Source organism: Rhineura floridana, chromosome 3, assembly GCF_030035675.1.
Source record: "Rhineura floridana isolate rRhiFlo1 chromosome 3, rRhiFlo1.hap2, whole genome shotgun sequence".
Lineage (NCBI taxonomy): Eukaryota > Metazoa > Chordata > Lepidosauria > Squamata > Rhineuridae > Rhineura > Rhineura floridana.
In genome coordinates this window covers 9,071,547-9,131,259 of record NC_084482.1, presented here as the reverse complement: position 1 = coordinate 9,131,259, position 59,713 = coordinate 9,071,547, and the positions used below count along the sequence as shown (strand labels likewise).

Sequence of the window (59,713 nt, the reverse complement as noted above, 5' to 3'; positions counted from 1 at the left end):
GTGGGCTCTGTCTTCCCAGGCAGCAGCCTGTCTTGGACAGGGGCGGGCGGGAGTGGCAACGAGGGGCTGGCCCTGGGCGCTCGAGGCGGGCGCTGCTTAAAAGGCCGGTCGGGCGAGCTCCGTGCTGTCATTCTGCTGTGGGCGCCGCTGGGCGTGGCGCCCACAGCACGAGGGGTGAAGCGGCCGGGCGTCCTCGGGGCTAAGAAGGAGCTGGCCCCGTCCGGCGTCCACTGCTGCTGTGGGTAGCAGGCTGGAGAGAGGCTGGAGAAAGAGAGAGATGCTGGAGAAAGAGAGAGATGCTGGAGAAAGAGAGAAAGAGAGAAAGAGAGAGAGGCTGGAGAAAGAGAGAGATGCTGGAGAGAGAGAGATGCTGGAGAAAGAGAGAGATGCTGGAGAGAGAGAGATGCTGGAGAAAGAGATGCTGAGAGAGAGAAAGAGAGAGATGCTGGAGAAAGAGAGATGCTGAGAGAGAGAGAGAAAGAGAGATGCTGGAGAGAGAGAGAAAGAGAGCGATGGTGGAGAAAGAGAGATGCTGGAGAAAGAGAGAGATGCTGAGAGAGAGAGAAAGAGAGAGATGCTGGAGAGAGAGAGAGAGAAAGAGCGATGCTGGAGAAAGAAAGATGCTGAGAGAGAGAAAGAGAGATGCTGGAGAGAGAGAGAGAGAGAGAGAGAGAGGCTGGAGAAAGGGAGAGATGCTGGAGAAAGAGAGAGATGCTGAGAGAGAGAGAGAAAGAGAGAGATGCTGGAGAGAGAGAGAGAGAGAGAAAGAGAGCGATGCTGGAGAAAGAGAGAGATGCTGGAGAGAGAGAAAGAGAGAGAGGCTGGAGAGAGAAAGAGAGAGTTTGGCCCTAATCCTCAGTTTCTTACTATTTCCTCTGGATAATTGCACTGCTGGAAACGGACAGAATCATCATGTAATTGTCTTTTCTTGACAGGATGTGGGAGTGAGATTGAAATGACAACAAATAGGAATGTGTGCCATTGTTCCATTTTTCTGCACATTTCCCATCTCCCCAAAGCAGCCTTCCCCACCTGGTGCCTTCCAGATATCTTTGGGCATACAGCTGCCACCAGCTAACATCTGGAGGGCACCAAGCTGGGGAAGTCTGACTTAAATTGTCAGCTGCTTCAGGTCTATCAGATCTAAGCATATGGTCACCCTGTTGTGGGAAAGTTCCCATTAAACTGACTCGTGTTGTCTCATTAAGTCTCTAATGTGGTAATTTAAGCGAACAGACCTGATCTTGTTCTGGGTTTTGGACTTCCAGCAGGGGCTTAGACTAGAAGGACTAAAAGGCCCCTTCTAGCTCTGTGATTCTATGCTACATGTAAGTGTGTGTGTGTGTGTGTGTGTTACACACAAACGCACAGGCACACACACAAGCATACTTTTTTTCTTTGATCAATTTTGCTTAGAAAAAAAGTGTCTTGTTCTTGTCAGTTGACTTCCTTTTTTATTCTTTGTATGTACTTAAACAGGCTGGTCTGTTTTAAAAGAAAAGCTTGGTGGTGTTTGTGAGAGCCCACGAAAGAGCAATTTCAGGTAACTGCCACAGCCAAATGGTTAAGAATTGGCCTTATGACATAATGTGTACTGGCTGGTCTCTACAGAATTCCAAACACCATTTCAGACTTAAGGCTGCCATCTATTATCCCAAAGGCAGCCAAAGTAGCATCCTCCAGATATTGTACTAAAACTCCCATGAGCCCTATCCTGCTTGGCCAGCAATCACAATAAAGTCCAAAAACTTGACTGCATCTGTTTAATTATATGCATGGAAATGGAAATGGACTGCCTTCAAGTCGATTCCGACTTATGGCTACCCTATGAATAGGGATTTCATGGTAAGCGGTATTCAGAGGCGGTTTACCATCTAAGGCTAGTACTCCCCACCTGGCTAGGGCCTGCTCAGCTTGCCACAGCTGCACAAGCCAGTCCCTTCCTTGTCCGCAACTGCCAGCTGGGGGAAATGGCTCCTTGCGACTATGCACCTTGCCCACAGGTGGCAGGGCACATAATCCCTGAGCCACTCACTGTGGGGGTGATCTTTAGCTGGCCCTTGACACCCAGGAGACACGAGCGGGGATTTGAACTCATAGACTCTGGACTCCCAGCCAGGCTCTCCTCCCCACTGTGCTATACCATCTGTTGCATGAGCATACAGTTAACATACAACTGACTTCATAGCACCATGCAGATAACAACTGGCTCACTCTGCATTAGCATAGCTGCTGCAAGCACTCTTAGTTCATTTTTACAAGATAGTTCAACATGCTATCTTGTTCATTAAAAAAATGCATTCATTCCTGACTTTACCTCTTACCACTTCTCCAGGCTGTAAAAAATAAAACACCTTCCACTTTCCTTTTTTGTATCTTTAATTCAGTTGTTGTTGTTAATGTGCCTTCAAGTCAATTTCAACTTATGGTGACCCTATGAATCAGCGACCCCAATAGCATCTGTCATAAACCACCCTGTTCAGATCTTGCAGTTCAGGTCTGTGGCTTCCTTTATGGAATCAATCCATTTCTTGTTTGGTCTTCCTCTTTTTCTACTCCCTTCTGTTTTCCCCAGTATTATTGTCTTTTCTAATGAATCATGTCTTCTCATTATGTGTCCAAAGTATATGTGTCCAAAGTCAGAGGAAGGCAATGGTAAACCACCTCTGAATACCTCTTACCATGAAAACCCTATTCATAGGGTCACCAAAAGTTGGGATCGACTTGAAGGCATTCCATTTCCATTTTCCATCCATATTCCCTAAGATGGTGAGAAGGAATGACCTTGTCACTTCAGCTGGACCTCTTTTAGGTAAGATTTCTATTTTAATTTCAAATCAGAAAATTTTTTTTGAATGGTATGCTGCATGCAAGCGTGGTTGATACAATGTATCATGCTTCATGATGTCACTAGGGCCCGCCCCATGACATCACTAGGGCCTGCCCTGTGACATCACTAGGGCCCGCCCCATGACATCACTAGGGCCCACCCCCATTTTCTCAGGTTTTTGGATGGTTCCGACCTGGCAACCCTACTCCCCATAGCCGAAGCTCTCTGGGCGGTTTACAATAACTAAAAACATTAAAAACAAATATACAAATTTAAAAACATCTTTTAAAAACAATTTAAAACAATTTATCATGGCTTCTTTCAAAGCCATGGCTCAAAGCCAATCATGGCTTCTCTCAAAGAATCCTGGGAAGTGTAGTTAGTGAAGGGTGCTGAGAGTTGCTAGGAGACGCCCTGTTTCTCTCACAGACCTTTAATCAGAGTGGCTGACTGTTAAACCATTCTCTCGAGAACAGGAGTCTCCTTTCAGCACCCTTCACAAACTACACTTCCCAGGATTCTTTGAGGGAAGCCATGACTGTCTCAAGTGAAATCAAGTCTGGTGTGGGTGTGGCCCTCTTATTAGCCAAGCCCAGCAGCTGTGAGGCTTTTAGAACACTGACGGTCCTTACTGAGCATGCCCCGCATTATAATAGGCTTCCAGCCAAAATTTCTTAAATTAATTAAAAATCAACCAGGCATTTTTTTTAACTTTTAAACTGCAGCAGATGAAGGTCAGAGTATGGGGCAAGGTCAGTATTAGGATTACAGGTACTCTGTGAACATGGCTGATTTTTAATGAATTTCAACAGATTATGAGAAATCTGGCAGAAAAAAGTCCAAAAGGGCTCTGAGTTTTTTTCTCTCTTTTTAGACTTTGAACTCTCGATTCTCTCTAACTGTGTTGTGTATCGCCATGAAAATTGACAGGGTTGTTAAGCAAGCGTTTCTGAGTTCAGAACTATAAGTTTTGTAAGGTTTTGTTTTGAAATGAGCTTATGGGAAGCCTCAGAATGGCATGGGGGGTATTTTCCATTTAACATTGTGGAATGTGAAAAATCCCCGCTGACAGTATAGTATATACAGCCACTCTCGTAATAATAATAAGGAGAAAGCAGTCTACATCTTACATATACATATATACATATATACATATACATATATATATATATATGACACTTGTCTTGCTTGCTCTGTAGGGTGAACTGTAAACCTAGTTTATAATCCTAGTACAATCCTAACCAAATTCATTTAGGCCTTGCACTGTTCAGTGGGGCATACTCATTAACTGTGTTTAGGAATTATCTAAGTACTGCTAAGCTACAGTGCCGCTGCCAGAACAGAGCTGCTGAAGCTAAAATATAAGTAGCTTTGCTTGTAGATCAAATGTCAAACCGCCAAAACAGACAGTGCTGCTGAACGGCTTGGAGATTGCCAGTTTCAAAAATGGCCGCATTGTGCGAAAAAGGTTTTGCTTGTGCTCTGAGGGAGCTCCGACGACTTTCCTTCTTGTAGTTTCCAACATGGCCATTGAGACTTCAATGCTTTTTGGGTCACGTGATAGGGAGCCGCTCTGTGCCTGCTCTCTGTGGCCTGGCAGAACAAGCCTGGACTGGCGGCTGATGTTTACCGTGTGGGAAACAGGACTAGATGTAAATAAGGAAGGGAGGGAGCGCTCCAGGTGAGGAACGGACAGGGAATGGGGAGTGTTCGTTCGTTCGTTCAGATTCGGGGGTAAGGAAAAAATGGAAGTGACGCGTCTGGATCTGAATTAAGTAAGACTGAGTTGTGCGTGCGTGTGTGTGTCTTAGGGTTTGGAGGGGAGGAAGAAAGAGGTTCGGGGCCTGGCTGTAACTTTGTAGGTCGGTGGTGGTGGGGTGTCAGAGAAGGCACTTTCGGGGGTTTTTTAAATAGAGAATTACCTTCAAAATGGGTAGGAAGAACCCACTGGCACAGGCTGTGGTATAATACGACTTGAGTGAAGTGGAAAGATCCAGTAAGGAAGTGGCCCATTTCAGAGATGGCTGACTGGAAAGAGTGGGAGCCAGGACTAGGATCTGGGGCCAACAGAGAGAATATGAGGGTCATGTGGGTTGCTATGGGCAATAGAGGGAATTGAAGATAGACTGAAGGGACGACCTTGTATGTGGAGAGGCAGGACTGGCAGTAACTGGAGTCAGAGATAAGACTGACCTAGGACAAGATCTGTAGGGTGGAAGAGGGGAGGTGTCTATGGGAAAAATGGAACAAAAGAGTATTGGAGCTACTTGGCATGCCCTTGGCATGGCTGCTTTGTGTTGATTTCTGATTCTGAATTCTTTCTTTTCCTGTCATTATGACCGTCACCTTGGGAAACTGCAAACAGAAACAGGCAACTCCTGTGTGCCTGCTCCAGTTGATGCATTGTCCCACAGGGCTCATCATGGCACAGCAACGTGGGGTCAACAGCCTGCGCTTCAACCAAGATCAGAGTAAGTGATCTCCTTCTATTGGATCACCAAGATGCTCTACTACGCTTTTACAAGGAATTGTGATCTCCCAGCCCCAACGTAATTTTCCTCCCTTTTTGGAGAACCGAAGGATCTTGGGTCCTAAGGAGAAGCACTTTGAGCCCAGCATCTGAAGGCAGTCTCTGCCTCCGACTAATGGTTTGCATAGTGGTTAATTTCTAAATTGTGAGGTTCAAGCCTACCTCAAAACTCTCTGCATAATCCTAAATGTTTGGAGAGAGTGCAGTGGTTACTAATTTGTGATGGAGATACACTTTGCATCTCTTCAGAGACCTACTTTATTGTTTCATATATTTTAGAACTGGTCCCTTACACTGATAGTCAATTTCAGGACTTTATCCTGACTCAAACTAAGCCCTGGAGTGCTATATTCACAGTGCACATTCATTTCATTTATTTGATATCCTGCTCTTTACCCATTCCCCCGCAAAAGAAATTCAAAGCAGCAAATGACAATAAAATTACAATAAAACCAAGTTTGATCCTTCTCTCACTGTAGGCTGCTTCTGCTGTGCTATGGAGACTGGTGTTCGGATTTATAATGTGGAACCTCTCATGGAGAAAGGACACCTTGGTAAGAAATGGAGGGGCCTGAAAATGAGCTGGTGGAACACCTGTTTCTTCCAAACCCAGGTGTGTGCCCTAAAAGTGCCCCTCTCTCTTTCTCCTTTTGCCAGATCATGAACAGGTGGGCAGTGTCGGATTGGTTGAAATGTTACACCGATCTAATCTCCTTGCTATTGTGGGTGGAGGTGGCAATCCCAAATTCTCTGAGATCTCAGGTATGTGTACCTCAAGGGAGCAGAGTGAGTGAGTCTAGTGAGTTGGAACAAAGCAGTCTTGCATATTTGGGACCCCTGGATATATATAATGGCTTAATGTATATTGCTGAATATTTATAACCTTTAAACAGGGAAAAGCTATCTCCTTATTGTTTTGCCATGACTTTCTTCCTCCCCCCGCCCAATGTTTCCTTTGTAGTCTTGATCTGGGACGATGCCCGTGAAGGGAAAGAGGGCAAAGACAAATTGGTGTTGGAGTTCACCTTCACCAAGCCGGCACTGGCTGTCCGCATGAGGCATGACAAGTATGTATGGGATTCATCCTGTTTCACTTGGTTCTGGAGCCTAGGTGGGATGCGTTGCATGGAGACATATTGTTCACAGCAGAGGGAGAATTTGGAGATAGATGAAGGCATCCTCTCCTCATTTCTAGTAGTCTATATTTGATGTCTCCACATCGTGGCTTTGCACCCAGGAAAGTTCAAATGTTATGCTTCAAGCTCAGCTGTGCATATCCATGCCACAGAATGAATCCTGTATACACTGATTTTATCTATTGAAGTGAGTGGCCATAACAATTTGACGGCACTCATGATTTTATCATAATAAAACAGAAGCATCAATGGAAAGTAGCAGTATCCAATTTTTTAAAAAAGTTTTTCTGTAAAATGCCAGACCACAGTAGAATGCATACATGAATGTGTGCATTTTATTTATTTATTAATTATATTTTATTACATTTTAATATATATGTATTAAATAATTGTTGTAAACCACCCAGAGAGCTTCGGCTATGGGATGGTATACAAATGTTATATATATATATATATATATATATATATAATTTTATTAAATGTCCTGCCTTTCCTCCCAGAGGAGTCCAGAGCAGCAAACAAGAAGTGATAAAACAGTAAAAATGTATTTAAAACAATTCCAGTACAGATGCAGTTGGGATGAAGGTCTGTACTTAAAAGGCTTGTTGAAAGAGGAAGGACTTAAGTAGGTGCTGAAACGACAACAGAGATGGTACCTGTCTAATATTTAAGGAGAGAGAATTCGAAAGGGTAGGTGCCACAACACTAAAGACCCAATATAAATTTTCAGCTTTATTTTAAAGAAGCAGCAGAGTAGAAGATGAGTGGTGGGAGCATATGCATAGGAGATCAGGAATGCTCAGCAAGTGGCAATGAGAGGAGAACATATACAGCTATATCACAGATGTCCTACCCCTGAATACTATCTGCATATTTTTGGTCCTATTTTTGCTGCCATATTTTTGCTGCTCAGAACTTGGGGTGTATGTGTGGTTTTTTCCAAGTGATCTTTTTCTGCCTGCGTGGGATAGAGATGTGAAGGCCTGGGAAAAAACCAGAAAAATATTTTTTGGGGGGAACTCTTTTCCTCATTTTTTCTTTTTTTTCCTGAGCCTTCACATCTCTACATTAGAAACAACAGCACGTTGTACTCTGCATGTGCCAAACCTGAGAGAGAGAGAGAAATGTTTACATTTTTGACCAAAAATCTGCCAGAATGTAAGCTGTGTACATAGCAGTCCTGCATCATGGGTTCTTGCATCAGTCCTCCATGGATATAAAGAAATGAAATTTTTATGGTTCAAAAATGTGTGCCATAGCCTGTGGTGCAGTTCTACCGTCAATGCAACAACACCTTTCCAGGACAGCTATATCCTTTGCAGAACAATTCTCAGATATACATGCGCACACACAGAGAGAGTGAGAGTGAGTTCAAATGATGATCCACTTAATTCTCTACTTCTGTTTTGTTCACCTTCCAGGATCATCATTGTGCTGCGGAACCGAATCTATGTCTATTCCTTCCCTGATAACCCCACCAAGCTCTTTGAGTTTGACACCCGAGACAACCCCAAAGGTATGAACCATACCCTCTCTCACTTTATCCTGCTTCCTCCACCTGAACAGCCTACCCTTCTGCCTTGCAGCACCAGACCTCCACACAGCCCTAGTCATGTACAAGAATTGAGTCCAGCTCTGATTGTTGTCTTTCTGTATTTTGTGTTTCCTTTTCCCTGTCACCTCAGGTCTCTGTGATCTCTGTCCTAGCTTGGAGAAGCAGCTGCTGGTTTTCCCTGGGCACAAATGTGGCAGCTTGCAGCTAGTGGTAAGTGTGCCAGGAGGAGGGGGTAGAAATGGAAGGCATAGGAGAACTTGCCAACAGACCCTTCCTTAGTCAGGGATGGCTTGTTTTTGCTCTGATTTGATATTTAGCGAGTGCCTGTGTTGAACAGTACCAAGCATCTTTCTAATGGGAAAACAAAACCTGGCCCATCCAGAACCAATGGCAGTGTATCTCATTCCTATGTAATACAAGAGGGGAGATTATCATTACTCATCAACGATTGTGTCTGGTGTTGTGCCAGTGGGGTTCTGCTGGCACAATAGGACTTCTGTTTCCTTTCCTCTCCCTGTGCGCCCTCACAATCTGCTCTGGAGGATCCCCTAACCCCCCAGAACTGATTTTGAGGGTGTTGGGTGGGCTGGAGGGAATAGAAAAGGAAGTTCTGTTGAACACATGGAAGTCCCTCGCACCTGTGGATCTGCAGCATAGGATACAGCCCTTAGTTTGTAAGCTCCTTGAGGCAGAGACCTGCCCTGTTGGTGGCTGGTTGTAGGCTGTACGCTTGCAGGCAGAACTTACGTTTCTTGACTCAGTTATTGGACGTTTTTGCTCATTTGCAGATTCTAGTTTTATTATTAATAGTTAAAAGCTTTGCTTATTTTACTAATTTAAGCAACCATGGCCACAGATTGCTTGATAATCGGTCATAGGCAGGGTGTGAACAGGGTTGCATAGGCTTAGTGTTGAAAGAATTCAGAATTCTGTGTCCTGTACTATGAAAAGCAATATGTATATATTTTACAAATCAAGCAGTTTGCATATATATTATGGGTTTTATCCAATGAGAGTCATGGCGCAACTTCTGCTTGCGTAGTGGAACTTCCCCTCTGTCTCCTCCCCCTATGTGCCCTCTATGCGCACACACTCATATTCGCTCTGGGCAACCCTCCCGAGCAGATTTCGAGGGGTGCAGGAGGCACACAGGGATAGGAAGGGGAGGGGAAGTTCCACTGCACAAGTGGAAGTTGCACAATGACTTCTTTATATTTTCTCCTATCTATGTATCTATGATTTCTTCCGTGGAGATGAGCGAAAAGTGGTGTCAGGCACTGATTGCCCTTTTTTCTGATCACAGAAAATCTTGCCTGGTCCATGCCCAGCATTGTTACCTCCCAACCCTTCTTAGGTTTTACCAACCAGTGGGCAGGATTCACCTTCCAAGCCCCTTCAGCACAAGGATTTCTTTTTGTGCAACAGGACTTTCCCCCTGTCCTCAGCCCACATGCAGCCTGCGCCCTTCCCAAATCTGCTCTGGAGGTTTGGCAGAACCCGTAGAACAGATTTAGGGGCTATATAGGAGGAGGGGAATGGAGAAAGTGCTGTTGTGCAAGTGGAAGTCCTTGTGCTGACGGGACCCTAACTTGGTCCTGCTTTGGATACAACCCAGTGCCCCCCCTCTCTCTCTCTCTCTCACACACACACACACACACACCACCACCACCATCACCACCACCACCACAAACAACCTTGAGTGTGTAGGTGGTTTCTGTTGCTTCCATTATATATGTGACAGACAATAACTTGCCCAAGGTGGACACATGGGATCAGTTCTCTCTTAATGGTTAAATTATGGCTTGGTCATTTCTGCCCAGACTTTTGGCTCACATGCTCCCCCTCCCTCCTCCCCTCAGTTACAGGCCCAGTACCAGCACATGACATACTGGGGCAAGTGCCCCAGAGGGCCCGGCAGAGCCCACCACCGCTGCTGCTGATCCTGCCACTGTCATCCCTTGCCTGTTGTAGGGACAATAGGGGGAAGCCAGCACCGATCAGAGCAGGCTGGACATACAAACTCCTCACAACCACTGGCTTAATCATGTACAAATGTCGGGGGCTGGGTTGGCATAATAAAGCCAGGGGTGGCAGGGGAGTTGTGTGTACACAGCTCTGATTAGGGCTGTAATCCTTACCGCCAGACAGACTGCCTGCCGATGGTGTGGACTGGGAGTGGCGGGGTGGCACTTCGCTGGAGTTCTGGCCCGCGCACACAAACATCCATAAGTCAAGGCGGGAAGGGAGCATGCAAGCATGTGCCGTATTATCATCTCTCACCAACCATGGTTCTGAGGATGGGGAAATGTTCCATCTGAACTAACCTCCGATGTCTGCGGCTGAGCGGAGATCTTCCATATCAAAGACTAGCATGCTATCCACTGGTCCATGTAGGATCCTACCCTTCAACCGCATGAGTCAGAGCAAGCAAGTATTGGATCATGGGCTTTGTTTTCTAGTTTGGTTTGTCCCTATCTTAGGATCTTTCCAGCACCAAGCCTGGTACCTCATCCGCCCCATTCACCATCAATGCCCATCAGAGTGAGATTGCCTGCATCTCTCTGAACCAGCAAGGCACCGTTGTGGCCTCTGCCTCTAAGAAAGGGACCCTCATCCGCCTCTTTGACACACAGACCAAGGAGAAGCTTGTGGAGCTCAGGAGAGGAACAGATCCGGCTACCTTGTACTGGTGAGAGCTCTCTCACTCCCAGCCATGCACCAGCTCCTCAGCCACTGAGTACACCTAAGAAACACTTTTATAAGTGCTAGATCACTTAGCAATGCTGCAACCCCTGCGCTGCATGCCTCCATAGTGCTCTTTTTTCAGTCTCCATTGACACAGGCATCTCACCCATTGATAACTTTGTGAACTGCGGGCCACCGTTGGTCCTGTGATGACCGTTTGAGAATCTCTGTCTCGGGTGGTTCATAATCAAAGATGAGCAGAAGTTTTAAAAGGCTGTTTTGAAAGAATAACAAGTACAGTTCTTTTCAGGGATGGAGCAACCTGTGGCCCTCTCAGATGTTCTTGGACTCCCAACTCCCATCAGCCCCCACCAGCATGGTCAGTGGCCAGGGAAGATGGGAGTTGAGGTCCAGCAATATCTAGGAGTGCCAGTGAGATGTTTTTGTGGTGCTTCAGCTACAAGCTCTGTGATGGTGCCTGTACTTACCAGGACATTTGTCATTATGTAGACACAGTGGCAGGCAAGGGATTATTAATCAGAAAACCCGACTCATCTCCTTGTCTTTTCCCCACAGCATTAACTTCAGCCATGACTCTTCATTTCTCTGTGCCTCCAGCGACAAAGGGACCGTCCACATCTTTGCCCTGAAGGACACCCGCTTAAATCGCCGTTCAGCGTAGGTAGAGGGTCAGTGCACTCAAAAGGAAAGCATTGCTCTCCGTGCCGTTCTGACCCTCTTCCTTCTCCCTGTCTCGCAGATTAGCACGTGTGGGAAAGGTTGGGCCCATGATAGGCCAGTACGTTGATTCTCAGTGGAGTCTGGCCAGCTTCACTGTGCCAGCTGAGTCTGCCTGCATCTGCGCTTTTGGCAGGAATACTTCAAAGAACGTCAACTCAGTTATTGGTGAGTGGTGCTGATGGGTGGTTGCAGATGACTCTGTTTTACCCTTTGGTGGCCATTTGAAAGCTTCCTGCAGGACTGCTGCAGCCAATGCCCCAGGGCCAGCCAGCCCTAATGTTTGGTATGATGAAGTGACCTGCCTAGGGCAGTGGATATTGGCTACTGCAACAAATTGCCAGTTTTTTATTTTATTACTATAATCTTTTCCCACCATGGAGAGGTACCATTTGGGTTTTTTTTGCCCCAGAACCTCTCTTTGGGTTGCTTGCTTCCTGGTCTATCCTGAGTGTCTCACTTCTCTTTCTAATCTTACAGCTATCTGCGTGGATGGCACTTTCCACAAATATGTCTTTACTCCAGACGGCAATTGCAACCGTGAGGCCTTTGACGTCTACCTGGATATATGTGACGATGATGACTTTTGAGCACAGCTGAGCCCTTGCTGTGGGCAGACAGAAGCATGCTAGGCTCAAGGGCAATGTGGGAATGTTTGCTGCAGACCCAGGCTGAGAAAGAATAATGTTCTGCTGGGAATCCCACAAGACTTTTGTGACGGTGTGGGACAGATACCCAGAGAACACTTTGATCCTTCATCTCTCAGTCCTGCCACCTTGGGTGTCCTGTTTTTTATGTTGCCTTTCCTCAGCTACCCGACTCATGTGGAACCAGTGAGAAGGCCCAGAAGGTGGAAAGAGAACTTTTCAAATACTGTTCAGCCTGGATTTTGGAAGCCAGGAAAGCAAGCACTTCTGCTACGTCTGGATGTTACCAGCACTTGGCGAACATTTTAGGGGGGGTAGAGAAGGGGCAGAGCTATCATTAAAGTTCAAGTGCAAATGTTTCTGGTTTGCTTTGTTTGCATTCTCTAAAGGGTGGAGGCTGAGAACTGAAAGGGGAAAGTGCTGAATCCAGACTTAGCCTAGTTGGAGCGATGAGAATTTTGTTAGTCCTCTAACAGGGTCATTCATATGCATCAATGGGGAGGAAATGAATAGCAATTTTGTGTTGAGGGAGGTATTGACTGAGAAAAAGGGATGTTACACATTGTTTAGCATATCATTAGCCAGCTATTAGGTATGCTCCCCTGCTCCCTCAACTTCTCCTCTCTTCACATGGCTTTCTGTTTTTTCAGCTCCAGCAAGTCCAACTTGGCAAGATCCCACAATGCATCTCATGCAGGACTGAACTACTTCACAGTGCAAGTTGAAGAGAAATGCATGTTTGAAAGCTCCCATATATATGTAGTCTAAATCCCTTCTTCCCAACAGTATGGACAGAGAGTCCTTCCTTAAATATACACAGCACAGATCTTCTATGTCATCAAAAAGATGTTCCTTGCATGTAATATAAACACTTGAGGCATTAAAGTGTGCACTGCAGTGTATGGCAACTTTTGTTTCTTGGAAGCAAGATCTACTGTGTTCAGTGAGACCAACTTCCAAGAAAGATTGCAGCCCAGTCCTATGTATGTGTTCTCCAAAGTCCCACTGTGCTCAGTAGGGCTTACTCCAAAGTAAGTGCGCCTAGAACTGCAGAGCTGTCCTCTTGCATCTGGGGTAACCTGTGCTTATCTGGGCCACCAGCCAAATTCCCTAGGCTAGGAATGGGGATCCTGTGGCCCTCCAGAGTTTGTTGGACTCCAACTCCCATCATTCCTGACCATCAGCCATGCTGGTCGGGGCTGATGGGAGTTGGAGTCCAACAGTATCTGAAGGGCCACAGATTCCTCACCCTTGCTCCAGGCTGTTTAGGAGAATGGGAGATAGAGGACCTGGAAAATACATGCACCCACGACTGTCCATTTACACAAAGTTCAAGATTCAGAAGATGCTTTGTCTCTCCTGAAGGGAATGAGAAGGCAGAGCTAGAGTGGTATGGTACCAGCAGCATTTTATGTTTGTTTATTTATTTATTATTTGATTTATATCCCACCCTTCCTCCCAGCAGGAGCCCAGGGCGGCATGTTGGGTCAGCTTGGTCCATGACAGCTGATGAGGCTGCACATAATGTGATCATGGGCTGGCACTGAGCTGAGCAGCAGCACCTGCATCCCTGCTTAGGTGAACACAGAGGGGAGACAGTCTGAAAAGCAGCTGCAGAGCTGAGTGAGTGAGTGAGTGAGTGAGTGTGTGTGTGTGACGACAGACGTGAATGAAGAAAGAAAATGCAGGTGGTGGGACTTGGAAAGAACGTGTGTTTATATCTTATATAATACCATGGCCACACAGGAGAGTTGGTTCTCTTCCTGGAATGGTCTGCACTGAATAGATTTCGTGTTTTCTGTGATGGATTCATTGGTTTGCCAACAGTTACATTCACCTGTTTGTTTTTGCTTTGTGCTCCCAAACCAGCTGAAGTCTGGATATAATGCATGCATAGTGTGCTGACAAACTTGTGAACATACACTGCATATTGTATCTGTACAGCATGGATTATGGTTCTGCCTTTTTATTGCTGGGTTCTATCATACCATTTGAGACACTGTGAACACTTAAGATGGTGCAATATGCGTGCATGTTGATGAAGCCCTGTGCAATGTCACTGGGTGGTATCGATCTGATATTCACCTCTTGAACCGGTAGGAAAAGGAAGGGAAAAGCACTGAAAATTGCCTCCCTTCCCTGTTCCACTGAGAGTTTCTTTCCATTGGCAGAAAAAGAGCACTGGACAACACCCAGTGGCATTTTGGCAGTCTGTTTTAAAGAAGATAAAGGGATGCAAAAATTTGCATACATTTTGGCCCAGGGCAAAACTGTTTTTCCGCTCCCCGCCCCATAAAAACCCGGAATATTTTATAGGATCGGGGGAATTTAAATATATGCAACAATTACTTGAGGGGTGGTGGTCCTGTGGCCCTCCAAATGTTGTTGGACTCCAACTCCCAATCATAAAATGCATCATATTTTAACTTAACAGATATTGGTACAATGAAACTTAGAAGTATAAAAGCCTTAATTTTTATTCAGCCACTAACAATAATATATGCATTATGTATATACTAGTGATGCCAGGTCTCCGGCAAATGGAGACTCTGGCCCCACCCTTGCTTTTCTCACCTCTGGCCAGAATTGCCTCCATGTTGTTTAATCTCCAGGTTTTTTTGGGGGGGGGGCTCCGGCTCTCCGGCTAGCACTCCTTAATCTTCGGACTCTCAGCTTCAATTTAAAAAACAAATTAAGTTTCTAGGTGGTCTGGTTCCCGAGATATACACCAAACGTCAACTCCCCCCCCCACGTGACTGTTTTTTACAGATCTTTAGAACAATTCCTTGCTCTAGCTACAACTCCCACCAGCCCAATCCAGTGCCCATGCTGGCTGGGGCAGATGGGAGTTGTAGTTTAAAAAAGTAACTTTTCAAAGCTCTGGCTGTAACCCCACCCTTTCAGGATTGTAGCCAATGAAGCCAGGGTTGTGACTTGTTGATCCATGCATGCCTATGCTTAATTTCAACGTCAGAAAATGGTGGCTTTAAGATTTTTGCAGTTTGCGTAAGTAATATGGCTTAACTTTTTTCCCCTCTTCTGTCCAAGAGTCAGACCCTGGGCTATGAAATATGAAAGTATTTAATCCAATATCTGCTTTTCTGCATGTAAAGCAATTCTAATCCCATGTACCTGGAGTAAACCCCATTGAACTCCATTAGGACTTACTTTTGAGTAGACATGGTTAGGATTGTGCTGTAAATTAATGGGACTTAGTAAACATAGCACAGACTTGTGTTTGTGTTGTAAATCTTTCTCTCCCCCTCCAACCCTATTTTTAAAGAAATTAGGCAGGGTTTATCACAGTTTTTATTATGTAGGAAATTAATACTGATTTTTTAAAAAATGAATGAAGTTTATTTATTTTTATTTATTTATTTATTTTTTGATTTATATCCCACCCTTCCTCCCAGTAGGAGCCCAGGGCAGCAAACAAAAGCATTAAAAACACTTTAAAAATAATAAAAACAGACTTTAAAATATATTAAAACAAAACATCTTTAAAAACATTTTTAAAAGCTTTAAAAACATTTTTTTTTAAAGAAAAGCTTTAAAAACATATTAAAAAGCAATTCCAACACAGACGCAGACTGGGATAAGGTCTCAACTTAAAAGACTTGTTAAAAGAACAAGTTCCTTATCACTTCAGGGTACAGTTTTCCCTGGTTGAGTAAGCCCCATTGAATACATTGGGACTTGCTTCTGAGTAAACAAACATAGGATTGCACTATAAATATCTTTATATCATGCTTATCATGCTTATATAAATATTTTCATAGAATCATAGAATAGTGGAGTTGGAAGGGGCCTATAAGGCCATCAAGTCCAACCCCCTGCTCAATGCAGGAATCCAAATCAAAGCATTCCCGACAGATGGCTGTCCAGCTGCCTCTTGAATGCCTCCGGTGTTGGAGAGCCCAATACCTCTCTAGTAATTGGTTCCATTGCCGTATGGCTCTAACAGTTAGGAAGCTTTTCCTGATGTCCAGTCGAAATCTGGCTTCTTGCAACTTGAGCCCATTATTCTGTGTCCTGCACTCTGGGACCATCGAGAAGAGATCCCTGCCCTCCTCTGTGTGGCAACCTTTCAAGTACTTGAAGAGTGCAATCATATCTCCCCTCAGTCTTCTCTTCTCCAGGCTAAACATGCCCAGTTCTTTCAGTCTGTCCTCATAGGGCTTTGTTTCCAGTCCCCTGATCATCCTTGTTGCGCTCCTCTGAACCTGTTCCAGTTTGTCTGCATCCTTCTTGAAGTGCAGAGACCAGAACTGGACGCAGCACTCAGGATGAGGCCTAACCAGTGTTGAATAGAGGGGAACTAATACTTCACGCGATTTGGAAACTATACTTCTGTTAATGCAGCCTAATATAGCATTTGCCTTTTTTGCAGCCACATCACACTGTTGGCTCATATTCAGCTTGTGATCAACGACAATTCCAAGATCCTTCTCACATGTTGTACTGCTGAGCCAAGTATCCCCCATCTTATAACTCTGCATTTGGTTTCTTTTTCGTAAGTGTAGAACTTTGCATTTATCCCTGTTGAATTTCATTCTGTTGTTTTCAGTCCAATGCCCCAGCCTATCAAGGTCCCTTTGAATTTTGTTTCTGTCTTCCACAGTATTAGCTATGTCCCCCAATTTTGTATCATCTGCAAATTTGATAAGCATGATCTATACCTCCTGATCCAAGTTGTTAATAAAAATGTTGAAGAGCACTGGGCCCTGGACTGAGCCCTGTGGTACCCCACTCGTTACTTCCGCCCAGTTTTGTCATGCTGTGTCCCTATAAGTATCTGATTTCATACTATGGTTGTACAATACTTCCTTTACATTTTAAGTATGCCTTGGGGTAGTCATGGTTCTCCATTGTTTTCATCCTGAGGGGCAGATAGGCTGAGAAATGGTGAGTAGCCCATGCTCACCCACTACACTGTATAGCTCATTTCCATTTTGAAAAAATAATTAAAACAATTTACATGCAGGCAAAATTTATTAAGTGGATTCACACAATACGTGTAAAGCACATCCAACTCGCATTTAAACCGCATGACTTCCCCTAAATAATTCTGGGAAGTGTCATTTCCCCCTCACAGTTATCGTTCTCACCGCTCTTAACAAACTGCAGTTCCCATGATTCTGTGGTGGGATTCATGTGCTTCAAATGGTTGTTGAATGTGCTTTAAATGAATGGTGTGGATCTGCCCTAGGTATGATGTGCATTCAAGAGTGAATTGAAAAGAACAATTTTAAAAGATACTTCTTACTCTTACTCATTTCTCAGACCTCTTTCTGAAGTAAAGGGTCAAATCTGTAAAAAAAAGTTTGGAGCAGCCACGTTAAGAGATAAGGGCAGGGCATTCCAGGCAGGGGGTTGCCAACCCTGCTTGGATATGGATATCTTTGCAGAAGAACCCTAGTCAAGGTTTACCAACAGCACAATCCAAACTATATCTACTTAGAAGTCAGTCCTGTTGAGTTCTATGGGGCTTAATCCCTTAGTAAGTGTGTTTAGAATTGCAGCCTTCAGGAGCATCCATCTTTACTCCCCAAAGCTCCCATCTAACATCTCCACAACACTAGGCTCCTTTGTCCCTTCTGGTGACTGCCCTGGCCTGAAGACACTTAACCCTTCTGGCTGAAAGCAAGTAGGCTAGATTAAATGTTCCCTACCCAGGCTCCATCTTTTAGCTAAGATTTCTATCTTAATTTCCAATCAGATTTTTTTTTTAATTGTATGCTCCAAGCAACTGTGATTGATGCTTAATGTATCATGCTTAATGACATCACTGGGGCCCGGCCCTCAAATCTCAGGTTTTGGGATGCTTCTGACCTGGCAACCCTAGATCCAGATTCAATCTGGGAGAACAGAGCAGGAAAAGGGGGGGGGGAATGAGAGCTACAAATTGTAAACCTCAATATCGTAGTAAATAAAGGAAAGTTTTATTATCTAGGCTTAAAAATCAGATATGAACTTCAACATCATAAAGCAGAAACACGAAGCATGCATTTTGAGAGAGACCACAAAATCTAAACATTCCAGGTATGTCAGTAAAGAGTGGCAATCAAGGCCAGTGACAGGTATGATCGGGCCCTTGGGCACCAGCCTATGCCAGGCTCGCGGTGCCTGCCTGCCCATGTGTCCCATGTCTTAGGTCAGTGCCTTAGGGAAGCCCCTGCCGCCATCTTGGTTGATGGTAGGTATGGAATTTACAGCAACAAGAGAGGTAGGTGGGGTGTGATTGTGGGCTTAGTGAAGCCTGTGCTAGCTGTATGGGGGGGGGGGAGCCTGGCAGTTCCTTCTCCACAATCCGTGGCAGGGTCAGGAGCTGACGCTACCATGGATCATGCTATGGGACCGCTACCATCCCACCCTAACGAGAGGCCCTTCAGTGGCCCCTCTGGGCAAAAGGGGCCCTCGGCCAGGGCTCGACCTGACTGCCCTCTGGCGCTGGCCCTCGTGGCATCTGCTTTGAAGTGTATTGGTCTATCATTAGAAAAACAGTAAAGTTAGGTACAATTTATGCACGTAATTGGAGTAAGCTACACTGAATGCATCGAGATTTGCTGTACAAAACGCTTTGATCACAGACAGTGTGGCAGATGAAAGTTGTCCATACTAGAAGACAGATGGATTAAATTGAAAATACTTCTGTACTTGTCTTAAACGTCTGCTTTAAAAGCACACACACTCTACAGTGCCAAACCGATGAAAGCAACAGCCGTCGTCGCAAAGACGAAGTTGACTTCCAAAGGACTCCATTTCCCATCTTTCCCTGCGGTGAGGTCTGTTGTTGCGATGCATTGTGGTCATTGTAGTTTCCGCTGCAAGCGAGTGAAGATGTCCGAGGTGCGGCTGCCCCCGGTTCGGGCGCTGGATGATTTCCTGCTGGGCTGCACCCGGTTGGCTCCCCCTGACGTGCGAGACCTGCAACATTGGCATAACCGGGTCATCAATAACCTCCTTTACTACCAGAGCAATTATCTGCTGTTGCTGGGCGTGGGACTGTTGCTGGGAGGGTGAGTTCGCCGGCCGCTGTGCCACGGCAGCGGCTGGGGGCGGCTGGCCCGCTAGGAATCCTTCAGGGGGCGGCAGGGAAGGCTCGAGCACGGCCAGACGCGTCTCGAGGACGCAAAGCAGGGGAAAGGCAGGTGGCGTCATCGGTGGTTAGAGAATTTGCAAGATTTCGGGATGGATGCGGGGCTGGGAGTCAAAGGGAGGAGCTGTGTTTAGGGGACACTCCCTAAACCCGAGTTCCTTGAGGGGGAACAGTTCGCATTCTAGGGGATTTGATTTCCTTTCTATACCCACGCTAGGTGGCCATACGTGCTCTTACACAGGAAAGGAGGAGCCCAGGGCCCCTCCAGATGCTGTTGGACAGGACTCCATCAGCCCCAGCCAGCAGGCAATGGTCAGGGATGAGGGGAATTGTAGTCCATTGGTATATGGCGGGCAGCACGTTTCTCCGTTCCTGTTCTAAGAAATCACTATTTGTACCATGGGTAGGAGGAAAAGGGATGTGCAAGGTAGAATTGCCACCTTTTTCTTTCATTCATTTTTACTGTTCCTGTGCCTTTACCAATAATCCGACATATCCAGAGTTAGAACTTGAAGCTTTTTGTGATGGTTTCTTTCCAAGCCAGCAAAAGCGTAGGAGCAGACCCACTTAAAAAGGATGGCAACCATAGCACAAGCGGTAAGGCCCCTCTTAAATTGAGCTCAGGGCTTGATCCTGGGAGCTGTTGTCAGTGCCAGAGTTCAGCCTAAGGTTGTACTCCCCCCCCCTTTCCAGGGCTTATGTGCCTTTAACAACAGTTCAACACTGGGGAAGTGGAACCTGATTCAGAATTGTGGAAGTGTAGAGGGGCCCTGTTCAGGATTCTATCCATGCTTCCACCACCACCACCAACATACCCCATTCCATCCCCCCTCCTGTACACACTTATATGAGCACAGGTCCCATTGAAGTTTTTGGAACTTTCTTCCAAGTAGACATGCCTAAGCTAGCAGTGGAAGTAGAGGAGAATTATCTTGCAAGAACTGACTGAAGCTCCTCTAGTTCAACATTCCTGTCTCCTAGGTCACATTCACACTGTACATTTATTCCACTGTTATTCCACTTTAAACAGTCGTGGTTTCCCCCAAAGAATCCTGGGAAGTGTAGTTTGTGAAGGGTGCTAAGAGTTGTTAGGAAAGCCATATTCCCCAGAGTTCTCTGGGAAGGAGGACTGACTGTTAAACCACTCAGGGATTTGTACATATAAAACATAAATGTCCATAAAAATAAACAGTAATAAACAACCACTATAAGTTATTGTACACTAAATCCCATCTATTAAAACCCTCCAATCACCCAGCAATATCAGCATGATCACCTGAAAATAGCACACCAAAAATTGGCCTGGAATTGCAGAAAAAAGTCATCAATCAATCAATTGCCTGGGAGAAGAAAATAGTCTTGTATTTGTGCTGGAAAGATGGTAAAGTTGGTGCCAGGTGAGCCTCTCTTGGGTGGAGTATTTCATGGGGGTTTTGGGGTGGTGGTGGAGAGACAGCTGAAAAGGCTATTTCACATTTTACCACCCTTCAGACTTCTGCCCCATAACAAGTCTCTACAAATACAATGAAAATACAATGTAAAACAATAAAAACAATTCCTTAAAACACAGATGTTAAAACTAAGGACCAGACCACCTATTGGTGTCAACAAGATATACTGCCTTTGAACTGAAATGAAGCTGGATTCCTAGAACCCATCCTGCCCTTCTCCTTGCAGGTACTTTTGCCCCATGCTGACTCTGCTGAGCAGTGCCCTCATCACTCTGATCTTTGTGGGGTTCGTCTGGGCGGCTGAGAACAAGGCTCCTGTGCGACGCTTTCGGCGGAATTATCCTGGCACTTGCCTCCTTGCTATCCTTGGCTGTGTATACTTTCTGGTGTCTCTCTTAGAAGGCTCTGCCACCTTCTTGATTTTCATCGCCCTGCCCATAATGTGTGAGTCCCTAAATAGCAATGGGATGGGTATGGGAAGGCTTCGCTAGTATTGCTGGTTTTGTGACTGCTGCATTTGATTGCTGAAATCTTGTATACTTAATGCTCTGTTAATGTTTGCATTGAGATTTAGCTGGTGGTAGAGATGAAAGGGACACTGCAGCCTTGAATTCCCCCCCTGCATAGCTACTACTTGGTCTTTACTGTAGGTTGATCCATGATGAATTCTCCTGTACTACAGATCCCATCTTTCATCCATGAAGCTCAGGGCAAAGCATTGGGGACTAATTCTATTTTATCCTTGTAGCAAGCAACCCTGTGAGTAGGCTAGGCTGAGTTCTCATAACTTGGTCGAGGCCATGCGGAGCATGTGTTGTTGCTGAACGACAGTTCCCATCAGGGCCAGCAAGCGTGGTCAATGACCAGGGATGATGGGTGTTGTAGATCAGCAACATCTGGAGGTCCACAGGTTGCCCACAGCTGATGAAGTGAGTCATACCTGAGCAGGGATTTGAACCTTCCTCTTCCAGTTCAAGTCCAATGCCCTGTCTACTATACCACTAAGAAACAAATTGCAACCTTTGTGGCAATCTATCTGTGAGAAGCTTTTTCAAGGTTTGCTTTTGATATGCTTGCTTTGGAGCTGCTCTATCTAGCAAAGTTGGAGAGACAGTAGAGACAATGGGGCATTCTAGCTCAGCATTTCTATTCCGGAGATCAGAACTGATCCCTCCTGTGGAACTGCCTTGGCTGTCACAGCACTGGTTATGAGAACCTTGGGTTCTTCTGCTGTCTTCCCCTCCCCCTGCTCCTCCTCTGGAAGGCAGAGAGATCTGTAGCAGGAGAACCTAATGTCTTTCTATTTCCATGGTTTGTCTCAAACCTCCATTTCCTTCTCCCCTGCAGTGACCCTCATCCATGCCTCTCTGCGTCTCCGGAATCTGAAAAACAAGATTGAGAACAAAATAGAGAGCATTGGACTCAAGCGCACACCCATGGGGCTGCTCCTGGAAGCTCTCGGGCAGGAACAGGAAGCTGGATCCTAGACGATTGCCATAATTCTCCCTTTGGAAATATGGTACCTTCCTTCCACTGACTGTTCACTCTCCCCCCCCCCTCTGATCCCTAGCCTGCGTGCTGTCTTTTCACTTAACCTAAGAGTGGCCTGGCTATGAGCTCACATAAAAGGTGGGGCTGTATCCTCTGGATTACAGCAGAGAGCCAGTGGGACTCCCTCTCTCCAAGCAGCAATTATGAGGCTTGATAGCAGAGCAAAAGGGGACAGCAAATAGAGCAGAAATCAGGGTAGTATTTCTAATTGACCATTAAATATTAACTACCGAGATCCTTACCTGTTTAGGTTTAGAACATTCCAGTATTTGAGAAAGGGAGAAAAAGCTGCAGGTAAGATCCTCTGTGGCGCAGAGTGGTAAGCGGCGGTAACGCAGCCGAAGCTCTGCTCACGGCCGGAGTTCGATTCCAACGGAAGGAGGAAGTCGAATCTCAGGTAAAAGAGGTTGAGGTCCATTCAGCCTTCCATCCATCCGTGGTCGGTAAAATGAGTACCCGGCATGTGCTGGGGGGTAAAGAAAGGCCGGGGACGGAACTGGCAATCCCACCCCATATATACGGTCTGCCTAGTAAACGTCACAAGACGTCACCCTAAGAGTCGGAAACGACTCGCACTATAAGTGCGGAGACACCTTTACCTTTAAGATCACTGAAAGACAAGGCTGTATTGTTAATATTTTTAAAAACTGCCTGTAATATGTTAGACTATGATATGTCTAGACACTCTTTAAAAAAAGAAACAACCCAAGGATCAAGAACTGATCCTAGAACAAAGGGTTGGCAAATTAAAAGGGAGTCTAGCTCTAATTGTTCCGGGGGGGGGTAGCTGGCTTTTAAAATAGTATTACTTAGCATTTATACAGTAGCTCTAAACTCTCAAAGTGCTTCACATGCAGCATCTTGCTGTCATCCTTCCAATAACCTTGCAGTACAGGTCAGTGTTTGATCCCCATATTGTCTCTGAAGGACTGACTTGAGGCTGGAAGAGAATGGCTTCCCTCAGTCTACCCAATGTGTTAAATGGCAGAGGCAAGTTTCAAACCAATAACTTCTTGACGATTCCTCCTAGCCCATGTGCTGCATCAGCTCCTCTGCAGAATGTCTGATCTCTTGTTTTCAGAGAGAGATTCATCAAGATTTCCCATTAGAGCAAACTGGAGGACGGAGAGCGGAAAGCAATTTTGAAGAAGATCTAGTGAAGGCTTCAAATGCATGATAAAGGCTAGCAATTCATTAACCCTGTGGGTATCTCTTATCTTATGCATTGCGTAGAAGGGGACACTCCAAAGTTCAGGGAGTAGACAAGGAGCTATGTTGCAACCTATACATTCAGCGACAACGGAAGAAAATCCACCTTAGGTTAACTCCCATTTTGTGACTACAACAGCCTTGCCCAACCATTTCCAGAGACCAATCTGGCACAGTTCAAATCATTGCCTTCCAGTGTCCTCCCTGTTCAAAACTTCAAAGAATGGACCAAATGGAATTTAGTGTACAGTTCTGAGTTGAGTCAGAGATGCACCTGAGGGGTAGGATGTTTAATAAATGAAGGAGCTAAGAGATTCTAGAAGCATTGCCAAAAATTAATAACTGTCCAAGCGGTTCCATGTATCCCTCCATTTCTTATATATGCAGCTAGTATTTATTCGGACATGGAGGAAATCAGTGTCAAAATCCTCTGTACTACTTCTTGCTAAAAAAAACAGAAAAGTTATTGGTTGACAAAAGGAACTTGATCTCTAAGGCTTTTAAGGGGAGAAGACCTCCCCTGTACCCCTTGATTTTTGTGGGATGTGTATGAGGGAGGAAGGAAGGAGCAAACAGAACCACACACTCATTACTGACTTAGGGCAGGCACCGTTAATTGTCCCTCCTCTGACTCTTGCTTGCCTTAGAGGACCCTCAACCCCAGCAGTGGCCTCCTTCTGCCAGAGGACCCTTAAAAACTTCATTTGTGTTACAGAATATGTGTAGGAGCAGGAATCCACTACTGAGGGAGTGCTTTGGGATTCTTGCCATAAGCCCCGTGTGGGCCCACTTGCTAATAGTATTCATACAGCACTTGACAGTGTTCAAAGATCTTAACATCAGGTGGGGGGAGCCTGCAGCCCTCCAAATGTTGTTGGACTATCCCCAATACCATTTCCCGTGCTGGCTGGGGCTGATGTTGGCATTTGTTTATTACATTTATATCCTACCTTTCGTACATGGTGCCCAAGGTGACGTACAAACATGGTTCTCCCCCTCTCCATTTTATCCTCACAACACCCCTGTGAGGTAGGTTAGGCGAGAGACTGTGACTGGCCCAAGGTCACCCAGTGAAACTTGTGGCTGACAACATCTGGAAGGCCACAAGTTCCCTCTCCCTGACTTGCATTATCTAAGTAATCCTTCCAGCAGCCTGAAATATAGGAAACGTGTGTGTGTGTGTGTGTGAGGACCCATATGGAGGTATGCAGAGAGGTCAGTCTGGAGAGATGGGGGTGTCTGTCAGTGATAATCTTCTTCTAACCTTGCAGATCATTGGGGATAGGCTTGGAATGATTCATCTTCCCCTCTGTCTGTCAGTAGTATAGGTGTGAAAGCTTTATCTCTGCTGTAGAGAATGTCTCGTTTAAGCACTAACCTTGATCAGGAGAGGGTGGGGATGGCCAAAACGAAGACACCCTCCCCTCCCCAAGCTGTGGAGGTGAAGAGGCTGAGCCCACCCTTCTCCTCTGAAACGTAACATGGGAGGAGGCCAGGTGGAAACAAAAAAAGAGGACAGGGCTCCTAACACTTTTAAATAGAAGGGGGGATTGCATGACGAAGTACACTTGCTGAAATTCCCTCTTCTACACAATGATTAAAAGTGCAGGAGCACAGCCCCCCGCCCCGTGCCATTGGCCACCTTAACTCAAGGAGCATGTCTCCCATCCCATGCTTCCTTTGGAGTGGAAAGAAAGGCTCTATTTCTTTTTGCTCCCAAGGTTACCAGTGGAGAGGAGGGATATCTCCCTACTGGTCACCCCTCCCTCCCCGACCTGTGTTCTACCTCCACGGTCAGAGACAGCATGCCTCTGAATACTAGTTGCTGGAAACAGTAGGAGGGGAGAGTGCTGTTGCGCTCAGGTCCTGTTTGCGGGATTCCCATAGGCCTCTGGATGGCCACTGTGAGAACAGGAGGCTGGACTAGATGGCCTGCATGGCCTGACCCAGCAGGGCTCTTATGTTCAGAGCTGGCCCAAGAAATGTTGCTGCCTTAGGCAGGGCAGCAAATCACCCCTCCCCCCCAAGCGGAGGTGTATAGCTCCCAAGGCCAGTCAAGTCATTTGGGCACCCTGAGTCAGGAAATCCCAGAAATGTTCCTCCCCCTCCCTGACAGTAAAATACAGTAACAAGGAGTTAAATAAAAGGTTGCCGCCTTTTCATGCCACCCAAAGGCAGCCATTTCACTCTGCCTAATGATAGGGCCAGCCCTGCCCCCTCTACCTGGGAATGTTGTTGGGTCCCCACTGTTGTTATCCTCGTATTCCTTGGGACCAGCTTGCTAAAGATGAACGCAGTTGCATTGCCTAAGTCTACAAAGTAAACTTGTAGCAGAGGTCTTCTTGGTTTGCAACTCCAGCTGTTAGCTATGAGGCTACACACTGGGTATTCTACCCCCATCCCCTCATTTGTTTTGCAGCAAAGAGGCAAACGCATGGCACTGCTTCTCAGCAAGTTGTCACACGTTGACTATGACAATGTGGCTATGCACAGCTGTACATTAAAAAAATAATAGAGAAGCTAAGCGTGCATCCCAGCTGACAACAGTCAGCAGCTCTTCAGGATGAAGTGGGTTGCTTATGAATCCTGTGACCAAAGGGAGTTTTGCCGATGATTTTATTTGGGACTTTATATCCAAAGTATGTATTATTCTATCATTTGTGCCCATCCCCCCAATAACTAATGGGGCACAGTGTATCAAAAACTAAAGAAAGGTATTTTTCTAAAATTAAGGACCCCACAGCTTTTTTTTGTAATTTCTGAAAATGTTGATTTTCTCCTGAATATTTTGTTAGTCAGAACACAAAATAGGAACACTCCAGTAGAAGCTGGGTCATGATGCATCACTCTCTCTGTTCTACTAGCCTGTATCATTGAACCCACACTTTAAAATCATTGCACTTGAAGCAATATGAAAGTTCTGTCGCTGCCTGTTTCGCCTATGCATATCATCAACTGGTGTGGCATTTGTCAAGTGAAGATAATGCCTGGTGAATCAACTTCTTATTGGAATCCAAGGAACTGAAGTGGATTGTTCAAAAGCTGAAGGCTGCCACCTTAGGTGTACTTACCACAATCTTTTGAGACTTGCGTTGAACTAAATAGGGTGAGGCTTGGGCAATGGGATGTAGTCATGATTACTACTCGTGCTCAAAATAATTGGGTAACATTTAAAATGTTCTTGTGGCTCCTTGTAAAATTAGACAGTGTTGTATTTATGTGCAGGCTTGTAATTGAGAACCGACAGCTTTGGAAACCGATCCACCTGTGGAAATCCATATAGAAAACTGACAAAAGAGAAGGCTGGATCCAGAGCGGTGCTCAGTGGAGTTCCATTTGGACTGGAGGAAGGGAATGGCAATCCCTCCTTACCACTGAAAAGTTGCTCCAGAAACAGCATGGGAGTGGTGCTGGTGAAGAGGAATAATCTGGAAGGAGGGGCAAGACTGGATCCAACCCATTGTCCCAATTTAATCTAGCGCTTTGTTTTTTCTGAGTTCATACAGTGAATGTTCAGATCAGATTCAGCCATGAGAAAGACCCAGGGGAATCATGAGTTCTGTTTGCATTTTTTTAAAAAAAGTTATACACTACAACTTATTTTGTCTACTTTTTTTACATTTCTGCATACTCTTGAAAATAAAGTCTTATGGTTACCATCATACTATTTTGGATACGCACTTAAATGGTTGAGTTGCTTTGCTTCAAAACAGTTGTATTTGCATCTTTGAGTGGCATGATGGGTCTATCCTTCAATGGGTCTATGGTGAGTGCCGCCAAGGTTGGAGGCAAAATGGGACCACAAGAGGGAGGTATCACCATGCTTGGGGGAACTCTTAATAGAAAAGCTGAAGACAGTAACCCCACACCCAAAACTCAGCTCAGTGAGCATGCAGAATGTTGAGTCAGCTGGAAAAGAAATAACAGAAAAAATAGGCAGCGTGGGGGGGGGAGTAGTAGAAAGGCCAGTTGCAGAAATGCAGAACAGGAGCACTCCTGCAAGTAAGATGCAACATTTTGTTGCAGGGCATCTTGTAATGCATTGATGAACCTCAAACAGGTCTCAAATATGCCAAGTCTCAGCCCAACCTATTTTTTCCATGGGAACAGTAGTAGTAAGAGTAGCTGAAAGCTGAGCAGGTGCAGAGTGCAATTTCCTGCCCAATGAGTACCTACTGAATCCCGCCCCTCACCTCCCTCCCAAGCTCAGCAAATACAAAGAAAGGGTTCCCAGACCAGAGGCTTGTGCTACAAAAATTTTTTTGGAAGAAATTAAGAAGTGACCCCAAAACAAGATGGTGTTTGGGAGCGAGGGTGAAGTAAGTACACACCCCATTCAGGGAGGGGGGAGAGGTAGGTTATTACATTTTTATCCCACCCGTTCCTCCAAGATTTTAAGGAAGGCGTACATGATTCATCCCCTTCCATCATCTCATTTTATTCACACCTGAAGTAAGTTACACTAAGAGGAAGTGACTGGTCCAAGAGCATCCAGTGCGCTTCATAGCTGAACTGGGATTTGAACCTATGCCTCTCCAGCCCTAGGCCAACCCTCAAAACCATACCTTACACAGGAACCAAACAACTCTTCAGTTCCTTGACCCTCATTGTAACTTTCTTTGCTTCTGCTCATACTGTAAGAGGAGGTATGCATCTCTCTTATAGTCACGTTTGAATGGCTATTCCATGCTGCTTCTGCAGGAGCCTCTCACTGCTTAACAGAGAGTTCTTGTTTGGGCCTCCATCCTGCTGTGCATTTAAATGCCCCCGTCTTACTTCCTAACAGAGGGATATGAACTTGGGTCTCCCTAGTCAGTATTCTCTAACCCAGGAAGAGGAAACCTGTTTGGACTCCAGATATAGTTAGGCTCCAACTCCCCATCAGCCCCAACCACCGTAGCCAACTGTCAGAGATGATGGGAGCCATAGTCCAACAACATCTGGAGGGCCACAGATTCCCCATTCCTACTCTCTCCCCCTACACCATGCTGCTTACACCAAAAACACAAAGACCTCAGCTACAGCAATCCCTGATAGTGTCCTAAAGCTATCAGGCACACACCGCACAGCCTCGTTCACCTTTACAACCTTTATTATAGAAACCCTTTCTCATTTCATATGCACAGTGCTCAGTGTTACATTCAGGCCCCCATAGACAATCTGTACAGTGTATATTGAAAAGACACACAAGACAGTGACTCTGCTGTGAACCTTGGTCCTTCACATAGGAAGGAAAGGGGGGGAGAAGGGCTGAGCCCTTCTTTTTCCCTTCTCCCCCCCTCCCCCCACTCCCCAAATATGATCTGGATTCAACGGGCAAAAACAGATTAAACAAAGTGACTATTTCTTGTGCAGTTGTGACAGGAGGAAAACGCATCACAAATCTGTTTTTGTAATTTTTAATGGAAAGGGGGATTACTTCATAAAACTGTGAGGCAAGGGGGGAGAGTATGTGTAGAGGAAGGGGGATGATAAAATGGCTCAAAGGAGTGCGTGAAGGGGTTCTGTGGCAGTGCTTTTTAGATGTGGGAAGAAAGGCAGCTCTGCCCATTATGACTGCTATGGTAAACACTTGTGTTATATTGTCATTCTCTCCTCAACACGGAAAATGTGGCTATTGTAGGTGGGAAGCCCACATGTCTTATTTGCTGTGGAAACCACACTTACCCACTGATAAGAGACACACAGACACAGCTGCAGCAGAAACACCAGGGGTTCCCATAGCTGGTTTAATAGGTGGAACTGCTCTAACAGACTGCTGTTTCAGGGAGTAGCTTTTGACCCTTTCACCTTCTACATTATCATTTAATTCAGGGGTGGGAAGCCTGTGGCCCTCCAAGAGGTTAAGAACATAAGAACATAAGAAGAGCCTGCTGGATCAGGCCAGTGGCCCATCTAGTCCAGCATCCTGTTCTCACAGTGGCCAGCCAGGTGCCTGGGGGAAGCCCGCAAGCAGGACCCGAGTGCAGAACACTCTCCCCTCCTGAGGCTTCCGGCAACTGGTTTTCAGAAGCATGCTGCCTCTGACTAGGGTGGCACAGCACAGCCATCACGGCTAGTAGCCGTTGATAGCCCTGTCCTCCATGAATTTGTCTAATCTTCTTTTAAAGCCGTCCAAGCGTCAGACTCCAGCTCCCATGAGCCCCGGCCAACATAGGCAATGGTCATGGATGATGGGAGCTGTAAGCCAACAACGGGGGGGGGGATATACGTTTCCCACCCTTGAATTAGTTGAGTTGAAACTCTGTACCTACAACATCCATCCCAGGAGTACGTTTCACCTGCTGGGAAGAGGTTGGGCTATATATTAGTTCACTTCCAGTATTTGGAGTCTCTCTCATTATTCTCTCTCTCCAATGTTGTTCTGTCCCTTGTCAGAGCCATGCAAAAGTGAGGGTAGGCGTAAAAAGGGCAGTAAATTTAGGGTGAGCAGAAGTTGCCTATTGGTGATGTGTGAGATGGCTATTTTCTTTTTTGTTTTTAACAGAACTGATGTTCAGTAGCAAGATGGTAGGTCTGTGCTGTTTAACATTTCACAAGAAGCACACACGGACACATACACACCCCTCAAATTATACATTCCAGGGTCCTGGGTTCAAAATACCACACCCAAACCCACAGCACCAGGGCAAGTCATGTTGCACCACTCCCTAGTGATCACAAGAGGGTGCAAGTTGCAGCAATAAAATCCTTTCCCCAGGCAAGATTGCTCAGTAAATGCATATCCCCCAAAAAACTCCAATGGGGAAAGGTTTAACAAGATGTAGGAACTGGGGGCACTTTCCTGCTCCCCAGTGGTGTGTCCAGCGTGACATGCAACAATCCAACTTCACTCTCTCAATTTCTCTCTCTCTCTCTTACACACACAGATATATAGATATACAGATACCCTGCCAGCAGGGAGTCCCACCCCCAACATGGTGTAACACACACACAGACACACACACACAAAAGAGGCACCAGCGAAGGGAAAAAAAAGAACCAAACTCCATTTCCCCTTGGGGGAAAAAGCAGGGGAGTCAGACCAATGTCCCCGGGGATGGCTGCTCGGTGGAGTCCAAGCTGTAGAGGCCAGCAGAGTCATCCATGAAAATTAGTTCCCCAAAGGGTCTGGAGGGCATACCAGGGCATCAAAGGGTTGGGGGAGGGGGGAAAGAGAGAGAGAGAGAGAGAGAGAGAAAATTAGATAAAGAGGCAGGTAGGAACACTGCAAGAACATAGAATGGCTCCCTTTTATCCCACAATTGCCTCAAGCCCATCCCAAGGCCCATCCCTGGGCTGCTCAAGTTAGTCCTTCAAGCTTTCAGAAGTGGAGCAAGGGGCCATAAAAGGATCACACACACACCCTGCCCCTCCCCAAGCAACTGTACAAATTCTTTCAGTGGGGAAGAGGAGAAAGCAAAGTAGAAAACGTTCCAAGCAGCCGGAAAGGTGCAGCAACAGAACATCAGGGTGGAAACACTTCCAAGAAAGCAGGAGCCAAAAGAAAGAAAGGAAAGATCGCACAGAAACAGCCATGGGGTTGGGTGTCAGGCAAGCGGGGCGAGGGGCCAATGGGGTCATCGGGGCAAAGGATGGAATTGTGCCCCATACCTGCCATACAGCGGCTGCCCAGCATAGCTCACTGAGTGGGGCAGCCCTCCTGGACCTCCGTAGTAGGCTGTCTCAGGGTTGCAGGGCGCTGGCTCGTAGTAGCTACGCAGCTGCTGGTGTACAGACTGAGCTGGTCCCCGTCTCTCTGGTGCCCCCCGCTGGGCAACTCCAGCGTTGCGCAAGTACCAATCCCTGAGTCCCTCCTGAGCCAGGGCTTTGTGGAAGTTACGATGAGGGGGCAATGGGGGTCCATAACCAACCTCCTGGGACTGGGGGGGCAACAGCGGGCCACATGATTTAGTGCGGGCTGCTGGCCTGGCTCGGCGCTGCAGCGGGCTCTTGGGAAAGGCTCCCCACTCCAGCTGGGGAGGCCTATCCCTCCGTGACAGATGCTCACCGCCACCACCCCAGCACCTGCGCTCCAGGTAATAGTCCATCAGAAGATCATTGTAAGGTGGGCGAGGAGTGTGGCCTGAGATGGAAGGGTTCAGGGCCTCTGCACTTTTAAAAGGTGGGCCGGAGGGGAAGATAGGGTCCTCCGTAGGGGCCCGCTCAATCAAGGCCTCAGAGCTGTTACTACGACGGGTTCGAGCAGCAAAGAGAGAGGCCCGGTCAGCACTGGTGTCGCGGCTGGGGGGCCCAAGCTGGGAATCATGGCTGCCTGACCATTGCCGGGGGTGGAGAGCTGGGGCCTCTGACCTGAGAAAGGGAAACAGGAAGAGAAGAAAAGAGAGAGAGGCCTGGGTGAGAGAGGTCAAGACCAGCAATTTCAAATTCAAGGGCCATTATTTATTATTATTATTTATTTATTTATTAAATTTATATACCGCCCGACTAGCAATAGCCATGTGAGAAGAGGACTGTTAGTATGGGCCCAAAGAAATAAATTCACAAAAGGCTTCCTGTGCACCCAGACTATCTACCCATGGAGAATGTTTGTCAAGAAAAAATCCTGTCAAACTAATCTCATCTCTTTTTTTGATCGGGTCACTAGCTTAGTAGATGGTGGAAACACTGTAGATGTCATCTATCTAGATTTCAGCAAGGCGTTTGACAAAGTCCCCCACGACCTTTTGATTAGCAAACTAGTCAAATGCGGACTTCATGGAAATACTGTCAGGTGGATTCACAACTGGTTGGAAAACCATACTCAAAGAGTGGTCGTCGGTGGCTCTGCTTCGGACTGGAAGGAGGTCTCGAGTGGAGTGCCACTCTTCAACATTTTTATCAATGACTTAGATGATGGGGTGGAGGGAAGCCTTATGAAGTTTGCGGATGATACGAAACTGGGAGGGATAGCTAACACAATGGAAGACAGGAATAAAATCCAAAGGGACCTGGATAGACTAGAAAATTGGGCTGAAATTAATAAAATGACATTCAATAAAGACGAATGCAGGATTCTGCATTTAGGCCACAAAAACAAAATGCACGGGTACAGGATTGGAAATACCCGGCTTAGCAGTAGTGCGTGTGAGAAGGACCTTGGAATTGTAGTGGATCGCAAGTTGAACATGACCCAGCAGTGTGATGCTGCGGCAAAAAAGGCAAATGCGGTTTTGGGCTGCATAAACAGAGCTATAGTTTCCAGGTCGAGGGAAGTAATAGTCCCACTATATTCTGCATTGGTCAGGCCTCAACTGGAATACTGCATTCAGTTCTGGGCGCCTCATTTTAAGAAAGATATAGACAAGTTAGAGCGGGTTCAGAAGAGGGCGACAAGGATGATAGCCGGTATGGAGTACAAGTCTTATGAGGAAAGGTTGAAGGAACTTGGCATGTTCAGTCTGGTGAAGAGAAGGCTGAGGGGTGATATGATTGCACTCTTTAAGTACCTGAAGGGCTGTCACATAGAGGAGGGTACAGATTTGTTCTCTGCTGCCCCGGAGGGTAGGACTAGGTCTAATGGTTTTAAGTTGCAGGAGCGTAGATTCAGATTGGATATTAGAAGGAACTTCTTGACAGTAAGGGCAGTTTGGCAATGGAACCGACTGCCTAGGGAGGTGGTGGGATCCCCTTTGCTGGATGTCTTCAAGCAGAGGCTGGACAGCTATCTGTGGGAGATGCTCTAGCTGTGGATTTCCTGCTGTGAGCAGGGGGTTGGACTCGATGGCCTACAAGGCCCCTTCCAACTCGATGATTCTATGACTGCCCACTGCACCTCTGCATGATCGACTGGTCTGGCTTGGCCTCCTTTTCAACCAGCTGCCTTTTGGGGATGGGGCAATTCTGGTGCAACTGGGCATCAAGGGTTATAAGACCTATTCAAAAATTGTCCAGTGTCTAAGGAGGAGGCCACTCAAGCTCTCTGCCTGAGGTACTGGTCCATTCTCCGTTCAAATCAGAGGTACAATCAGAGCAGGTAGTCAAGCAGGAACACCCCACTCTTAAGACATAAAAATGAAGGGCATCTCCAATTTCAAGTTATTTTGAGGAGGAGGGTCCTTCAATTATCAGAAATGTGCAAAACACTGGGCAAGAAAGACTGGACGAGGCAGTAACCACCTCCCTGCTGCCTCTGTCCACAGGATTTTTGTAAAGTGATCTTGCTGCACTCTCTCACTACCCAAAACATCTCTTTGGACTCCCTGCAAACAGATGAAGGCCAAAGAATTTTTAAAAGAGCAAGCCCAGCTGCCACTGATAAATTCTGGTGCTGATTTTACAGTCCTCTCATTAGCACAGTTCTAGACAAATTATTATTTTTATGATTTATATAAAGCACTGAAGATTGCTAGGTATGAGACAAAAGTGAAAAGTAGACCCTGTCAGAGTTCTGAAAAAGTAAAAGACATGACACACTCGTGAGGAAAAGGAAAGGGGGAAATGCTACTAATAGCATCTTTCTCCCTTCTTCAGGCAAATCACGAGTTCTGTTGAACTCAGAAACTTCTGTATAGTGCTGTTCTAATAAAAATGCATCACTTTTCATGTAGATTTATCACTTTGTGAAAATATATAAAATTTAGTAAGACGTTATATAGCTAGTGTTTAATCTCACATTGTCTAAAAAAGATATATCCAGATGTTTCTGGAATATGTTGAAAGATGTGGGGAGAAAGTCACAAATTCATGTTTGGTGGATTAGTAGGATTTTTTTTGCAGGGGGGAATAGTGAGGTGTATACAAGTAATAATTGGCTATCGCAAACATATAAACCCTCTAATAACTCTTTTAGGCTATCTTGAAGATGGGAAATCAGAACATCGAAATTTAGTTGGGGTTTTGTTAAGAGTTGTCAAAATACTGACAGCCCCCAAATGGCATACTCCAGTAGTTCCAACATAATGGTTTAATAAAATTTGGTATCTTGCCACATTGCCTAAATTAGCAGAAATGGTACATTTAAGGAAAGGTAAGCAAAGATAGGGGTAGAGAAAGATCTCCCTTTATTAAATATATGGAATGAGAACATCAACTAGAATTATTTAAAGCTTTTTCAGTGCTGTTAAAATAATTTGGTACAGAAGCTTAAAACAATATTTAATATACAATTTTAAATATACTTTGCTTTTAATATACGGTGATTTAGAGGTAAATGATAAATTTGGTGAATATTAGAATATAATATGTAAAAATTAACTAAAACAATGCATTGCATTGACTACTTTGTAATAATATTATTTATTTATTTATTATTTGATTTATATTCCACCCCTCCCAGCAGGAGTCCAGGGTGGCAAATAATTATTAATAATAATTAATAATATTAATTAATTAACTATTATTACTATCAGGTAACCTTTCCTCTCACAAATTGCAAATGCCCACCCCTCATCACACCCACCATCTTAGGGCAACCCCACTCTGCCTCCAATCCTGCCTCACATCCAGCTGCTATGCGTGGAGACCCATAGCTTGGTCAGGGCAAGGGGCACATCACAGCACTCGCCTACCTGAACTGATGGCTGCCACTGCAAGCATTTCTTGCTAGCACTGGGGTAGCTGGGACACTCCTGCCCTCAAAGCTGGACACACTCCTGGGGAGGGTGCGGCTGGGGCTGCAAAACAGATGAAGGCCAGAGAATTTTTAAAAGAGCAAGCCCAGCTCCACATTTAGGAAACACCCCTCTGCACATGTGCACACACACAAGCTGCAATCCTATGCACCCCTACTGGTGAGAAAGCCCCACTGAACTCAGTGGGGCTTACTTCCAAGCAAACATAGGCTGATTACAAGAGCTGAGTTACACACAGGAAACAATTCAGCTTGGCTTGTAGAGAGCACTAATGCACACGAGGTGCCCTTCTGATGTTCTACAGCTCCCGTAATTCCAAGACATTGGGCATGCTGACTAAGGTCATGGGAGAACATCTGAAGGACACAATGCTGGCTACCCCCGCACTAAAGGGTTCCCTCCAAAAGCTGCCCAGGGAGACAGAGATAGCTAGAGAGGCTTCAAGTGCTGATCTTTATCATTCTTGTGAATTTGGGAAGGAAGAAGCCATCTCAGATTTGCCCTTATTGAGCAGCTTCTTGTTAGAAGGAAGGTGGTGTCAGCTGCCTGGGTTTCTTACTCCTTCCACTGTTACCTCTAGCATTTAATTTTCCCTTCACCCTGCCCCCCAAGCTATTAAGGAAAATTAGCTGCTATATATTTGGCCTGATTTACACATGCAACTGCATGAGATAGTAAACTCCTATACCATTTTATCTGCCAGGTGGGCATCACATGTTTGAATGTTCCCCTGAGTTAAAAAATAAATAAAAAGAAAACTCTAAACTCCCTGCAATAGAAAACTAGCACTTGGGTTCTAGCCTAGCCCACTCCCTTTCTCTGGCATGCGCTAGCTTTCTATGGGCAGGGAGCTGTATGTTTTGCTTTTTAATGTGACAGAACATCCAAAAATGGCATCCTTCACCTTCAGCCCGAAGTGGTACAGTCCACTCTACCACCTCCTTTCGTTGCCCATGTAAGCCAGGCCTCTGTCCTTGCCATAGATCCTGAAGGGGCCTCCATGGCTGTCAAACAGGTCAGCAGCAACTCTGTTCCCCACCCCCCATCCATTTGGCTACTGGGGAGGGGCACAAAAAGGCTGCAGCTCTGCAGGTATCTCCTACTCACCTGGTAGGGCTGGCAACAGAATTCCTACGGTCCTTGGCTTCGCTGTACAGATCTGGCTGTAAAAGCCGCCATCCTAGTCGGCGGTCGGGGCTGCTGGATATGGCACGTAGGTGATCTCGGGCCTTAGGGGGAGAGGGGCGGTCAAAGAAAGTCCCCTGGTGGTTGGAGACCTTGGAGGGATGGAAGCTGTGGGTGTCGTCTGAGGACAGAGCACAATGCATAGGATAGAAGCAGCCACATACTCCTAACATCGGCTAAATTAAAATAAAGTAAAATAAAATGGGCTAAATTAAAAATAAAGTAAAATAAAATGGTAGTCCAACAGTTCTCAAAATCTAGACTCTCTAAACACAGTTATGATCATGTGGTAAAACTGTTCCTAGATTGTGCATGCCACACACACGTGTGCAATGTAAGGGAGAAAGACCAGCCCTTTTTACATTTTTGTGGGAAGGGGAAGCATTCCAACTTGCAATTGCCGCCTGAAGTCTGGAATGGTACAGTCCAGGAACAATATTACCATTTAATGGTGTGTCCTTCTAAGGAGGCACAGGGAGTTACTAATGGAAACATTAAGTTTATCCAACCCAGTCCTTCCTGTACATATAAACTGGGTTCTTTGTTCTTGCCCAACTGTGCTAATCAACAGCTAATCTCTGGGGCCACATCTCCTTCCCTGTCTTTGTAGTAACCTCACCACCACCACAGGGACCTTAAATGATGCCACAGGTCAACTGGGCCACACTCCTTTGGTCTGCCCATTTTGGGGGCAGAAAGTAACACCAACAAAACTGTTTTTGTCCCAAGTTACATTTGAGGGTTTCTCCGCCACCTTTGATTTGCTATGGCAAGTTTGCTTTGAGACTCAATGTTCTCTTTCTTCCTCAACCCCTTCTACACTAGCACTTGCCTTTCTTCCATATCTCAGCCATCACAGAGCCCAAGAACCTGGCTCCAAAGCAGGCTTTATTTTTTACTCACTTCCGGATCCCATTTTTGAGACTATAGCTCAAATTCCTCCCAGATCATACATTAACTAAGACACACACACACACAAAATCAACCACTACCTTCTTGATCCAGGAAAGGAAACCCAAGGACTGCAGACCACACTTACCATTTTCGTGGCTGGCTGATTCTGAGAGGGAACTGTTTTCTGAATGAAAAGCCTCTTCTTTTTTTTTGGTTTTTTGAAAGAGAAAGAGTGGGGGATCAATAAGAAAACAGAGTGTGATGATTACTATTTCACATAATATGACAGAGGGATAAGGTGGGTACCGTGCAGCTTGAATCGAGAATTGTTAGCTCACCCCCAATACAATAGAAGAATTCATGGTACGTATCCTCACTATCCCAGGCAGTACAACACTCTCTATAGGGGTGGGGAACCTCTTTTCGATTAAGAGCCATTACTGTGGTGGAAAGCTGTCAAGGGCTTCATTCCAGTAGTGGTCAGGGTCATACACACAAAATCACCTTCACAGCAATTTCCCATAGAAATAGAGGCATACAAATTTAACTCCACTTGATTTACCATCCATTTTCTCCATTGACTTTTTTTAGACAGTGTATGTAACATTATCATTATTAATAATGGACTGTATTCAACGTAGTGCTAAGGTGAACGTTCCATCAGCACAAGGATTTCTCCTTGCACAACAGAAAGTTCTCCCCCTCTCCTTTGTTCTACGGGTTCTGTTTTAAACGGTTCTATGGGTTTCCCCAATCCTCTAGAGCAGATTTGGGAATGGTGCAAGGTGTGCACAGGGGAAGTCTCACTGCTCAAGCAGAAATCCTTGCGCAGAAGGGAATCAGTAGTTGAAATACTGCCTAATAATAATAATACCTCACCCTTTTTCTGTCCTGACAGTGCAAAAGGCAAAAAAGAACTCAGTAATCCCAGCAGAAGAATGCAAATAAAGTCAACCCACAGCTGAACTAAAAGGCCTGCTTTACAGCTCTTCAAAACATTTTCATCCTCACAATTGCATGCATGCAATTGCAAAAATGCATGGATACCTTTTTTTAATAACTACCTCTCTGCCCAGGCATTTCCCCCTCTGCTTCAGTCTTCTTGCAGAGGAAGGAGCTACGATTACACACTTTGCACAATGCCACAATTTCTCTGTAGCTACAGTTCAGCAGCTTCCCCTGAACAGAGGATGGACCGGAGGAGACCCAGAGGATTGGATGAAACCCTGCTCTGGCCTGCAGGCCGGAGGTTCCCCACTCCTAAACTAAAGAAGCATTCAGTATTGTACTGAATAAATGAGAGGGATGGATATGGAGCACAAGCAGAGTTCCTCTCCCACAACGAGACTTCCCCTTTCTCTATTCTCCCTGCGACCCCCCCCCCCAACCTTCTCTGGAGGGTTTTCCCAACCCTCTGAAGCAGATTTTGAGGGTACACAATGGGCTGCAGGGTAAAGGAGAGGAGAGAGAAATTCCATGGCACACAAGCCAGGGATGTGGCCCTCCAGATGTTGTTGGACTCCCATCAGCCCCTAGCCAGCATGGTCACTGATCAGGGATAATGGGAATTGGGAGTCCAGCAGCATCCGGAGAGCCACAGTTTCTCTCCCCTGGCGCAAGCGGAAGTCTGCTGCGCAAGGAATGGAACAACAACTCACCATGGTTTCCCCTCTGGAGGGGTCCTTTGCCTATCCGCACTCGGCATTCTGCCACCTGTGCCTCAAGCTCCCAAAGGCGCTGGGCAGCGTCTGCTTGGACCTGTCTCCGGCGACGACGCTGTTCAGCTGTTAAGTCTGGGGCGACTGCGAGGCGCCGGGCAGCCTCAGCCACTTGCTGCTGCAGTGCCAGCTCACGGGTCAGCTCCTCCAATGAAGGTGCTTCCTGAAAGATAACAGAACATTTGTCAGATCCAGAATCCCCCTGCCTCTCTCTCTCTCTCTCTCACACACACACTGCTTGCTACTCACCTCATTCTTTAGGGCAGGGGGATTTCGGTAGGCAACCGCTGGCCTCCTTCGCACAGGTTGGGGTCTTTCACCCGGTTCCAGCGGGTATTCTGGAGGCAACTTTCCTGTCAGTTCCTGATATTGGGATGGGAGGCAAGCAGCATTTATTAATACTGCCAGGGTGAGGCATACAGAGTTAGGCAGGGGTATGTGTCTTCTGTGCATAAAATTAAAATTCTGCACCAAGAGAAGCTGAATTTTGTAACTTGCATAAAACTAATCAGATTTGCATACATACCTGTGACCCTCTAGATGCTGTTGGATTACAACTCACATTGTCCTTGAACACTGGGCAAGCTAGCTGGGATGGATGGGAGTGGCTGATGGGAGCTGGAGTCCAACAACATCTGTAGGACCACAGGTTCCCCTTCTCTGCCCTGCATGATCTGGACCCAACGTATCTAGAACAATGAAGAGCTGGAAGTAACTGTGAGGTCATCTAGTCAACACAGGATCTGTGATGCAGGATGCAAGTGCAGCATCCCTGGCAAGTGGCCATCCATCCAGCCTTTGTTTAAATACCTCCGGCGAAGGATAGCCCATCACCTCCAGAGGCAGACTGCTCCACTGCTCAAACAACTATTGCTATTAAAAAGATTCTCCTAAAGTTTGGCCAAAATCTGCTTCCTTGAAATTTCCTTCAGTTGCCTCCAATGCTGGAGCAACACAGAACAATTCAGCTTCATCTTCTGCCTGACAGCCCCTTCACGACCTTTGAAGACCACTAGGCATGTCTCCCCTTAATCTCCTCTTCTCCAGGCTAGCAACACCCAAGAGGCTTTTTTTTTTAACCATTCCTTTCAAACATTCCTCATAGGCCCTCCACCATTCTGTCTGCCCTTCTCAGTTTGCCAATGCCTTTCTTAAAATATGGTGCCCCAGAGCCTCAGCAGCACAGGACAGACTTTCTTGAAGTTTCCCCCAGGCACCTGGTTGGCCACTGTGAGAACAGGATGCTGGACTAGATGGGCCACTGGCCTGATCCAGCAGGCTCTTCTTATGTTCTATGTTCTTATGTTCGTAGTTTAGAGAAAAGATGAGTAAGAGGTGACAAGTTTATAAAATGATGCATGGCATGGAGAGAGTCAACTAGAGCTGAGCTGGGACTTCTCAGAAGACATTTTTTTTCTGAGAAGTTTTTTAAATTTTGTGGTGGCCACCAGGATGAACACTGGAGGCCAGGCTGTCCACAGTTTCTGCCATTTACAGCAGCAGCAGCAGCTGGAAACACACCCACCAACCCTGAGGTGCTACCATCACTGTTGACGGGGAGTTCCACTGTTGGGAGATTCTCTCCTCCCCTTGGTCCCCCCCACACCAATTTCTCTACCCACAAACAGGATGGAGAATTTCAAGAGGCCCTTCATACACAGCTCTGCTTTTAATGGCCCATCCCTTGTCGGCTCTCCACACACAACCCCGGTAAACACATACTGGGGACCTGCCCGATTAAAACCGAATCTGCGGTCTGGCAGAAGACAGGCTGCTTTTATATCCAGTGACTACTTCAACACACCGTGTGGTAGCAGCCTGACTTTCTCCGCTCCTCCTGGAGGCAGCACTGTCGCTGCTATTGCCCATCTGATTCTAGCTCTGCTCTTGCCAACCATTACTCACAGCTTCCTGCAGGCAAACACGGCGCAACTCCTTAAGGCGCAGGCTGAGCACCTGCTGAAGTTCCCGCTGCTTCTCCAGCAGCTCTTGTACCCGCTCCAGTCGAATTCGGGGACAGAGTTCCCGCTGCAAGGCCTCTGCAAAGGAAAGAGCAGAGAGAGGGTCAAAGCACGGATGAAGAACCTTTTTCAGCCCAAGGGCCACATTCCCTTCTGTGGGCCAAATGGTAAGGGTGGGTGGGTGAGGCCTGAGGCAAAAGCGGGCAGAGCAACAAATGTAAATATTATCTTTGTATAGTAGGCTAGTTTCTACACCCTTACCTCTCTATCTTCCATCCACGCAACCAAGAGTCATCATCAGAGTTCACATTTCAGAGGACACAGCCAAGCAAAAACACTCAAGGAGAGTGCAAAACAGGGCTAGTGAGGGGACATAGGAAGCTGCCTTATACAGAGTCAGACCACTGGTCCACCCAGCTCAGTACTGTCTGCACTGACTGGCAGTGACTCTCCAGGGTTCCAAACAAGAAGTCTCTCCCAGCCCTACCTGGTGATGCTGGGGAATGAATCCGGGACCTTCAGCATGCAAAGCAGATGCTCTGCCACTAAGCTACGGCTTTCCCCTTCCTCAGGTTGTGGCCTGGTGAGAGGGGGTGTGGCCTAGAGAATGTTCAGAGGGTCAGACAGAGAGATCTGGAGGGCCACAATTGGCCCCCAGGCCTGACCTTCCCCACACCTGAATTGAAGGATCAGTGACAGTTTGAGATCCATGGCAAGTCACAGATTTAACTCTCACTGGGCGCAGAAATAGGAGGACAAGATGGACAGAAAGGAATAATGGGCAAACATGGTGGCAGGAAGGAATGTACCTGAAGAGCTGTAGCTGGATGAGCTGATCAGCTGCCCCTTCACCTCCATGTCAAGGAGAGATTGGTTTGTGTCTCCTGCTTCCGAGGGAGGGGAATCACTCTGATCCAATCCCCATCAGGAATTCCCAGATGGAGGGCTTCAGTTGGTTACTATCATAGGGAGACAAGAGTGGAGTAAGATGCAGGGGTGATTCTGCGGTTACAGGCAGGTGAGTCACCATTGGAGGACATGACTGTGAGGAAGAAGAAGAAGGAAGGGAGAGACAGAGAGAGATCGTTCTCCAACTCAGTGGAAGGCTTGCAATACCACAAAGTGAAAAGGCAAGGGGCTGGAGAGAGATATCACCCCACAAAGCCAACTTCCAAGGAAGGAGGATGGACTATAAATCTCTTTTGGGTTAGGCAAGCAGGGCATGGAGGAGATCCAGTAGAGCATCTACACTTCTTTGGACAGTTTCCTCCTCTAGACTGAAGAGTATTCAGGAGTGCTTATCCTCCCTTACCTTGGCTCAACTGCGATTCCACAGGCAGGCCTTGAATATCACCTGGGGGGGGTGGGCTAACATTTCCAGGTTCTTCCATGCCATCCAACTAATGATCAGAGCAGTGCTGTGGAAATTCTTGTGCAGTACTGTCTCCTTGCACTTCTATGGGGCATAATAGCCCTTATATATTTGTTGTTGTTGTTATTAGTTTTTTCCCAATTTCCCCCCCAAATTGAACATTCAAAGAGATTGACAACATTAAAAACAGATATAAAACAAGAATAAAAACATCCTAAAATACTCAGACTACACAAAAACAAAATACAACACTTCCCCACCTGACTAAAAACAAACAGAAAATTAAACTACAATGGCTTGGGTAAATAAAAATGATTCTGGCATCTAAAGTGATGGTGCCAGGCATGCCTCCCTGGGAAGAGCATTCCACAAATTGGGACCCACCACTAAGAAGGCCCATTCACATGTTGCCACCCTCGGCAACTCCCTTAGAAAGAGCACACAGAGAAGGGCCTCAGATAATGAACGCAAGTCTGGATTGGTTCATGCACTGAGAGGTGGTCCTTGAGGTACTGAGGCCTGAGCCACAAAAGGCTTTATAGGTCAAAACCAGCACTTTGAATTTGGCCCAGAAACTAATTGGCTGGTATTGGGAAGGGAGACACAGCACTGCAGGCTTGGCATTTTGCCCAAGCATCACTAGCTCCACCGCAAGTGTGATGGTAAGATTGCCAATCAAAGCTGCAGGTACAATCCTGCAACTAAAGACCAAGAGAGAATATTGTTACAAGATCTGAACAGGGTGGTTCATGACAGATGCTCTTGGAGGTCGCTGATTCATAGGGTCGTCATAAGTTGTAATCGACTTGAAGGCACATAACAACAACAACAAATTGATCTTCTTAGGTGTCTTTGCAGTCTTCTGTGAACCTGAATTGTGAGTCATTGAAGCAGCTGCAGATCCACCTGATAGGCAGGTCCCAGAAGGTGACTAAGATAGGCTGTGGGGCCGCATCCCTTCTCTTACGGATGGGGAGCCTGTGGTCATCACTGGCCATGCTGGCTGGGGCTGATGGGTGTTGGGAGTCCAGCAACATCTGGAGCGCCCTGTTTTCCCCATTCCTGTCTTACATGCTGCTGGGTGGAAAGTGGAAATTATAATGCCATCTCTGTGCTGGCGGTGCCAAGTGTCTCTTTCCCCTTATCACCAAACCCAGTGATAGTAGTCTCAGTACCTTATTCACCATTGGTCACAGTTGCCCACATTTGAAGCATATGGGTAGAATTAGGATGGTAGGTATGGCAGTCTATTTGGCCTGGAGTTCCCACAATGAGACAATGACAGACCAATACTACTTCGTGGTGACTGGAAGCTTCGGCCAGAACAAGACCACCAAACCTTCAACCTTGACAGCATTCTAGGGCCTGTTGGGACTATAAGTCCCATCAGCCCTAACATCCAATGAAGGGCCACACTTTCCCACAACGTCTGGAGGGCCACTGTGCCCCATCCCTGTTCTAGGGTATTTTGGCTAGCTTTTGGTTGGTTACATCAGTACTTAGTTAAGAACAAGCGTAACATCTGCCTACGCAGGATCAGACCATCTAGGCTCCATCCAGTCCAGCACACTGTCCAACAGTGCCCAGCTAAATGCCCCAGGGAGACACATGAGGAGACATTGCTGCCACCATCCCTCTTGCTTGCCCCTAGCATCTAATAATCACAGGCATATTGCCTCTTAAATATGGAAGTTGCATTTAGCAATTACATTTTCTCTCTTGTAGCTTCATTCTAATTGGCTAGACATGCTTTTAAAAGCTATGGTTTGCCTGTCTTATACCCCTGCGACAGTGCTCTCCTTTTGCATATATTATGTTGATTGATATAATTTCGGGTTTCCTTGACAGAAAACAGCCCCCAGTCATCATGTGCAACCTCAGATCTCTCCCATACCTGCTTCAAGCATGCACAATGGCCTCTCCTTCGCACCAGAGGCTGGCTTGAAGCCAGAGCTCCTGTGGGAGTAAAAGCCAAAGTACCCACTCCCACGTCTCCCCCCTTCTCTTCCTGCCCCGCCCCCCAGTCAACTAATATGCCCGCAGACATCCACAGTGGGAAGTCTGGGGGCAGCAAGACAGCTGTCCAGCTCTCTACATTTCTGGGCCATGGCCAGAACCCACAGCTGCTTCCCCGTGAGACCAGATCAAGGCCAAGCCCACCTGGGAGTCCAGGGAACAGGGCAGCCAGGAAACCTCCCCAAGTTACGTAACTAATCCCAGCTGCAGCAGAGACCGGCAGGGCTCTCGGCATGAATCACACTAGAATGACATCCATGTCAGGTAGAGCAGCCGCAGAAAGCATTCCCCGGCCTACACGCTCTGTGGACAGCAGGCCTGCCTTGTACCAAAGACACTGAATGCATTAAACTCGCTCTCTCGCTCCTGCACCTACAGCATGGCCAAATGTGAATCCAGAGAGCTAAATTTCACACACGTGTTTGCTCTTTCTGCGCATCGATGAGAAGATGGGTGGTACTGAACCCCAGTGTAACAATGTGGGAAAGAGAAGGGAAACAGTGGCATGTCAGATTGCGGCTTGGCCACGGGCAATCTCCCCCCCACCCCACGGCTCTTGAAACTACAGCAGCCAATTCCTTTTCCATGACTGTTTTGTGTCAACACCTTCCTCCCTACCCCTCCCCGCTGCTGCTGGCTCCCTGTTCTCAGGGAGTGGATAAGTGAGGGATCTGCTGTGAGGCAGGGCAGAATAAGGCAGAGCTGTTGCATGCACACTTGGGTAAAAAAATGAAAACAAAAAAGCAATCAGCACCCAGGAAACCCAACTGGAGTGCTGACAGCACATTGGGTAAATTAAGGCACTCTCCACCTACCCCACTGCTTTGCAGGAGTTTTTCCTCTTAAAATAAAATGTGGGTCACGGGGAAAGGCACTGACAGTTCAAGGTGGCAGCCTGGTTTAGATCCAGAGTTTGGTGGGGCTTTGGGCAAGAGGCTGTTAGTGGACACACACCCACACTTAACTGGGAAGGGAGATGGAGAGGGGACCCCAGAGTCCCTCCACCTGGCTTATCGCCTATCTTGTCCATGTGTTTCTGCAGAGGACTCTGGGATGGGCTGTAGCTCAGTAGTAGAGCATAGGTTGCGCATGCAAAAGTTCCCAGATTCAATTTCTGGCATTTCTGGGTAGGGCTGGGAAGGACTCCTGCTGAAACCCATCATACAGGGACACAGAATATAATCAGTCCTGAGTGTTAGCAACCAGCTATGCTAAGGTTGGAATGTATTTATTTTCTCACTCGGGTGATAGGTTTCTTGTTTGATTCATCCTCCTTTTTGGTCCCATAAAACTGCTATCATTCCAACAGTATTTTTACATATGGGGAAAACTAAGGTTGCCATGCTGGGATTTGAGCCCAGGTCTGCTGGATCCAGAACTATTACCACCAGCTCATTTTTGCAAGAAGAAAGGGGAGGGTGAGACCAGGAGAAAAGAAACAGGGGGTAAACTCCAGGTAAATTTGAAGAGGCAGGCAGGGAGGGAGAAGCCTGCATGTTATGAGCTGGGCCTGTGATGCATGGGTAGAGTTCAGCAGGTGGAGCCCTTCCCCGGAAATCCTTGCAACACCTGGTCACGTCATCTTTGGCTGACAGCCTGAGGCAAAGGTTCACCTAATCCCCAGACAAGAGTCAAGCCGGGCAGGACAAAACACATCCTCCAGAGTCAGCAAGAAAGCAACTTCCTGCCAGCCCTTCACCCACCCACCCTCCCTATGTCCTGCCTCTGAAAGCATTAATTTCCGACATGAAAACATCTCTGAAGCTGAAGTACACAATCCAGGAATCTTGGGCCTCCAATCAGGGCTTCATCTGAGCCAGAGCTCAGGCCCAGAACCTATTTCCAACATCTGAACAGCAAGTGAAGACAGCACCTCTGAGCATGTAGTGATACAGACACCACCAAGGAACCATAACCAGCCTCCATCACACATTACTTGGGAGAGGCTTCCAGGCTAAAGGGAGATTTCTCAGCGGTCTTAAGCCCCAGCACCTCTAATGCCAGAAATGAAACACTTTCACATCCTTCCTCTGTTCCAGTGCCCAGGCCTGACTCTCTCCCAAGGATTCCAATCAAACCTCTGCATTCCAGCTCTCTAACTAGCTCAACTGCTCACTCAAGGTCACCCTGTGAGTTTCATGGCTGAGTAGAAATTTGAATATAGGTCTCCCCAGTCTTAGCCTGGCACTCTAACCAGTACACCACAATCCCTCTCATGCAGCAGGGAGACCAAACCACTCATCATGTAATGTACTTTGCCAATCCAGTATGACCCAGTGGAGAGAGAGACAATGAAGCTGTTGCTCAAGTCCCTGTTTAAGCCAATAACTCATCTAGTGAGTATAACCTTCAGTGTACCCCACCTATAAAATGGGATGGCTAGTGTCCTACCTCAGAGAGCTTTTGAGAGAGTCAGTAATGGTACAGAAGCACGAATATTTCACATCAATACTTATGCTTGGCATTTGTGTAGTATTTTTGAGAGCTCAGAACACTTGTAACCTTTACAACAACCCGGTAAGGTAAGCGAGTATCATTATTTCTATACAGCAGAAGGCTGGGAGTGGGGCTGAAACAGAGAGAGTGGCTTGCCTAAAGTCACTGAGTAAGTTCATGGCAAAGTTGTGATTCAAACCAAGAACTTTGATTCATAGCTCAGTCTCATCAACCACAATATTACGCCAAGTATGCATAAAATTAACGTATAAACATTAATGTAATTAAGGTTTGGAACAGAAGTAATGTCATCATTACATTTTAAATGCCTCAGTGATCAGGTATCTGGGATATTAAAAATGTAAATGTACTGCCTTCAAGTCGATTCCAACTTATGGCGACCCTATGAATAGGGTTTTCATGAGGCTGAGAGGCAGTGACTGGCCCAAGGTCACCCAGTGAGCTTCATGGCTATGTGGGGATTTGAACCCTGGTCTCCCAGGTCATAGTCCAACACCTTAACCACTACACCACACTGGCTCTGCTCTGGGATATTACCAGCCCCATTTTAAATAATAATCATATCTATTTGGGTGTCTCTCACACACCCATTTGGAGAAATTCTATAAAAGAAGCTGGCCACACATCCTGAGCATGTCTACTCAGAAATCAGTCCCACTGAGTTCAATGGGTAAATGTGTGTAGGACTGAAATATTTAGTAAGGTATGTGCAAACCGCTCACCCCAGTTTTCCTGCTAGATTGTCTTAAAGACAGAAAGATATGGGCAAGTCCACTTTACAATTAAAGCAAAGGCACACGGTTCAGAGCAGCCTCTCCATTTCTAAACCACAAATGTAATAGAAAATCTAAACACAATGTTTTCCCTAGAAACCCAGCCGGCTCCTGCAGCCCACTAACTCTCTCTCTCTCTGATCTTTCACCTTAAGCTGCATCTGAGCATGAAACACCCTCACCTTCTCAAAAATTTGCAAGCGCGTCAACATAATACGATTGAACTCGGGTGGAAAATCACCCGTCCGATTTAGGAGGCGGCCTGACCCCCTTGGGATCAAGGGAGCGACTCCGGATTCTGGCCTCACGGGAGACCTGGCTCTGTCTTCCCCCAACCCTGTGAGCAAATAACAATCCCTTCACTTGAATATCAGGAAACAAAGCAGAAAGAATCAGTTAAGTTTAGTCTTCAACTTGGAGGAAAGAAGTTTAGGGAAGGTTCCCTCCCTCCTTGGAAGCGGGTCGGATCGCCCTCCTGCCCACTCGCTGGCCCCACAAAGGAGGTTAAGGAAGTTTCTGCAAACTTGCCCGAATTTTGGCGACTCTTCACCTGAAGCTTTCCCCGACTCCCAGGCGAGCAGCCACCCTTGCATGATCGTGCAACGAAGCACTCACCTCACTCTTTCCTGCTGTTCACCCCTCCCCTTTAATTTGCGGGCGAGTATAGACCAAGAAGCACAAGGAGACCAGCTCCCCGAAACTGCCCAGCTCCACCGCTGGGCAAAACCGAAATTACATAGAAGGAAACGTCGGACCAACCTCCCGAGCAAGCAAGGGGGAGGGGCCACACTTTTTAACCCTCGCCTTGCCACAGGTTGACGCCACACAGAGCAAGGGAGGCAACTATAGTGGAGAATTTACAAAGGTGGGGGTGCTGACATCTAAGCCTGCCCCCTTTGGACACGGAATCCCTTCTTCATTCATTCCAGATGGGGGAGGGATGGCTGTGATCACTTAGTAGGTGAAAGGTACTCTTTTTGTGCTCAGAAGCACCCTTTTCTTTATCGATACTACTTCACATGTTCCATGTCTGAGTCTTGGCTGAAAACAGGTCTGGAGCTTTGGAAGCATATTAAGGCCACTAGCCAACTCCTAATTAAGGATCATTTCCTTAGAGGGCAGCAGGAGGTCTACTACCTCCACACAGAACAGACACACAAACACACGCACACTGTTAAATACCATGCTCAATAATCTATGCATACTTAGCACAGCCCAATAAAATTAATCCCTTCCAAAAGAATGGAGGCACAAATGCATATGGATGAACAGGTGATGGGTTTACACACAATGTTATCACATACATACATTAATGAATGCAAGCACACCACCCACAAAGAAGCTGCCATACAAGGCTGCATCATAACACTTGTTATTATAATACACATACACAACCTGCAGTACTAGAACAAAAACAGACAGCACCCTCACTGCCCAATAATTTAGTTCACACGTCAATTTTATGGTATGAATTAATGATTATATCCAAAAATGTTCCTGCAAGTTACACTGAGGAATAATTCCTGGGGGGAAATGCCCGATTCCATCAGTGGATGCCTCCACATGAGGGTCATGTAGCTCACAGCTTTCTGAATGTTGTGTAGTGCTACCTATTCAAGTCGGGAGCTGTAACTTTGGGGTACGAGCTCTTCAACATATTTTACAGTATAAACTGACAGACTGAAGTGGTAGAATTCAGGACTGGACCGTTTCAGACTGGAAGTGGAGGTCATATTGTTGACTATTCTCTCACAATAATAATTGTAATAAAAATTACAAAAGTTAATAAAAATCAATAAAAATTGTAGAAGTTACCTGTGGGAGACAGCTGTGCTGATGTGTACTATATGTATGAAATTATGGGGGGGTTGTGGGTTGCTACAGTAAAGCATTGAAAAATAGGGGAACCCCCCCCTCCCCACTGCAGTCTGAAGTAGTACAGTTCAGAATTCTACTGCCTGGTTCTGGTCATAGTGGGCCTGGTCTACATATGCACCACAATGGGGTGGTAGACTTCTGTGGCAGCAGAGTGGACTTGTATCACTTCAGGATGCTAGAGTATCATGTTTGAGTGTTGTGTTGCATTTCTTAAAAAATCCTGCAAGAATAACAGTGGCAGACAAAAGTTTCAGCCTAGCCCACTCCCTGAAGTGCTGTTTGCTTGCAGGGTGGGTTTGTTTGTTTTATAGACAAGGTTTTTTTAATGCCACCCTTGAAGTGGTTGTTGTTGTTGTTATGTGCCTTTGAGTCGATTATGACTTATGGCAACCCTATGAATCAGTGACCTCCAAGAGCATCTGTCTGTTCAGATCTTGTAAGTCTTGAAGTGATACTCTCCATTATATTTATTAATTTATCAAGTTTGTATCCCAGCTTTCCTTCAAAGAGCTCATAATCCCCCCTCCATTTTATCCTCACAACAACCCTGTGAAGTAGGTTAGGCTGAGAGGCATCAAATGGCCCAAGCTCACCCAATGAGTTTGTGGCTGCTTGGGATTCTACCACCTCTTTCTGCTGCATGTATAGACAAGGCCATACATAAAGATTTTTAAATTTTTGTATCCCATACACAAGGAAGCAGCACATAGCGAAGGAACATAGAAAGCTGCCTTATACTGAGTCAGACTGTTGGTCCATCACATACAATATTGTCCACACTAGCAACAGCTCCCTGGGATTTCAGACAGGGGACTTACCCAGCCATATATGGAGATAATAGGTATTGAACCTAGGGCCCTTTGCAAGCAAAGCTTAAGCTGAAGGGCTGTACTACAGAGTTACAGCTCTTCACCTTATACCAAGTGCCAGTGGACTACAAATCAATGGATAAAATGTGAAGACTCTCTTGAGATAGGCATGTATGTACAGTATTCTGCATCACCTAAAGCACATGAACACATTTCCCTTGTGAATTCAAACCCTTTTTCCTTCAACAAAGAATGTCAAGCACCGCAGGGGTTAATTACCCTCTCCTCTATCTCAGCCCCATATCTCTGCCACTTCCCACCCCTCTGTCCCAGGCGGATGGTACAGCCCAGCTCTAAGTACCGCTGCGGTGTGTTTGTCTTAGCCTGGGATGAGATCAGATTCCGCACATTCCTGGCTCCCTGCCCGGCAGGTAAAAAAGGAGAGCGTGAGGAAAAGGGCCCCACAGCGTCCCCAGAGTGACTGCCCTGATCCCCTCTCTTCCTGCAGCCTCGGGCTCCGTCTAGTGGCTGGCCTATTCATTCCACGCAGACCTGAAAATCGTGCAATTTTGTCACAGCGGGGCCTCGGTAACATATGGCTGTTCTTACCACAGTCTTGAAACAACAGAGTGTTGACCAGCAAGGAGTTCTGGAGAGAGTGAGCTTCAGATTCCTCGTTTGTTTATGAAGCTATTGGGTGAGTTTGGGCCAGTCACTGTGTCTCAGATTAACCTAACTCAGTTGTGAGGGCAAAACCACGGCTCTACCCACTTCCATTCTGCCACCTTCTCAGGAGAAATCAGGCTTTCAAATTTAGGCTTTAATTAATAACACTATGGGCATACAGGGTTTTATTTTAATTATTGCTGACCATTTATATAGCACAACTCAATAATTCAAATAACTTCCCGTGCTCAGTAATTCTTACTAGGGCTGCAACTTTGAAAAGACATATTAATAAATGAATCAGCTAACTTTCAGAGCAACCCTCTACTTCAGCTAATCGGGCTGAGAGGCTACTGCTATCATGCTTGAGCACATATTAAGAGTGGTAGTGGTAGATCAGAAGCAACTGCTCATGTGAATGTAGTCTAAGGACAAATACCATACACATTTATCAGTAGGAGACATGCAACACTTTTTAAGGCAGCAATGGAGGGTGAGGGAATTCAGCATCATAATCGCTTCCCCAATTCTGGGCTATACCAGTCTGCCTCATGTGGCCCACAGGATTCCCTGCCAAACTCCCTGCAATATTTTGCAACACATTGCTTCTGGTGAGCTTTCCTGAGTCAACTAAAAACTTTGGCTGCAGGCTGTCAGCCATCAGGGCGTTATTCCACTTTTAGTCAATTGCTTATGGCTCACAATACATCCTCCCTAGTGATTTCCTTGATCTGTCCAGGACCTACAACAAAGCTCTTATTTTCCATCTGCTTCTCTCTATGGTAAAGCTCCTGGGATAAGGAGGAAAGAACTGGGGAATGAGAACCCTTCAGGGACAACATGTGTTGAGGAAAAGGTGCTGGCTGCTCTGAAAACAGGATGAGCAGAAAGAAAAGAAAGTGTTTGTGGACTTTATGAAATCCATTTCCTGGAATGTGCATGGATATACATATATCCCTTCAAAATAATGCATCCCTAGGTAGTAGTAGTAGTCTTTATTACGGTCACAAGACCAGCCTTAAACAAACACATTTTAATTACATAGAAGAGGATATAAATAAGTAAATTTAAAATTACAGACATAGTATGAGTCCTATGATCAAACAGCATAAATCTTAAATGTTAAAAACTACATAGGTGTCAATTATATGAGTCGATTAGAAACAAATTAATCTGATAATTAAAATTAAAATTAATAGTGAAGTTTTAGTTCACTTCAAAAGTCAGATGAAATTTAAAAGAAATCAGTTCAGTTATTTTTCTTAAAATTTATAACTATCAGACTAAACTTAGCAACTGCTAAAGTTATCTCTGGGTAGTGGTCTGATAATAAATAATCCATCCAAAAGGATTCCGTTTGATGGCTATATGGGTCTAAAATTGGGAGAATTAAATGAGATCTATAAGAATGATAATATCGGCATTGTAATAAGACGTGAGCATTGGTCTCTATTTCCCCCAATCCACATTGGCATATGCGATCTTTATATGGAACTTTATTGTATCTTCCTTCAAGTACCGCTGAGGGTAGAACATTTAGCCTCATCTTAGTGAATGCCTTGCGATATTTAGGAATGATTAGATTAGATATATACGGCAATGGTCTTAAAAAGCTTAAGTTACAGCGATGATTTTTTATAAGCATTTGTTGATGTTGCACGTCAATATCTCTTAGACGTTGATTAATATTGCACCGGGCAGCATCAAAACCCATGGCTATAAGTGATGGTAAAGAGAAACCTATTTTTTGGACTTTATTTTGGATCGTGTTAGCGATTGATTTATGATTATCGTAAAGGATAGAAGGAGTTAGGCCAGTCGGGTCCAATATTAATTTTAGCCATGTGGAGATTCTATAGAACCAAACCTTGGATTCTATAGACTGAACACCCAGCTCCAGCCTTAAAACACAATTAGGAACGCAAGGGGAAACTGCCATAATCGATCTTAAAAAACCATTCTGGACCGTTTCCAGTTCAGATAGGTTATCATTTTTACCCAACTGCGACCCAAAGGTTAACTGCGGGATAACTTTAGCATTAAAGATTTTTAACGCCAGGAGAATGGACTGTCCACCTTTAGCATAGAAAAAGGTTGTCAATGCTTTCGTGGTCTTTTTTGCATTGAGCACCGCCAATTTGGTATGTTGTCGGTAGCTACCAGATGATTGGAAAATTATTCCTAGATATTTGAAGGAATTCACTTGTTCTATCTCTTGGTCTTGAATTACCCAGCGATGTTTGGATCTTGGTTTATTAAAGATCATTACTTTCGTCTTTTGATAGTTGATATTCAATAGTTCGGAGGAGCAATAGAAGGCTAATTTAGAAAGTAAGCGTTTCAGACCTATCGGGGTTTTTGAAATTAATATTATGTTGTCTGCATATAAGAGAATGTTTCTAGATTTACCTGCTAAAATAGGAGAGTGAGAGGATGTAGTAGCCATAGTTGTAACAACATCATTAATATAAATATTAAACAGGGGTGCAAGAATGCAACTCTGTTTTACGCCCTTGAATGTCGGAATAGGGTTAGTCAAATGTCCCTTGTTGTTACATCTAACTTGTAAAGAGGTATTTTGATGTAATCCTTGTATTAATATGAGCAGGCGCTTGTCAATCCCTAGGTTAATTAATTTAGACCATAATCTGGCTCTATCAACCGAATCAAAGGCCGCTTTCAGATCAATAAACGCTGTGTATAAAGCACCACCTTTTTTATTTGCGTATTTTTCAACTAGATGTTGTAATATAAGTGCTTGATCTAGTATGGAACGTTTAGAATGAAAGCCCGCCTGTTCTGGCGCAAGAATATCGTTTTGTTCCGACCATAAGACCAATTTAGAGTAAAGATGGGCTGTGTATAGTTTACTTATAATATTAAGTAAGCTTATTGGCCTATAGTCGGCCGGATTGGTTTGAGAGCCTTTCTTAAAGATTGGGATAACAATTGCCTTACCCCAATCTGAGGGAATTTTCATTGAGGAGTCAATATAGGTGAAAAGCGCCACAAGGATGGGGGTCCACCATTTAGCGTTAGCTTTGAAGATTTCAGATGGCAAATTGTCAGGACCTGGTGCTTTGTTGGATTTTAATCGGGAAATAAGCTCTGAGATTTCCTCAAGTGTTACAGGTGTCCAAGAAGGGACATCACTTGTCAAAAATTGGATATCGTGAAAAATATTATTATTTGCTTGGTAAATTTTTGAAAAGTAATTTTCCCAGTGGGTTGAGGGAATCACACAATTTATTTTAAAGTTAGACTTAGGCCAGTGACGAGAAATTAGAGACCAAAAAAGATTAGGATTTTGCAATTTGGCGGCATTTAGCAATTGTTGCCAGGTCTCAGTGATTTCTTGGGCTTTTTTCCTCCTTATCAAGTTTTTATATTTCTTTTTGATCTCACAGTAAGTTTGCAAATGGGAGATAGATTTGTTCTTAGCATAACTATGGTAGGAGTCCAGTAATTCCTTGTGGAGTACTCTACACTCGTGGTCAAACCAGGGTTTTGAATTATAGTAATCCTTATGTGGTTTAATTTTTGTATTTTTATAGATAGCAGCTTGCAGAGCGAGTATTAATTTTTGAAGTTGAAAGAACGGATCGTTGTGATAGGTGGGAAAGAGTAGTTGCTCTTTAATAGACTGAATTTCGGGAGAGTTTAGGCTGTCTATAATTGCCTTTTCTATTCTAGGGACCCATTTAATCCTAGCTTGGCGTATATTTATTTCATCATCAGCAGAGGTATATTTATCTAAGTGTATAAACTCCTTACCACAATTAAGTTGCAGTGATACAGGCGAATGATCGCTTTCCAGGCGGTTTGCTATATGATAATTTTCAATCGATTGATATAATTCTTCAGATATGAAGACTAGATCAATCGTTGACGAACCCTGAGCAGCAAAGTAAGTAAATTCACCTTCTACGTCACCTCTGGTACGACCATTTAACAGGATAAGATTGAGTTTAATAGTCAGGTTCATTAAACAGAAACCCGCAAAATTTATTTGTTTATCCTTTGATTGTCTGAGGGGTATGTTATGGTCGTTTACTAATGAGGGGGAAACTAGATGAAATTTAGCAAAAAGGGATGAATCAGCTTGTCCTAGTCTGGCGTTAAAGTTGCCAGCTAGGATCACCAGCATTTCTGGGTAGCTTGAAATCAAGTTGGTTATTTGAGATTCTAATGAGTCTATTTGATTTTTAACTGTTTTTTTATGTCAACATGGAGGAAGATAAACATTGATCATTATTAGCGAAAAGTTTGGCAATTTTAAGATGATAGCTAATGCCAAGTTACATAACTTATGAAGCTTAATAAATTTAAATTTCATTGAAGTCGCAATATAAATGCTGAGTCTTCCTTTTGGGCGACCGCCTTTGTCACTTGCGGTAGCTGGCATATGGTATGCTGAATAGCCTTGCATATAGATCTCTTGCGTGGACCATGTTTCTTGGAGTAAGATGAAGTCGTAGGTGCATAAAAAGTCTTTTATATATTCGTGGTTCACTTTATTCTTCCACCCAGAAATATTCCAGGAAACCATTTTTAATTTGTCTGTTAATGGCTTGTCATTGAGTCAGTTATCAATAGAAGAAAGTTGATTAGGATTCAAGGATACGTCGCGTCGTGGGATTGTTTCATGTTCCAGTGAGTTTGGCTTGTTTTGAGACATTATATCAGCTGTAGAACTTGAAATTGTATTTTGTTTAGCAGAGGATGTTTTCATTTCTAATACTTGAAATAGGTTTTTTAATCTTGTAAGAATCTCAAGTTGAGCATCTAAGTCCAGTTCATGGTATGAATTTAGAAGTAATAACTCTTCTGGTAAGAAATTTGGTTGCTCATTTGCCTTGTTTACTGATGACAGGTTTGCTTCTGCTGGTAGATGGTAGTGAATAACATTTTCCAGTAGGTTTTGAGGACTCACGGGAATTGGTTCTCCAGATGATCTATGATCCGGCGCTTTATTTTCTTCATTAGAGGAGCAAAGAGTTAAAGAAGATTTTAATCCCATTAGTAAGCTTAACGGGGAAGCATGATTCTCAAAAAGTCTGGTGATCCATATTTCACTATCTCGTAGATTGATTCGATTCCTAAGGAGAGTTTGCACTAAATTAGAATCATGAAAGGTTATTATAGTTCTGGCGTTTGTATAATTATAGAATAGATATTCAATATTAACAATTTCATTAGGTGGAATAGTTTTGTTCAACTTTTTTTAATCAATTCGCAGAAATGATGTTTACATTCTTGCAGATTAAGAACTCCTTTGGGCTTTGGATAATTTATGAAAACCAGTTTATTTCTGTTTAAGATTAAATTCGTGGTATGGCAAAATGAATTCATACTTGTGTGAATGTTTCCCTTTAGTTCAGATTCTTTATAAATATCCTGTTGTACAGCCGTTTGATCTACTTCTGCAGCAGGAATGTCTAGTTTTGATGAGGAGTCTTTAGACGACAGGATGGTATTTCCATTTATGGATAGATTTAACACCTCAGTGGCTTTTGATTTCTTATTTTTCCTTCTTCTCTTTCTCTTTTTCTTCGTTGTTTTCTTGGAATTCTGAGATGGAGGGTCAATTAGCTTAAAAAGCTTACCATAGTTCATATGCGATTTGGTTTTGTTTCTAACATTTTTTATTTTTTTGTTATGAGGATTTTTGCAGAGATCTGGAACCTGAGATCTATCCCTTGGATCTTTTGTAATATTTTGTCTACTGCCTGTAGACGTCGTTTGACATGATTGAGATAACGTAGCGGGTTTTTCAGAATTCCTTTGGTCTTTATTGTCAAGTTTCATTAAATAGTCTATTAAAATAGTGAGTAATGAAATGGATTCTATAACAAAATTGGATATCTGAGATAAAGATTGAGTTACAGCCGAAGCCCAGGTTTCATTTAGTACTGTTGGATTGTGAGGAGGGATCTTTATATATTCCTCACTCTTCAGAGTTCGCAGTCTGGCTGAGGTGTTAGGGCTAGATTGACTTTCATGCTGTAAGTACTCCGTAGACAGATTAGATTTAATTAGCAATTCAATAATTTTTATTCAAATTTTCATAAAACATACAAAACAAAATCATAAAACATTCAAAGACAAAAAACAAAACAAAAATGATTAAACAAAAAAATAAAATGTTGACTTCCCATTTGTCGCAGATCAAATCAGTTATAGGTCTACAATATATAACAATCCTGTCTCTTAAATTATATTATAAAATCACTTTCCTCCAGTAGTTATCTTAATTAATCATCAAATCTCATAAACATTACTTTATTCTTTCCACAAAAAGTCAAAGAGAGGTTTCAATTCTTTAAGAAATATATCTATCAATTTTTCTCCAAATAAACATGTCGATTAATCCATCTCGTTAATAATAATAATAATCTTATTGTCATAACCATAGTCCAAATAAACATATCAATTAATCCATCTCATCAAAATCTGTTAGGTCCAATAATTTCAATAGCCATTATTCCATTATCCATATTAATTCCATCTTCCATCTTCAATAGTCCTGTTAAGTCCAGTAATTTCAGTGTCCAATCTTCCATTATCAGTATTCCATAATAATCTTGCTGTCATAGCCATAGTCATATAATAAGAGTCTGATGGGAATTTCCTCTATCCCAAATATTTTCTTGCCATCGATTCTGAATAAGTTGCTGAAATATTGTTGTAAAGTCATATCTCTGTTCTTCTTTTTTACAAAATGCACTGGCTCATCTCTTGAGAGTTTTTCCATTGTCACATGGCTGCAGTTAATTCCATAGATTTTCTCTATATCAAGCTCCATCACGTCATTCCAGTCCAGAAGATTATCCAAGCCATTGATAACTTTATCTCTAATATCTTCATTAATTTCTTCAGAGATAACGTTAAATTCCAAACAGTAGATTTTATTTCTAATATCCATAAACTCCAGATCTTTTTCCAATTCCACATTTGTTCCAATCTCCAGGGCTTGTATCTTCCCGTTATTTTTTCTTTTCTCATCTCTGATCTCATTCTCCTCTCTCACAGGATCCCCTATTTCTTTAAGCTCCTGCGTCATTTTGCTCAGTTCCATTTTCAGCTCCTTACTGCCCTGTCGCAGGGTTTGTTTCGTTATCTCAATCTCATCCATTATTTTCTGAAACATAATTACTTCCAGATTCTCAGCCACTTTCTTGATTGCCATTTTTAAAACCACAAAAACAAAACAAAACAAAAATAAAGAAGAACCACTTCTTATTTCAGCAACAATTGGGTTAATATTCCAGTCTTGATGACATCACAGTATAAACAGAGCAGCCTGCCTTATCTCTCTATGTTCAAGAATACAAAACAAATTTAGTTCCCAGCATCAAAACAGTTAGTGGCGTCGTGAAGAAGCAGATTCATCAAAATAAAATAGACCAAAAAGAGAATAGTCCCAGACAATATAATGTTCCTCGGAATAGAAATCCCTCTTCTGTTTATATCTTTAGAATGCACTTCCAGGACAGCTTTTTGCAATAGAAACAGAGATAAGCTGTTAATTTCGTGAATAACAGAGAAGAGTTATAGCTCACCCAGAAGTTCTTTAAAGCTGATTCATTTGACAAATCTCTTTTTGCTGCAACAATTTAAACCAAGTAAAAAAAATAATAGAAAGAAGGGTGCTTGCCTGTTAGTCCGTTTTCTCTTTGAAGAAAAGATAAACGTATCGCATTAATCAGATAGAGCTTGTTCGGAAGTCCGTCCGGCATTGCTGGCTGGACCTTTTCTCATAAATTAATGAAATCCAGTCCTCCCAACAAAAACAGGCTTTTGAGGTTGATCTCTACGTTTCTCCCTGCCCGGGAGAAATTTCATCAGTCAAAAAAAAATGTTCTGACTGATTTATATCTGAATAAGCTTCTTTTGAGGCGGGAGCCCGTCTCAAAAGCAGGCACAAGCGAAGTCACCCTTCCCGGAAGTCTCAGATTTAATTAGCAATTCATCTGAAAGATTGAAATCAGACATCACTTCTTCCTGTGCCCATTTTTCAAGTTGGTCCTTTAAATGAGATGAATCAGTAGATATCTCGTTGTGGGAGGATTCAGGAAATCTCATTCAGCAAATTTACTCCCAGGGTTTTCTCATCCAGCTGAATAGAGTTATTTAACTCTTCGGCGAGTAAAATTTCCTGAGCCAAGTTTGAGTTTAGTACTTTACCTTCATTGTTTTCCATTAGATACATATTACTCAGTGTCCAGTCATTTACTGTATTTTCAGAATCAGAAAGATGTTTATGTTCTGACCGCCGCTTTGTTTTCTCTTTTAAGCTATAAAATTGCGTTATTTTTGGTTGTAGTAGTTTTGAGTTTTTAAGAGGTGGAGTGAGAGGCATTTCATGAAAAGAAATACCCAAAGCTTTATAGGTCATCCTTGTTAGAACCATGTTTCAGCTCAATCTTTTTCAACTCAACCTCTTTAGTTAGGCAACTGTATTGACACGTATGTACTGACAACAAAGTTCTAATTATTTTGCAGATTAATTTAATGAGGTTTGAGGAATAATTCTTCTCACTTTGTTCATTCCGTTTAAGGAGTTTGTTAGTAGGCTTTAATCTTTTAAAGGAGGTTGGTATTCCCTTTATTAAAAGCCAGCAGTACTACGAAAGAGTTTATTTCCAAGGTCTTATGTTGTCAGCCTTTTTCAGGAAGAAGACCAAGGATTCTAATTTTAAAAGTTTAAACGCTCAAAAAATTTACTTACTCAAGATAAGATGGATACCGGCCAAGCTGAATCTGGCAAGAATTATAATTAGGCAGTAGAGTATGGGTAAACAATATGATTCCACAGAAGAGCTCTTTGAGATGTAAAGTCAAATAGGAGCTGGAAAGAAAAGTCGATGTGGAAAAATAATTTAGTAGGAGAATAGTCCTTTTAGATAAGCTTTTAAATAGCAAACAGACGGAGCTCTAAGTAACCGCATCTTACTCCGTCGCCATCTTGAATGTGATCCCCTCCCTAGGTAGTTCTGGA

The 59,713-nt window shown here is 44.8% G+C and overlaps 3 protein-coding genes across 9 annotated transcripts; 2 read left to right on the top strand and 1 right to left on the bottom strand.

Annotated features, from left to right (window-relative positions):
* The first annotated feature begins 3,457 nt into the window (after positions 1–3,457).
* Positions 3,458–12,480, top strand: WDR45 (WD repeat domain 45). Of its 4 annotated transcripts, none has more exons than XM_061614273.1 (11): positions 3,458–3,582; positions 5,196–5,301; positions 5,840–5,914; positions 6,018–6,122; positions 6,322–6,427; positions 7,918–8,012; positions 8,182–8,261; positions 10,532–10,740; positions 11,313–11,414; positions 11,497–11,642; positions 11,955–12,480. In XM_061614273.1, exons 1-11 carry the CDS (start codon positions 3,559–3,561, stop codon positions 12,062–12,064), a joined length of 1,158 nt encoding a protein of 385 aa, XP_061470257.1. In that variant the 5' UTR covers positions 3,458–3,558; the 3' UTR covers positions 12,065–12,480. The 4 variants fall into 4 exon arrangements, with proteins under 4 accessions (XP_061470257.1, XP_061470260.1, XP_061470258.1 ...); XM_061614276.1 differs by lacking the exon at positions 3,458–3,582 and adding an exon at positions 4,354–4,564; XM_061614274.1 differs by lacking the exon at positions 3,458–3,582 and adding an exon at positions 4,355–4,511.
* A 6,393-nt stretch (positions 12,481–18,873) lies between these two features.
* On the top strand, positions 18,874–27,106 carry PRAF2 (PRA1 domain family member 2). 3 transcript variants are annotated; one of them, XR_009761147.1, is made up of 5 exons: positions 18,874–19,140; positions 20,898–21,115; positions 22,019–22,190; positions 23,304–23,424; positions 26,657–27,105. XR_009761147.1 is itself a non-coding variant. In XM_061614278.1 (4 exons), the coding sequence occupies exons 1-3, from the start codon at positions 18,920–18,922 to the stop codon at positions 22,156–22,158; spliced, it is 579 nt and encodes a 192-aa protein (XP_061470262.1). In that variant the 5' UTR covers positions 18,874–18,919; the 3' UTR covers positions 22,159–22,190; positions 23,304–27,106. The 3 variants fall into 3 exon arrangements, 2 of the variants coding, with proteins under 2 accessions (XP_061470262.1, XP_061470263.1); XM_061614278.1 differs by having other exon boundaries at positions 23,304–27,106; XM_061614279.1 differs by lacking the exon at positions 23,304–23,424 and having other exon boundaries at positions 26,657–27,104.
* A 532-nt stretch (positions 27,107–27,638) lies between these two features.
* Positions 27,639–48,073, bottom strand: CCDC120 (coiled-coil domain containing 120). 2 transcript variants are annotated; one of them, XM_061614271.1, is made up of 10 exons: positions 47,975–48,073; positions 41,551–41,700; positions 40,686–40,819; positions 39,030–39,143; positions 38,721–38,943; positions 37,208–37,264; positions 36,091–36,289; positions 34,921–35,025; positions 31,025–31,723; positions 27,639–30,541 (listed from the first exon to the last, which is right to left on the bottom strand). In XM_061614271.1, the coding sequence occupies exons 2-10, from the start codon at positions 41,597–41,599 to the stop codon at positions 30,451–30,453; spliced, it is 1,671 nt and encodes a 556-aa protein (XP_061470255.1). In that variant the 5' UTR covers positions 41,600–41,700; positions 47,975–48,073; the 3' UTR covers positions 27,639–30,450. The 2 variants fall into 2 exon arrangements, with proteins under 2 accessions (XP_061470255.1, XP_061470256.1); XM_061614272.1 differs by lacking the exon at positions 34,921–35,025.
* Positions 48,074–59,713: the final 11,640 nt, after the last annotated feature.

Excerpts from the sequence above, each read along its gene's own strand:
- WDR45 (XM_061614273.1), top strand. The coding sequence starts at position 3,559 with ATGAAGGTCAGAGTATGGGGCAAG. Across the intron at positions 5,915-6,017 it reads CATGGAGAAAGGACACCTTG|ATCATGAACAGGTGGGCAGT; the intron begins GTAAGAAATGGA and ends TCCTTTTGCCAG. Across the intron at positions 10,741-11,312 it reads GATCCGGCTACCTTGTACTG|CATTAACTTCAGCCATGACT; the intron begins GTGAGAGCTCTC and ends TTTTCCCCACAG.
- PRAF2 (XM_061614278.1), top strand. The coding sequence starts at position 18,920 with ATGCATTGTGGTCATTGTAGTTTCCGCTGCAAGCGAGTGAAGATGTCC. Across the intron at positions 19,141-20,897 it reads GTGGGACTGTTGCTGGGAGG|GTACTTTTGCCCCATGCTGA; the intron begins GTGAGTTCGCCG and ends TTCTCCTTGCAG. Across the intron at positions 21,116-22,018 it reads CATCGCCCTGCCCATAATGT|TGACCCTCATCCATGCCTCT; the intron begins GTGAGTCCCTAA and ends TCTCCCCTGCAG.
- CCDC120 (XM_061614271.1), bottom strand. The coding sequence starts at position 41,599 with ATGGAGGTGAAGGGGCAGCTGATCAGCTCATCCAGCTACAGCTCTTCA. Across the intron at positions 38,944-39,029 it reads CCCCTGCCCTAAAGAATGAG|GAAGCACCTTCATTGGAGGA; the intron begins GTGAGTAGCAAG and ends GTTATCTTTCAG. Across the intron at positions 30,542-31,024 it reads GGGCAGCCGCTGTATGGCAG|ACCCTTTGGGGAACTAATTT; the intron begins GTATGGGGCACA and ends TATGCCCTCCAG.